This window comes from Lytechinus pictus, chromosome 8, assembly GCF_037042905.1.
Source record: "Lytechinus pictus isolate F3 Inbred chromosome 8, Lp3.0, whole genome shotgun sequence".
NCBI lineage: Eukaryota > Metazoa > Echinodermata > Echinoidea > Temnopleuroida > Toxopneustidae > Lytechinus > Lytechinus pictus.
Window position 1 is genome coordinate 41,627,459 of NC_087252.1, and position 72,089 is coordinate 41,699,547.

The window sequence follows — 72,089 nt, forward strand, 5'->3', positions numbered from 1 at the left end:
TAAAATACAAAAGAAATAGTGAGTGGGTGATGTCGTCTGTTCCCTCATTTGCATACCGAACAGGATGAGCATATAACTGTTTTGTGAAATTAAGCGAAACTTTAAAATATCATAACTTTCTTATTTTACATCCAATTTTGATGAAATTTTCAGTGTTATGCTTGTTTTATTTTTCTCTTTCTATTCAAATCAGCTTTTTGTTGGGGTGGACTTGTCCTTTAACAAAGACCTCACAATCTCATTGATGTTGAATAACTTGACAATATAGCGTAGTCTTTCTTCAAGACCCAGTTATCTTAAAATAACAAATCATAAAAAAGATATATAATAATAATAAAACAAAGGCCCCACAATCTTATTGATGTTGAATTACATGGAAATATAGCGTAGTCTTCCCTCCAGACCCACTTATTTCAAAATTACAAATATTTTTTTAAAAGAGTCAACAAGTAACAAAGACCCCCACTATCTGATTAATGTTAAATAACATGTAAATATAGCGTAGTCTTTAATACAGACCCAGATCTTTCAAATAACAAATGAATAATAATAATAATAATAAATTAATAATAAAAAAAAGCAAAGACCCAAAATCTTATTTATGTTGAATAACATGGAAATATAGCGTAGTCTTTCCTCCAGACCCAGTTATTTCAAAATAGTAAATTATAAGAAACAATAAAAACAAACAAGCAATATTAACAAAGACGTCACAATATAATCGATGTAGAATAACGTTGTTGTTGTTGTTGTTATCTTGGGTTTTAATGCGCGTATCATTCAGATATGAATATTTACGCCTATGATTTTTGTGGTACGCGTTATCACAGGGTTCTTATAGTTTGGAAGATGCTGGGGTCTAAGTTTTAAGATTAATGTTTCGCTTAATTTGTATTTTTAAGAGAACTGGGTGTGGGGTAAAGACAACACTCTAAACCCAGGCATTTTAACTGGGTTTAATTTTGAAGATTGGTCTTAGCTTTGATTTTTTTTTCTCAATATTTGTTCGTTGTTGGGTTTTATTGTTTTTTATTCTTGAAATAACTTTGTCTGGAGGAAAGTCTGCAATCGATCTTTATGTTATTCCACAGTAATTCGATTATTGGGTATTCGTTTTAGAATATTTGTAAAAACTATTTTATTTATTTCAAATAAATACCAAGTCTGGAGAAAGGATGTTTGCTTTACCCATGCATTATTACAATGTTTGTAGGGGTCTTAGTATTATTTTTTTTAAAAATGGGTGTAGGGTAAAGACATATTTTTTTTTACTGGGTGTAACTTTTGAAGATTGGTCTTGGATTTGAAGTTTTTTTATTCATTTTTTGAATAACCGGGTCTGGAGGAAAGAGTACGTTTTAAAACTCGTGTTATTCCACAAGAATAAGAACATGATAGGGTCTTACGTTAGAAGATTTTTTTATTATTTGTTTTTAATGATTAGGTCTGGAATAAAGACAATGCTCTAAACCTCTTTTTAAAACAGGTTCTTAGGTTGAAATATTGTTTGGTCTTAGATTGGGAGCTTTTTTATCATTATTTTATTATTATTATCAGCGTTATTTTAAAGAAAAGAAATAACTGGGTCTGGCTGAAAGACTACGCTATATGTCCATGTTATCCAGCATTAATAAGATTATGGGGTCTTTATACTGTTTTTGTTGTTGTTGTATTGTTATTTATAATTTTGGAAAAACAGGGTTTGGAGAAAAATCTAAGCTCGATTTTCATTTTCATTCCACTGTAATGTCATTATGGTATCTTAGTTTGGACTAATATTATAATTTTTGAAATAACCGGGTCTGGAAAAAACACTTTGGACTTATATTATAATTTTTGAAACAACCGGGTCTGGAAAAAAGACTTTGGACTTATATTATAATTTTTGAATTAACCGGGTCTGGAAAAAAGACTTTGCACTTTTGTTCTGTATGAACACATTACTATCGGGTTTTAGCTTTCAGTTTTAAGTAACCAGGTCTGGAAAAAGACTTTGGACTTATATCATGATTTTTTAAACGACCGGGTCTGGAAAAAAGACTTTGGACTAATATTATAATTTTTGAATTAACCGGGTCTGGAAAAAAGACTTTGCACTTTTTTCTGCATGAACACATTACTATCGAGTTTTAGCTTTCAGTTTTAAGTAACCAGGTCTGGAAAAAGACCTTGGACTTATATTATGATTTTTTAAACAACCTTGTCTGGAAAAAAGACTTTGGACTAATATTATAATTTTTGAATTAACCGGGTCTGGAAAAAAAGCATTTGCACTTTTTTGCTATATGATAGCATTACTATAGGGTTTTAGTTTTTAGTTTAAATAACTGGGTCTGGAGGAAAGACTACGCTTGGTTCTTAATTTTCTCTTAGCGCATATATATTCACAATACGCGCCGTATAAGTTAAAACAACAACATAGACATTTATTCCACCAGTTTTAATTAACTGGGTCTGGAGAAAAGACTAAGCTCGATTCTCATTTTTATTCCACTTGAATATCATTATCGTATCTTAGTTTGGACTTATATTATAATTTTTAAAATAACCGGGTCTGGAAAAAGACTTTGGACTAATATTGTAATCTTTGAATTAAAGGACAAGTCCACCCTAACAATAAGTTGATTTGAATAAAAAGAGAAAAATCCAACAAGCATAGCACTGAAAATTTCATCAAAATCGGATGTGAAATAAGGAAGTTATGACATTTTAAAGTTTCGCTTAATTTCACAAAACAGTAATATGCACATCCTGGCTGGTATGCAAATGAGGGAACTGATGACATCACTCACTCACTATTTTTTTTGTATTTTATTATATGAAATATTCTAATTTTCTCCTCATTGTCAAGTGATACAACGATTGATTCTTCTCTGAACATGTGAAATTAACATTGTTTAATACTATATGGTTCAGTCAAGTTGGTCCTTATTGTAAAATATATAAAAAATGAAATATTGTATAATTCAAACAATAAAAAACAAAAGAAATAGTGAGTGATGGACATCATCGACTGACTCACCTAATTGTGCATATCACTGTTTTGTGAAAAATAAGCGAAACTTTAAAATGTCATAACTTTCTTATTTTTCATCTGATTTTGATGAAATTTTCAGCACTATGCTAGTTTGATTTTTCTCTCTTTATTCAAGTCAAAATTTTCCTGGGGTGGACTTGACCTTTAACCGGGTCTGGAAAAAGCATTTGCACTTTTGTGCTATATGATAGCATTACTATAGGGTTTTAGTTTTTAGTTTAAATAACTGGGTCTGGAGAAAAGACTACGCTTGGTTCTTAATTTTCTCTTAGCGCATATATTCACAATACGCGCCGTATAAGATAAAACAACAACAAAGACATTTATTCCACCAGTTTTAATTAACTGGGTCTGGAGAAAAGACTAAGCTCGATTCTCATTTTTATTCCACTGGAATATCATTATCGTATCTTAGTTTGGACTTATAATTTATTATAATTTGTAAAATAAGCGGGTGTGGAAAAAGACTTTGGACTAATATTATAATCTTTGAATTAACCGGGTCTGGAAAAAAGTATTTGCACTTTTGTGCTATTGTTACGTTACCTGTCCTGGACAAACTCCCACGTAAACCTCCTGAATCCTGTTCTACATTCAGACACTCATGAACTAGAAAACAAGCCACGCCGTGTCAAATCGTTTAAAAACAGTTTATTTACAAATAAATACACATGACGATTCCGACTCACAGGTCCGTTGTTCACATAGAGATATATACTTTCACTAGTCTCTACTCCAGACTTAAACTTGTATTATTATCTCGTCACACTCCCTTCCATAAAAACATGCTTACAATTTTTCAAAGAAATTGCAATAAGTATGTTCGCAACTCGAATTTTGCTTGTTAATATAAACGAACATTATCACAATGAATATAGCGCTTAACCAAACACAGTTAATGCATTAAAACGTATCGAAATCCCTTTTTTTAATTTCACGCTCTTTGTGCAGCAATTTTGCATACTTTGGCAAAAGATAAGCATACTATAAAACATAGTATATATGAAATGAGTAAAACAGACATGTATTGATAGCGCATGCATGTAGTAAAACGTATTCATCAAAAGGTACACGCATGTTCTGAAATACATGTATGTTCGTAATAAACATAGTCATAAGAAATTTCACATGAATAATCAACATAGAAATACATGATATTACTTCCAAGTGTTATGAGAAAAGCAATATAAAAAGCATTGCTTCACTGAGTCCAAAAGTCAATAATATGAAAAATCATTCCAGATGTAAGTTCAAACTTCTGATTTCCAATATCTTCTTCCAATTATAGTTTCAGTTCAACGAAGTTCAACATCATCGCTTCAGTTAGGGTTCATTGAATGTTCATGAAGATTCACAGTAGGTTCAGATTACTTGATTCAAGATATAGTGTAAACATGAGCACAGTTGGCATCCAGAAAAAACACAAGTTCAGTTCACTTTCAAATCAAACATGGTAGAGAGTCCATTCCGGAGTATCCATTAAGTTGAGATGACAAGTAAGCATTTAGGTATAAATTCACATGATGATATAAGTTTCAAGTTCAACAGTTCACAGAAAGTGCAGTTTCCAAATTTCACCTTGATTATACACAATATCAAACGTTCACAGTTCAAATGTCACGATGGATTAAATTCTTTTAAAAATAATGTCACATCCCCTAGTCATGTATCTACCTTCTCCAAAGTACTGCCATAACATTTTATGTATAATCTCTGTGAAATCCAAACAAACGAGATTTCTACATTAAATATCAACATAACCGAATGCAATGTGTTTATGTGTTCTTTATTTGACGGAGCAGCTTGCAATTAAACAAAAAAGTCACTTTACGAGGCAAAGGTCAATGGCCGTACGCAGATTTTTGGACAAAGGTAATTCGATCTATTGAGCAAAGTTTGAATTTGTTCTCTTTTCTATTTTGTTATTAATTTTCATGATTGACATGCTTTGTGGTATATTTCACTATGTACATAAAGATCAATTAATACAGTACAAAATATTAATTATGACAACTTTCAATGCCTCTCTGCGTAGTACTTTTGATAACAAGTCGTTTATATCAATAACGATATATTATTACTTTTATCGAATTTAGTACATATCCAAATCAGATAATAATAACAAATTTATATTTATTAATTCAAATACAGTACATAAATCATGAATTAATGAGATTCCAAGAATTTCGTTAACATAATCAAATACATGTAAATAAACTTAAGCTCAGATTTTATCAATGAGCTGCATTGACCCTATGATAGAATACATTAAATGCAAATAAAAAACCTTTCAATCAGCTGCGTCAATTAAAACATGCCTGCCCTTACACACACACTCACACACCTTCACATACCCCTACTCCCATAAACACAACAAATCAATATCATTTGATCTTACACACACAGACACACGCTCATCCGTGTACGTTCGCAAAGGCAGTTCGACCTTTTGATAAAGTTCAAATTTGTTCTCTTTTCTATCTTGTTATAAATTTTCATGATTGGCATCCTTTGTGATATATTTCACTATGTACAGAAAATCAATAAATACAGTACAAAATATATATTACGACAACTTGCAATGCCTCTCTGCGTATCAAATTTTAGTACATATCCAAAAAAGAAAATAATTAAAAATGTTTATTTCATCATTTTGAAATACAGTACGTAAATCATGAATTAATGAGTTTCCAAGAATTTCGTTAACATAACCAAATACATATTAAAAAACTTCAGATCAGATTATTTCAATGAACTGCATTGACTCTATGATACAATATTCATAAAATGCAAATAAACACCTTGCAATCAGCTGCGTCAATTACACACACACTTACCCGCACACACCCTCACACACACATACTCCCATAAACACAACGAATCAATAACATTTGATCTTACACACACAGACACATCCTCATCCGTGCACGTTCGCACACTCCTTCTCAGCTACAAACGTCATGTTAAACTCATCTTGTTTATCTTTCTCTCATTCTATCTGTTTCTTTCCCTATGCTAGTAAGCAAATGAGCAAGATATTCCTGCACAATCTCGTGAATTGTGAGACTTCAAATCTGAAAGAATTTAACCACTTTTTATTCAAATAATATTGATTATTCTTGTACCATAGGAAAGGGTAAATGTTACTCTTTTATATTGGTCGTTTCTTTTGAATAAAATAATTTGATAAGTGAATTTCAGGCCTGAATAGATGCCTTAAACGGAATTTTCTTCTTCTGTATGTGGCACCTCTTAGATGGGTCAGCACCCAACTTTTTCCATCAAGATACGAGAGGAAATTTCTGGAATTTCTGAGTAGCATAAAATCCAGAGTTCTGATTGGGTGAATAATGTTTTTAAAACAACAGGCGCGGGTAATTCGAAGAGGTAACCACATTGTGCGTGTGACCTTGCAGATGACCAGTGTGGAAACGTTGGAATTTGCGTGGGTGTGTGGTCTCTTTGACAAATCGGAGTGAAGTATTCTTGTTTAATAAGCTGCTAAATGTACTTGGCCTATGAAAAGCTGGCTGGTGACCCATCTAAAATACTTCTTCTTATAAAACTAATATCATATTAAAGCTAAGATCTTCAGCTTTATCATAATCTAAAGATCATTCTGGCTCAAACAGAAATTAAGTGTAAAACAACAACTTGAAATAATTAAAATAATGCATGAAAATAATGCAAACACCCTCTAATCATGAATATCACTAGGATAAAAGAAGCTACTTTTTGAGGACCTGCCAACTGACTGCCTCTATCTAATCCTCCATTGAACAACATAGTTCATAGTTCACAAAAATCATGAGGTCCATTCAATCATTCACCAAATAGTTCATCAGCGAGACGGATTTCACCAGCCTCTTCTAGAGCAGTCTGCAAGGCTTTCAGCTCTGTATTCTTTGTTTGCTTTTTTCTCCACTTACGGAGCATTGAAAGAGTTCCCATGCACGACACGCCTGTCTCTTTCTTGTTCTCCTCAACATAACGGTCGATATCCTCTGGTCCAAAGCCAAGAGCCTTTCCCAAATCATGTATATCTTGACGTGAGGCAACCTTTTCTGCAACGGTTTCTAGAATGTCATCAAAGTCCCTCTCTCGAGCTGGATTGATCCTAGATTGTTGATTTGATAAATTATTACAAAGTGTAAACCTTTTAACACTGCTGATTTCCACTATTACTGCCATTAATCTCCCAGATTATCTCTAATCAGATTATTCTACGCTTTTTTCACTTCTTAACAATCACGTCCACCCCTGAAAAACATTGATTTGAATCAACAGAGCTAAGTGAAATGCAAATTAGAGAGTCGATGATGTCCCCCACTCACTCTTTCATTTGTTTGTTATTGTTTGAATTATACAATATTTCAAATTTTACTGATTTAAAGGACCAACTTGACTGAACCACAAAATGTTGAAACAACATGTTAATGGAGGAGCAACGCTTTGTTTCACATAATAATAAGGTGAACATGAAATAGTGAGTGGGTGACGCCATCATCATTTGGATACTGACAAGGATGTGCATTTCCGGCGCAAAATCAGGCGCAATTTTAAATGTCGTGATTTTGAGCGTTATGCCTATTGGTTTTGCATTTTTTTATTCAAATTAGTCCAGGATAGAAGAGGCATAACCTTGTTTTTTCATATATACAATATTTTTTGATGGTTTCTTGTCAATTCGAGGGCGCTGATTACGAATCTGAATGATGCCACTCGTGTAACCTTCAGCATTTTCCGCAAATTGGCAAAATCCAATATGGCCGCCAAAATATGCAAATTACCCATGAAAATCATAAAATTGTCTGCACATTGGCTGTGAAATGCATGAAATTGTGTGGCAGGAGTGAAATACTCTCTGAAAATATAATTTTTGACAAAATATTTATTTTCCTGATATTCAAAATGGCCGCCATAGGCCCTTGTATACTCTATTGTGTACAGTATGAATAGGGAAAACTAATTTTCACAAGAATGAGCACTAAACTGCAAAAAAATCGCGATGTATGAACGAAGTAATATATGCAAATCACCATTACTAACGAGATATATCATTTATTATGTCATATAAGGGAACATTGCTCTATTTTGATATCTAAAATAGCCGCCACTGGCCCAAACAGTAATGACAAGAAACCATAAAAAAATATTGTATATATAAAAAAACAAGGTTTGGTCAATTTTCTATGGGACCTATCCTGGACTAAATCAACTCTTTCACAGGCTGAACTTGTCCTTTAAGTGCGTCACGCACGTTTCACGTTTCTACCCTCAAAATGAATATTTCGTTCTTTTTATGTCCTGCTGTCTTGGATATTGTTCGTGTTTTTAATTCAACAGGGGATTAATAAGAGCAAACCAATATATGTATCTTTCAGAAGCTATCAATTACTTAATTTGTATTATTTTCCCCTTTTTTCCCCTTTTCAACAACTTATTGAGATTATAAAAGCTCCCATCCATCTTTCTGAAAAGTAATACCAAAGGTACTCTTTTCTGCGTAAATCAATTGGCAATGTTAGCAATTATTAGAAGTATTTTAATGATTAAAACGTACCGTAAGGTTTCATCTGATGTCTGCTGCGCCGGTAAACTTGTTGCACCGTGTTGTACTCCTACTAAAAAAATCAGAAAAAGTAATTTCGATAACTTTGATTCTCTCATGTGCATAATCATATTTTTTCAAATTCTAAGAAGGGATTGAAGAGAAAGAAAACGAAACATAAAAAAAAACATATCCATTCAAACCAAGTGTGAACATTTGCTTGTGAAACAATAGGTTTCGTCTCGTTTAAATCATATATCTTTATTCACTTCTAAAATAAGTTACTTATGTCTTAATGAACGGATTAATTGGGAATAAAATTTACCATTCAAAGTCAACATGAATATGGGTTATTATAACAAGTGACTAGATGACATTATGCATTAGTTCAAAATATCAATTTTGATATCAAACACGATGTGGGATTTATTTCGTATCTTCCATTTTAAATTTCTAATTCATTTCATATATCTAAAGAATAATAGTTGAATAAACAAATGACGTAATTATTTAGATCTAAATTCATGTTGATCTAAATTCATGTTGGTACTCCTGGAGCTCTCAATAATGCACTGGTTAAACTCCAGAATTGTATATCAGATATAAGACAGTGGATGATAGTGAATAAGCTAAAATTAAATGACAAAAAAACTGAATTTTTTGTTGCGGCCTCTACTTATAACTTGCGCAATCTTCCAAATGTTCAACTTGATGTTCATGGTACACTCTTTAGACCATCATAAAAAATAAGAAACCTTGGTGTCATATTTGATTCCCGCATGTCAATGTCGTACCATATCTCTCATATCTGTAGCACAGTCACTTTTTATTTAAGGAACATTTCTAGAATCAGAAGGTTCATTGACCAGTCTGCCTGTCACAATGCTGTTCGTTCATTGGTTCTGTCTCGTATTGATTATTGCAATGGGCTCCTTTCTACAATTCCCATTAATCAATTAATTCGTATTCAACGACTACAAAATTGGGCAGCACGATTAATTTTACAGGTTTCCCGAGATCATCCTTCCCAACCACTCTTTAATTCTCTTCACTGGCTTCCTTTTAAACAGAGAATTACGTTCAAATGACTCTTGATTGTCTACAAAACACTGAATAAACAGGCTCCACAGTATTTAAGTAACTGCTTGAATCTGTATACACCAACGAGAGCACTTAGGTCGGCCAGTGATCACCTTCGCCTCACATATTCATTAACTCGTACATTAGCTGGTGACAGAACTTTGACAGTGTCGGCTTCAAAATCCTGGAACGACCTGCCACTAATAATTAGACAGTCTCCAACATTAGCAATTTTCAAAAAGTCATTAAAAACTCATCTCTTTCGTACTTTGTAGTTTTTTAAAATATTACATTTAATTAATTCATTGTAAGCGCTTTGGGCCTAATGGGAAAAGCGCAGTACAAATAATAAGTAATAATAATAATAATACTACAAAATCTCAAAAAGGCATTAAATAAAGACTTGGGTTTTTTAATATTTTGAATACACTTGTCTTATCAAGAATATACATAACAATGGACAGACGACAACATTAAAGCTAAAGGAAAGATTAAATTAAAACAAGTGGAATGCCTCTGGCCGTCTCACCTGCATCACGCGATTCAATATAGCAGCAGTGCTGATTTTGAAAACTACTATAATTCGCACAAGATGTTCAGTGATACTTGGTTACTCTTATTTCCACGTTTTATGAACTAGACCAATACACTTATAGAGATATGATGGCAATTCAACAAATACCCCCAACATGGCCAAAGTTCTTTGACCTTACATGACCTTTGACCTTGATCATGTGACCTGAAACTCGCACAGGATGTTCAGTGATACTTGATTAGTCTTATGTCCAAGTTTCAAGAGTCAGATCCATCAACTTTCAAAGTTATGATAATAATTCAACAGATACCCCCATTATGGCCAAAGTTCATTGACCTTTGACCTTGGTCATGTGACCTAAAATGTGCACAGGATGTTCAGTGATACTTGATTACTCTTATGTCCAAGTGTTATGAACTAGACCAACACACTTTCAAAGTTATGATAATAATTCAACAGATACCCCCATTATGGCCAAAGTTCATTGACCTTTGACCTTGGTCATGTGACCTAAAATGTGCACAGGATGTTCAGTGATACTTGATTACTCTTATGTCCAAGTTTTATGAACTAGACCAACACACTTTCAAATTTATGGCTGTAATTCAACAGATACCCCCAGTTCGGCCAAAGTTCATTGACCCTAAAAATGACCTTTGACCTTGGTCATGTGACGTGAAACTCATGCAGAATGTTCAATGATACTCGATTAACCGTATGTATAAGTTTCATGAACTAGGTCCATATATTTTCTAAGTTATGATGACATTTCAAAAACTTAACCTTAGGTTAAGATTTTGATGTTGATTCCCCCAACATGGTCTAAGTTCATTAACCCTAAATGACCTTTGACTTTGGTCATGTGACATGAAACTCAGGCAGGATGTTTAGTAATACTTGATTAACCTTATGGCCAAGTTTCATGAACTAGGTCTATATACCTTTTAAGTTATGCTGTCATTTCAAAAACTTAACCTCAGGTTAAGATTTGGTGTTGACGCCGCCGCCGCCGTCGGAAAAGCGGCGCCTATAGTCTCACTCTGCTATGCAGGTGAGACAAAAAATGAAGCGTAAAGGTTTCTGATCTGTAATTGGTTTTCATTAATTCATTGCCCCGTAATACAAACATGACAAAGGTTGGCGATTAATTGTTGCTTTAAAAGAATAGTTCTGATTAGTTCCTCTTCAGTCTACTGAACAAAATGCGCATGCAATGATGATCGTGATAGGTCATTCCATTTAGGAATAATCGCTAAACTTGGAGCCCCGATATAACGTATGTACTTATGTGGAGTTTTTTTTCTAATTGTCATTACAATTCAGATGTATTGTGATCAGTCATTTCATGATCGAATATAACTCCCAAATTACGGGTTGTTTGTGACGGATCGATAGAAGTGCTACTAATATCTATGTGATATGAGTGATTTATTACTTATTTTTTCCACTGTGGTTGTATGACTTTTTGAAGTGGGCGCAGATTATAGAAATGTACGCTAAATTTATATAAAAGTGCCTACTTAATCGCGCATAGGTTAACCCTTCGTGCTTAAAGAAATTAAATACTTCTTTTTGACCGAGTGATACAAGTACTACCAATATGGATGTGACACGACTGATAATCAATTTTTCCTTTATAACAAAAGTTTGGTACAATAATAAAATTTTAGATTTATCATCATTCAGTTTCAGGCTATTAGGTACAAACCAAGTCTTACGGTTTCGTAGACAATGTTTCAAGTTGTGTGATAGCCAAGAACAGTAACGGAATTTTAGGTTGAAAGGACAAAGAGATATGTGTGTCATCAGCAATAACAATGGTAACCTACGCCGCATTTAAGAAATATTTACTGATTGGTTGCATATAAACTCCTCAAAAACGTTTGGAAATCTGAGTTTGGCCATTAATTTCTCTAAACTCCTAATTTCAAGCAATGCATATTTGATATTATTAAAAACATCATTTAATTCTCCTTAGAATTATACCCTACATGATATGATTATGGTTCACATGGAGACATGATATGATTATGGTTCACATGGAGGTGCATTGCGTTGAAATGTTTGGCAAGGTCAAAATTCAAAAGTTGCTAAATTATACAATATTGAAAGTCACTGTTCTTTTATTTCCGTGGTGATGAGTGAGCTTCTCAGCGGTTTCTTTTGTTTTCATGCTCCTAATATCAGCATTAACAGGAAATCAAACACACCTCTGCACAAGCAAACAAACAAACATGCATGGGAATTTCAAACCACAATTCAAAAGAAAAGATGAAAATCCATATTTTACCATTCGAAATAGACATGAAATGAAATACTCCAAAAATTTGCTTCGCTCAATTAATCGTGGGCCCGGCAGCCGCTGTGCAGCGCCAGTTCGACGTGGCTTTATCTCTTTAATCGTTGAACGCCAAACAGGGTAGCAGCAACTCCCATTTCTTGACGTCTTTTGGTCTGACGCGGCCGGGGTTTGAACTCCCGGTTGTGAGACGAACGCTCTACCAATTGAGCCAACACACCGGTATCAAACCATGATATCTCACGGATCTCCATGTTAATGTTGATATTAAAGTGCATGAAAACAAAAGAAACCGCTGAGAAACTCACTCATCACCACGGAAAAAAGAACAGTGACTTTCAATATTGTGTTATTTTGCAACTTTTGAATGCCTCACATTTCAAGGCACTGCACTCTATGTGAATCATAATCATATCATGTAGAGTATAATTTTCGCATACATTCGTAATTCCAACGCTTCGTTATTCCGAAGGTTCGAATATTCCGAGGGTTCGTTATTCCGAACACGAATAAGGTTCGTAATTCCGAAGGTTCGTTAGTCCGAAAACGGAATAAGGTGCGTAATTCCGAAGGTTCGTTAGTCCGAAAATAAAATCAGGTCTGTAATTTCGAAGGTTCGTTAGTCCAAAAACGAAATAGGGTTCGTAATTCCGAAGGTTGATTAGTCCGAAAACGAAATGAGGTTCGTAATTCCGAAGGTTCGTTAGTCCGGAAACGAAATGAGGTTCGTTAATCCACAGGTTCGTTACCCTTCTTAAAGTATATATTTTAGATTAGAAAATCAAAAATTTGTTTGGCTATTGTTATTAGTTTAGTAAGGTACTCGCCGCTATTGGTTATAAAAAGACTTAGAATATCAATTTTTCAGGCTGGAATATCTATTTAGCTCGCGCTTACATGCATATATCCTATTCATGAGTCACTAAACACAGTCCTTAAATAGTTCCTTTTCTGGTCAATATACTTCAGCTCATACTTCGCACTCGTGTTAATTCTTCAGTTAGATGCACAACTGTTTAATGATTGGAATTACTGCTCAGAATATTTTTTTATATTTCTTATTGACATCTCCAAAATTTTGAGCTTGCGATTCACACTCGCAACAGCTCCCAAGCATGCCCGTTTAATAGTATTTGACCCCCCAAAAAACGGGTTTTACATCAGATTTGAAAAATTTTCCGACCCGCTCGCCCGTTGCACTTACTCACGAAAAATAAAGCCTAAATATATATCTTACCATAATCAGAAATCACTTCAAAAATATTTTGCTCTACTTGATTCTACTTTGCTCCGCCCCCTTCATTTTGCTTCCCATTCCGGTTCTCCCGGCTACGCCACCGATTATTTCATTTTTCGGATTAACGAACCTTAGGAATAAGGAACCTTATTTTGTTTTCGGATTATCGTACCTTCGGAACAATGAACCTTATTTTGTTTTCGGATGAACGAACCTTCGTAATAACGAACCTTATTTCGATTTCGGATTAACAAACCTTCGGAACAACGAACCTTATTTCGTTTTCGGATTATCGAACCTTCGGAACAACAAACTTTATTTCGTTTTTTGGTTATCGAACGTTTGGAACAACGAACCTTATTTCGTTTTCGGATTAACGAACATCGAGATATAGGCAATTTACGTTTTTCGGAATTACGAACCTTCGAAATAACGAATCTTCGTAATTACGAAGTGTAACTATAATTTTAAGATAATTGAATGGTTTATTCATTATTATCAATCACAAATTAATATTCACTAAAACCGAGGACGGATTATCGATCAAAGTCAGATTTCAAATTTTTTTTGAGGAGTTTAGATGGGAAGGAGAAGTGTGCCAAACTTCCGAGTAGTTAAGCCGGAAATCAGATGGCCTACATATTGTGATCATTCAGATATACATGAAATAAAGCAATCGAGGGCGGTCTTCCCTTGATACCTAATAAGTTAAGCCTTTAAATTATGAAAGTGTGATCTGCAATTGATCTACCATGTCTAACACTGAACAAATGGCGTAACAGGCGGGGGGAAGATGTCCCCCCCCCCTGGCGGATTTCACCTGGGGAATAAAAAAACGGAGAAAAGATAAAAGGGAGGGAGAAAGAAAGAAAGGGAAATGGGAAGGAGAGGGAAAAGTGAATAGAAAACGAGGAAAAAAATATATTTTTAATGAAAAAGGAAGGAAAGCTGGAAAAGGAACGAAAGATAAACATTTGAGAAAGAACAATTTATTCTGTAATAGGCCTATGTCATGCAATAGCACGGTGGAATATTAATTAAAAGATGACAAAGTGGCAAACAATAGCGGGAAATGAATGTAATAACAAAGAAAAGGGACAAGAAAAAAGTAATAACACGACCGGGCTGCCGAGGATCGAAAGTAAAGAGCGGTAAGAAAGATATACAACATACAACATTGTGCTATAAGTTTGCTAAATTGTATGCAAATAAGCAACCGGGGCTTTGCAACAGACTTCACGCAGTAGGGGCTCTTCATCTATAACCTTCAAATGGCTCTATAACGCCCCCCCCCCCTGTAGGGAGGGGGTATTGGTTCCACACCCAAGATGAAATAAAATAAATTAGAGGAGACAACGTATGATGAACTTAATGGAAACAATGAAAAGGAAAATTTATCACATAATTAGAATTTAATTTCAATAGGCACTTTTTTGCAGCTCGCTTTGCACACTGGCGACTCGTTACAAATTTTCCCACATTGCTATGTTTTGCCCCCTCAAAATATTTTGTTCAGTACGCAATAGGGTTGAATAAATGTATTGTTTAAAGATGTATATTTTGTACATACCCGCGATTTGAATAAAAATAGCGGCAATCTGCGAGGTTTAAATGGCTTTGATACCAAGACGCCAACCGCATTGCACTGCCGTATAATGGTTGCGCTTTTTGGTTGGGCCATGGCCCCAAAAGTTCTACAACCAAGTGCAAAAAAGGAGGAAAGAAAAGCAAAGGAAAAGTTTAGGGTATGATTATATTTACTGAATATAGTGTCAAAAAATATCTCAAAGTCAGATTCTCATGAAAAGGTGATTTTTTTCTTGCTCGCTTCGCTCGCGCAGATCTTACTGTATATTAAGCAGCTTTTTAGCACATGCGCCATACTGCGCCCCTCGTTTCTTTTGTACTATTCACGCCACTGCCGCAAAGAACCATGTTCACAGTGGCGTACAGACCACAAAAAATAAGGAATGCAAAGAGAGAAGAGTGATATATATTATTCTCTGGATACCATGTCTAAATCTATCACAACATGGAATTTTTGTATCAAAATTTTTGATCGCTTGCTTCGCTCACTCGCAACATTTTTAAGATAAATTCTGCCCGATACACAATATCTGGCCCTCTCAAAATCGTCGCCTCATTACACCATTACGCCTGTTCATACCATGATATGACCGGGATTTTTTTGTTGCTCTTGCCCCCAACCCCCATCCCCCCCCCCCCCCTGGCCACCGACCACTGTTACGCCGCTCCACTAAACTCATATCAAGCATAATAGTAGTAAAAACCGAGCCGAAATGTTGCCATTATCCATTCCTCAAAAGATACATGTTGACTAGTAGTGTATACACTATAACCGGGTCTGTACGCATGTTGACATGGTATGGGTTGAACAATTCATACTCAGATAATTACCTTGTGGAGGAACGTTCTCCTTTCTACGGGGAATTGGGAAATCCAACCTGAATGAACAATTGACCTCCAGTTCCTTGGTTTGTCCGGCTCTCATGGATATTTGAACATTATCTGGCTGTTTTGGGACATCAAATTTGACGGGTTCACAAATCTTGGGTCCGTGTATTAGTCTACAGAAAGAAATGATCTGCATAAACAAAAAATCACTACCACTGTTATTATTATAGTTTAAATTATTTTCAATTTGTGTTTATGTAAGCTATTTGGTTAAGAAAGGGGCATGGGTATCATCAACAAGCTAAGTTATTACAATCACGGGTCAATGAAGAGCCGTGGTTTAGTGAGTCTGACTCTCGCTTTGTAAACAGAGGGTCGTGTGTTCGAATCCAACCGCGGTGTAGCGACCTTTGGCAAGGCGTCAAGCCACACTTTGCCACTCTCGACCCAGGTGCTAAATGGGTACCCGGTAGGATGCGAAAGTTATTGTACCAAGGAGCTTCCTTGATTGTACCGTATGTTTGAATTCGCCAGCGCCAATATGAAGCTGCGAATAATGCAAGGAATGCTCCCAGGGAAGTGGAAAATGCGCACATCTCGTGCGGGATTGCAATGAATCCAATGATCGGGATAATAATAAGATGCAAAGCGGTTTGGGTCGTTCTGGGAAAAGCACTATATAAAAATAGCCTATTATTATGAGAACGTATAGAGCCACCCCGAAGTACATGTATTGCTCAGTCAGTTCGTCCCTTACTCCCTTATGCATACGTTTTCTGTCCATCGGCCAGTGGGACAGGCCTTAAGAAACCAAATATTTATATTATATTGGATGGCTCAGAATGGAATACCAGAATATTCCAAGAGTTTGGGAAAATATTCCAAGGGGGGCAGGGCGGGCAGACAGTCCCCCCCTGACGAGTCACAAGCAAAAAATAAAAGAAACGTAAAAAGGAAAGCAAAAAAGAAAAGCGGAAGAACCAAAGAGAGAAAAAAGGAGGGAAGGGAAAAAAGAAGAAACAGTTTAAGAGAAAGGGGAAAACAAAAACTGAACTGCAGACTGTGATAAACTGTCGGGCACAAGGGGCTGTTCCAACTGATTCGGGTTTTTTTTAGTTCCACCATCTTTGTACGTATATGTCATTTAAGCTTTACAGTTTTATCGGTGAATTGTGATTTTTACGCAAAGCGACTTTTAGAGCTCTCTGTACCGATAGTACAGACGGACTAGGCTGACTAGGGACAGAAAAAGGGTAGAGAACAACTTTTACGTAATATAATTATAACAATAAAAAATTCGCTCGCGCTACGTGATCTCATCAAGGTTTTAGCTGGATGCATAAGATAAAACTTAATGTCTAGTTTTCACGTCAAAATATCAAAAAATTTCAGCTCGCACTTCGCGCTCGCGTCAATTGATTAGTTAGAAACCAATTTGTACGCGGTTACCTAATAACCAGTTCTTAGGCCGGAATATCAAGAATTTCAGCTCGCGCTTCGTGCTCGCATATAATTGTTTAGGCACATCCATCCTGGTTATAAATGAAGTGATTATAATGTCCGGTGTGCAGGTCGGAATATTAAAAAAATAAAAAATATATCATCAGAAACCAATTTGTTAACGGTTACAAATTTGCTAAAAATATCAAGTTCTTAGGTCGGAATATCAAAAATTTCAGCTCGAGCTTCGCACTCGCATAAAATTCCATCCTGTTCATAATTGTAATGTAAAGTTGTCAGGTCGAAATATCAAGCATTTTGAGCTTGCGCTTCGCACTCACCAATTAATTATTCAGTTAGAAACCAATTTTTTCACGGTTACTAAAAGTGCTGAGAATATCCAGTTCTAAAGCCGTAATATCAAAGGTTTTCGCTCGCGCTTCGCGCCCGCACGACTGTTTAAATACCTATCCTGTAAAACTGTTTAGAATGTCTAGTGTCCAGTTAAGAATTTCAGAATTTTTAGCCTGCGCTTTGCGCTCGCATTATTTATTAATTAAGATACCCATCCCATTCATAATTAAGTGCACAAAATGTATCGTTTTAGGTCTAGATTATAAAATAAAACAACTCGCGCTTCGCGCTCGCAATAATTATTTTTATACTATTTTAATGTAAAGTGCAGGCACGTGCAAGTGAAAGTGAAGACTTTTTGGGGGTGGGGCTTGTCAAAATTGTTGTAAACAATAATGTCCCCCTATAAAATCCTCGATCTGCCCCTGGATTGGATATAAATGAGTATTGGTCGTCGGACGTCGGTAATCGGTACTGATATCTGTCCACCCCCTCCCCCCACCACTGTAAAAGGCCTGCTTACACATTCCTCTGGTTATTACCGTCTCTCTTTCTATCCTATGTACCCGATCCCTTCGTCCGCCCATGTATCTTTCTCCAATTTCAAATCCCTCAACCTTCTGACATTCCTAGTGATATATCATGTTACTGTCACATATTTATTTTTCATGAGTGAATGGATGCATTTATTTTTTGTTTTAATTGTGTATGTGGAAATAAAACAAAGTGCAAATCAATAAATGAATACAACTGATTTCAATGTCAAATACCTCTTTTATAACGTCTCCAAATGAGCAATCGCCCGATAGTAAAAGTAATAATATTAATAACTAGAATTTTATTTCGTCATGAGGACGAATTAGGTGTCTGTCTGTGATTTCATGATCAGGGAGACAATCAGCATGTTCATTGAGATCAGTATGATGATCATCATGATGAAAACTGAACTTCTCTTATGAAAAGAACGTGTTGAATAATCTTGAAAAAGAGGGAAATTAAAAAGTTGTGTGAAAAAGTGTAGGTCATACACATATTGTACAGGAACATTGTACATTAAAAGGGATTTTAATCTCTTTTATTGTCCAATGTTTTATCTTATATACATTGTAATGGTCATAAAGGACCATTTGTGAAATGTTAAAAAAAAAAAAAAAAAAAAAATCTGATTTTCACCCCTGCCCGCTGGGCTCGAACCCTCGACCTTCAGGAAGCAAGTCTCATTCCTTACCCATTGAGCTACGCACTTCCCATAGACTTCACACATAAGCAAAACAAGAGGATCTCAAATCCAATTTTGCAAGTGAAATACAAGCATGATCCCGGCATCTGATTGGAAAATTGAGACTACATTTGCGATAGCTTACAGTCTCAGCTACAACATACTCCAAGCTCAGAGAAAACCGTCAAATATAAATGGAGATATGGCTCGCGAAATAGAGGAATGTAAAATCCAGTTTTGAGAAAAAGTCATTTCCCATAGAGATTGCACACAAAATGAGCGAAAATGATGTCTCTATAACTTGCCATTTTTCGGGGTGATTCGTTCCTTTAAATGAAAAGACAGTCATCAAATGAGAAAGAGTATGTCCTCAGCTACAACATATTGAAAACTGAGCGAAAATTGGCCAATATTTACGGAGTCAAAGTCAAATAAGCATAATTATGATGACGTCATAAGTAGCAAAATGGGAATTTTGCGTTCCGACGCCATTTTGATGACGTCATGATAAAATTTCGGATCAAATGTGACATGAAATCATATCTCCCATTCATACCCTATTCGAATATGAAAAAAATTGGTGGTCAACGGACTTCCTGAAGAGCTAAAATGAATTTTGTATAGGCATGTTTTTGCACGTATATGGTCTATGGTTAGTGCGCGCGCGCGCGCGTGCTGTACACTTTGATAGAGGCTAATTCCGTTATTACTTGTCGTAGAAGGTTGATCAAGGTATCAAATTGTTAAGAATTATATTATCGGTGCATTGATATAAAAAAAATCTTATGTTGCATAGTGCCGTTACGCGTGAGAACGCGCGCGTAACCGTGCGCGCGCGCAAATTTTTGAAATGCTTAAAATGACCTGATTTATACTCTACTTTGGTAAAAAGTTATTTTGAGCCTTTTAAAATTTTGACACGCGCGTACGCGCACGTCGTGACCTTTACATGACCTTTGATGACACGGACAGTTGACCCTTGACCTGAAGTTAATGTGATGTAAATATGGTTAATTTTTTATAATTGATAATGAAGATATGATTGATAATGTGATTTTACAAAATGGCGTCTAGATGACGTCACGATGACCTTTTGACCTTGAACTTGTTTCATACAGATGACATGATAAGTCCCCATACCTGATGATTTTGTAAAGAAAACTGATGATGTGGATTTTGAGATTTTGCGCTAACAAGAAAAGGGCGGAAAAATAAAAATAGATAATAAAGAAATAAAAAAGAAAATTCGTACGAAATTAATAGTTGATCTGTCGATTGACATATCACCTAATAATAATGATAAATGTGATTTGTAATGCGCCAAATCCACTCTTATCTGCAGAGTGCATAAGGCGCAATATCAGTAGTAGCAATATCCCAACTGTTTTATTGGGCACCCTTGGGTAACCTTTCCCACCATCAGTGCCACTTCCAGACCTACACATCCAAACGTGTATGGGGAAGGGGGTGGGCTGCAAAATGCAGAGCAACGAGGACTGCGAGGTGCCCAAATATCATCGTGTATTGGTAGTTTTATGACCGAATGTATAATTTCTTTACGTTTCACATCATGTAAAAAGGCTGAATAATAGTTGAAAAAAATAAAACATTCGCACGCTTCGCTCGCTCGAATAAAACTGTGAAGTTTATAGTTGGGCAATGATAATCAGCCCCCCTTGAAAAAAGTGTGCCTATACGTCCATGCTTACTACCCCCGCCCACCTTGCTCATCCTTGTCGCTTGCCCCCCCCCCCCCTGACGAAATATGCCAGGTAGGCCCACTGCCCTAACGAGTGGAATATTTCTGGTATTTTATGAAATAAAGCCATCCAATATAATTATCATCTATACAACCCCCCCCCCCCAAAAAAAAGAAAAAAAAAAAAACTCACTTATCACATTATGGCATCATCACTTAAGGACCAATTTGGTCATTGACATGCGACTTACATGTAGTTCATCGCATACATTCGTAATTCCGAAGCTTCGTTATTCCGAAGGTTCGGATATTCCGAAGGTTCGTTATTCCGAAGGTTCGTATTTCCGAAGGTTCGTAATTCCGAAGGCTCATTAGTCCGAAAACGAAGTGAGGTTCGTAATTTCGAAGGTTCGTTAATCCGAAAAAGAAATGAGGTTCGTAATTCCGAAGGTTCGATAGTCCGAAAGCTAAATGATTAACTAACCTTATTTCGTTTTCGTACTAACGAACCTTCGGAACAACGAACCTTATTTGGTTTTCGGATTAACGAACCTTCGGAATAACGCCACAAATGTTCGGATTAACGAACCCTTTTACGTTTCGGATTAACGAACATCGAGGTATAGGCAATTTACGTGTTTCGGAATTACAAACCTCCGGAATAAAGAACCTTTGGAATTACGAACCTTTGGGGGCCCGTTGCAGAAACAGTTGCAATCAAACGCATCTCTAAAAATCATGCGCAACTTCATTTTCAACCAATCAACAGCGCGCATTTTGGACTTGCGAACTGTGACAGGGTGTAAACGCGGTGCAACAGTCAGACCGCAGGTCCCTATGCTAATGAGCAAAAAGGCCAGATTCATCCAAATCATCTCGTGGCTGAATCCTCCTCCTTGCAAAATCTCGTGATTCGTGAGATTTTCTTTCTCTAAGAATTTACCTGTTTTAGCCTCAATTTAAATGAAATATTATTGCACCATCAGATAGAGTAAATGTTACTCTTTTACTCTTCCATATTGGTTATTTATTTTGTATACAATATTTTGTTAAATAAGTAAATTTCTGGCCTGAAAATGTGCCTCAAAACTGAATTTTCTTCCTCTGTTTTCTTTTGCAAATTGTGCAAAACTTTTTATTTTGAGCCTCAATGATATCTATATCACCATAAAGCTGAACTTCTGTACTTTCTTACAATGCCACTGTTGATATGCGGCACCTTTTAATCGGGTCAAGATCACACTTTTCCCACCAAGGTACAAGACGAGATTTCTGAAATTTTGTACTTGCATGAAATCCAGAGTTCTGATTGGCTGGATAAGGTTCACAGAACAACAGGCGCGGGGTATTTGAGGAGATTACCACATGGGAAGTGTGACCTTCCCTGAACACATGCACTGGAACCGTTGGAATTTGCCAATGTGTGGTCTCTTTGACCAATCAGAGTGCAGTATTCTTGTTTTCAAGCTGCTTTATGTACTTGGCAAATGAAAAGTGTGATCTTGACCCGATTAAACCAATTCTAATTTTGAAACCTATATCATTTTAAAGCATACATATTCAGCTTTATCATGATCTAAAAATTATTTGGGCTCAAACAAAAATAAAGTGTGAAAATAGCAGCTTTTGTCAGGTGAAAATAATTATTTTGTAGCATATTTTAGATCAATATTTTAACCTATATTACAAAATCTTTGAATAAATTCAAACACATGACCTGAAAGAATGATGTTCCTTCTTTACAATGATACCAAATTCATGAAATTCGATGCACAATTAGAGCAGCAATGACCGAATGAAAAGAGGTGTTTTGGTCCGCATCAAGCTCATTAAATATGCAAAACATCTCAAGTCATGAATATCACTTGGATGAAAGAAGCCACTTTCTTGGGACCTGCCGTCTGACTGGCAAGATAAACCAAAAGCCGATTCTGCATCAGCGTTTGGTTCTGAACCAAAAGCCGTCACATGTAAACACGGTTATGGTCTCATACTGACCGGTAACTTTTGTACAGGAGCCTATCGGATAGGCCTATTTGTCGGAATTCGGTCATTTAAGGAATACGCTCTGATACTGCACAGGCAATTGATACAGACCAAAATAAGCGTTTTTAATGTGTGGCTAAAACGCTCTTTATAGATGATAATTTATTTTTATTTCATACGTTTTCCACTAGAATATTCCTAGATTCCGGTCAGCAAACTCTAGACAGTTAAAAAGGGGAGGACACACTGCCCCTTTCGCTAGAGTTGAGTTGTTAGCTTCAAGTTGTGAAATGGGTGAAGCTTGATGTACACAGAGTTAAAGAACATCGGACTTTGGATATCATGTTATGTTTTAAATCTTGAACATAAATTAAAGACCAAAATTTTCAATTTTGACTCGAAATATGTTCAATAAAAATAATACAATAATTTGTTTAGTTTTCTTTAGCTTAGATCAGTATTTCAAACATAAACAAGGCATAAGCGATTTTGTGTCTCGACGTCTTATAAAAATAACAAAAAATATCGTGATTTGCGAGGGCACACAACAAAATTGTATAAATACTTCATTGTGAAATAACTGGGATGGAGTAGCATTTCTCATAAGCGTCTTGCATGTAAACTTTAATGTTGACCTCTAAATGAACAAATCGAGTACATATTGAGTGGAGAAAAACTTACAGAATTCAGGCTTAGATATAAATCATTACAGTCCATCGAATCGATGTTGCATCTAATGTGGATTATTGGTAGATCAATTGATTCCATGGGTCAGATCATCTCTCCAGCTAAACCATTTCGCATGCGTTGGTATATACACAGCATATATGCAATAGGCCTATCCGTCTGAAAAACATCCGAATTTGCGTTTTTTTTTCTTTTGCTCCTCCTACACAAACGGTAAGCCATTTAGCACACAATGCAATTGGCATTATGTTTTACTTTCCCCCGAAACGGGGGATTAGATTAAACTTCCTGGGGCCCGCTTCCATTGACGAGTGGATACCAGGCGCGACCTTGGGGTTTCGAAAAGCACCCTTAACAAGGGAAGCAAGTCTTTTCCAGATTATGAAAATGCATCCCTTAACAAGTATTTGGCTTGTGAAACCCTACCCTTAACATGTATTGGAAATAAACCCCTCAAAAAAAGTTTGGAAATCTGAGTTTGGCCATTAATATCTCCCAACCCCCAATTTTACACAATGCATATTTGACATCATTCAAAAGATCATTTAATTCTCTTTAATATGTTTAAAATGATACCATGCTTGTTATGATCATGCCATCATGAAAAGAGCCGGATTCAAAAGTGTAGGATGAGGTCTGAATTGAAAAGCTGCAAAACGAGCAAAACAAGTTTGAAAATCTGAGTTTGGCCATTTATTTCTCCAAACTCCCAATTTACACAATGCATGTTTGATATTATTCAAAAGATCATTTAATTCCCTTTAAAATGATACCATGTTTGTTATGATAATGCCATCAAGAAAAGAGCAGGATAAAAAAATGTTGGATGTGGTATGAATTGAAAATTTGCAAAACGAGCAGAAATAGTCATGAAGGGTTAATACAGAACATGATTCTTTTGTCTGTGTCAATTGTTGTGGTTTATGTAGTGATGGTTCTGTGAGATAACATGGTTTGAGTCGTTGTTTGAAATACCCATGCATCACTAGCGTACCTAAGGGGGGTGCAGTCTCCCCCCCCCCCTCCCCTGACGAGTCACAAGCAAAAAAAAAGGAAGCGAAAAAGGGAAAGAAAAAGGAAAAGAGGAAAAAGGAAAGAGAGAAAAAAGGGGGAAGGGGAAAAAAGAAACAGTTTAAGAGAAAGGGGAAAACAAAAACTGAACTGCAGACTGTGCTAAACTGTCGGGCACAAGGGGCTGTTCCAACTGATTCGTTTTTTTTAGTTCAACCATCTTTGTCGGTAAATGTCAATTAAACTGTACACTTTTATCGGTAAATTGTGATTTTTACGCAATGCGACTTTAAGAGCTCTCTGTACCGATAGTGAGTACGGACTGGGTTGACCAGGGACAGGAAAAAGGTACAGAACAACTTTTAGTTAATGCAATTAAAACAGTAAAAATTTCGCTCGCGCTAAGCGCTCGCATCAACTTTTTAGTTGGACACCTCAAAATAAATGTCTGGTTTTCAGGTTAAAATGTCCAAACTTTTCAGCTCACACTTTGCGCTCGCGTCAATTGATTAGTTAGAAACCAATTTGTTCACGGTTACAAAAAGTGCTTATAATATCCAGTTCTTATGCCGGAATATCAAAAATTTCAGCTTGCACTACGTGCTCACATATAACTGTTTAGGTATCTCCATCCTGTTCATAGTTAGATGAAGTGTTTAGAATGTCCGGTTTTCAGGTCGGAATATAAAAAAAAATCAGCTCTAGCTTCGCAAACGCATAAAATTCCATCCTGTTCATAATTAAAGGACAAGTCTACCCCAACACAATTTTGATATGAATAAAAAGTGAAAAATCCAACAAGCATAACAATGAAAAATTCATCAAAATCGGATGTAAAATATGAAAGTTATGATATTTAAAAGTTGCGCTTAATTTCACAAAAAAGTTATATGCACATCCCGGTCGGTATGCAAATGAGGGAACTGATGACATCACTCACTCACTAATTCTTTTGTATTTTATTATATGAAATATGAATTTCTCCCTGAACATAATGAATTACCATTGCTTAACATTTATGGTTCAGTCAAGTTGGTCCTTATTGTCAAATTCGCAAAAATTGAAATAATGTATAATTCGAACAATGAAAAACAAAAAGAAATAGTGAGTGAGGGGCATCATCGATTCTCTCGTTTGCATGTGACTAAATTGTGCATATAAATATTTTGTGAAATATAAGCGAAACTTTAAAATGTCATAACTTTTTTGTTTTGCATCCGATTTTGATGAAATTTTCAGCATAATGCTTGTCTAATTTTTCTCTATTGATTCGAAACAACATTTTTACGAGGTGGACTTGACCTTTAGATGAAGTGCTCAGAATGTAAAGTTTTCAGGTCGAAATATCAAAAAAATTCAGCTCGCGCTTCGCGCTCACACCAATAAATTGTTTTTAACTACCATCTTGTTCACAGTTAAAAAAAAAGAAAAAAAAAAGGTGCTTAGAATGCCCACTTTTCAGGGGGAATATCTCAAATTTTCAGCTCGCATCTATTAATTATTCAGTTAGAAACCAATTTGTTTATGGTTTCTAAAAGTGCTTAGAATATCAAGTTCTTAAGTCGGAATATCAAAAGATTTAGCTCACGCTTCGCGCCCGCACGACTGTTTAGATACCCATCATGTAAAACTACTTAGAATGTCAAGTGTCCAGTTAGGAATATCAATTTGTTTAGCTCGCGCTTCTGCGCTCGCATGATTTACTAAGGTAGATACCCATCGTATTAATAATTAAGGGCACAAAATGTTTAGTTTTAGGTCTTTATTTAAAAAAAAAGCAGCTTGCGCTTCGCGCTCGCAATGATTATTTTTATATTATTATTTTTAACTGATTTCAATGTCAAATACCTTTTTTATAACGTCTCCAAATCAGCAGAATTGGGAACATAATGTAAACACATTCAAAGAGGAATAAAAGAAGTATGTTTACAATGTATAAGCATTACAATTAGCACTTGATTAGAAATATATCGATCACGATCCAAAACATTTCATTCCTGTAATGATATACAAAAAAAAATTAATTTCGACAATAAAGTGCAATCGCCCGATAGCAAATATCAGTAGAAGCAAGATCCAAACTGTTGAGCACCCTGGGTAACCTTTCCCATCTTCAGTGCCACTGCCAGACCTACACATCCAAACGTGTATGGGGGGTGGGCTGCAAAATGCAGGGCAATGAGGACTGCGAGGTGCCCAACTATCCTCGTGTATTGGTAATTTTATAACCGAATGTATAATTTCTCCACGTTTCACATCATGTAAACAGGCAAAATACTAATTTAAAAAATGTTTGCTCGTTTCGCTCGCTCGAAAATTAAAAACTGTGAAGTTGATATTTGTGCAATTATTATCAGCCCCCCCCCCCTTGAAAAATTGTGCCTATATACGTCCATGCCTACTACCCCCCCCCACGTTGCTCATTCTTGTCACTTGCCCCCCCCCCCCCCCTGACGAAATATGCCAGGTACGCCTCTGCCATGCATGTTTGTTTGTTTCTTATGTGTTTGCTTGTGTAAAGGTGTGTTTAATTGCATGTTAATGTTGATGTTAAGGTGCATGAAAACAAAAGAAACCGCTGAGAAACTCACTCATCACCACGGAAAAAAGAACAGTGACTTTCAATGTTTTGCAACTTTAGAATTTTTATTCTGCACACGAAACGCAAATTGAATGTTACCGTTCCAGATGCGAAACGAAAAAAAAAATAATATTATGTCACACAACTTTAATTGCAGGACAGTGTTTTACGAGGGGCCCAAAGATCTCTTCCAAAATCAATATACGTCGTAAAGTCCGTATGCGTTGCACAGCAAAAAGTCGGGATTTTTGTGACGGACGGACGACATTTGGATCCCCAAGTCTCGCCTCGGTGGGCGAGACAAATACCCTTTTTACACACGCTGAAATTTCCTTAACCCCGTACTATAGGTGGGGCTAAATTGCCATTTAGCCCCACTTTTACCCTTTTTACACACGCTAAAATTTCCTTAACCCCGTACTATAGGTGGGGCTAAATTGCCATTTAGCCCCACCTATAGTACGGGGTTAAGCTTAGCCCACTTTCTTTTTACACAGCATTTTTGCAAAGTGGGCTAACCCCACATTTAGTACGGGATTATTTGGCCCTGCAAAAAAGCAGGGTTATCCCAGCAATTGCGGTGCTAAGAGCGATAGTACGGGGTTAAGATTGCTAGTGTAAAACGAAAGTGGGCTAAGCTTAACCCCGTACTATAGGTGGGGCTAAATGGCAATTTGGCCCCACCTATAGTACGGGGTTAAGGACATTGTAGCGTGTGTTAAGGACGTTCCACAGTTAAAGTGAAATCCATGTCATTTTCACCAAACTTTGCACATAGATACTTTAGAACCTTAATATTTGAAATATGCACAAATTAACATAGGTCCATGTGCTTGATTTTTTGCTATAGAGCTTCAAAGTTCACCCAAATTGATGTTCTTAAGAATTGCGCATTCAAAAGAATTTGGCATTTTTAGACCGCCCAAGATTACTACAATGAGTTTAAACCTCCATTACTCATTCAGAATACATGAAAAAGTCATCAAATTTCGCAAGAGAGTTAATAATTGTATCGTTAGAATGGAAAATCTATTAATAGTGCTATTTGTTTGCAATTTTAAGTTTAACAGCACTGTCAGTTCTTAAAAAAGGCGTAAAAGATAACAAAATCCCAATGTAAAAAATGTAAAATTTCAGTAACAAACTACTAAAGTACAATAAATGCTGCACTTTATTCAAAATCCATGTCATTTTCACCAAATTTTGCAGAGTTGTAGAGGAAGGTATACCTAAGAGGTACAAACATTAAAAAATAGGGGTTCATGTGCTTATTTTTAAACTATCAGCATTTTTATTAGAGCAAATGTGCTTTTTAAAACACCAAAAATGCGCCGAATGCTTAGTATCTATGTGAAGAATAAATCAAAACCACTCTACCATTTATTCAAAATCGGGCTAATATTCGTGATTCTTGGCAGCACTGCAGAGTAAAGTATTTTGAAATTGTAGAGAATATTTTTTTAATGGTCCATGGAATAATTTAATTTTTTAGCTTCATGAAATAACGCATCGGATCAGTGCAGTTAAAGTGCAGAAGATGAGAAAAATCAGCTCATACCCGCAGCTAATTAATCACCTGTTCATCCATTGTGACGTCAGCGCGCAGAGTGTAAACTATGCGCAGATCATAATGCGCACAAATATAACTGTGGAACGTCCTTAAATGGTACGAGTGAAGTACTTGTACTACGAATGATCGACAAAAACCACTAGTCCGGGGTTAGCGAGTTTCGTGTGTGAAAAGCAAGCATTCCTTATCCGGGGTTAGCAATAACAATTTGGCATGTGTAAAAAGGAAAAAAAATAGTACGGGGTTAAGGATAGTACGGGGTTAGCGATAGTCCGGGGTTAAGAAAATCCTGTGTAAAAAGGGTACTATAGTACGGGGTTAAGCTTAGCCCACTTTCTTTTTACACAGCATTTTTGCAAAGTGGGCTAACCCCACCTTTAGTACGGGATTATTTGGCCCTGCAAAAAAGCAGGGTTATCCCAGCAATTGCGGTGCTAAGAGCGATAGTACGGGGTTAAGATCGCTAGTGTAAAACGAAAGTGGGCTAAGCTTAACCCCGTACTATAGGTGGGGCTAAATGGCAATTTAGCAATAAATGGCAATTTAGCCCCACCTATAGTACGGGGCAGTGGCGTACCTAGGATTTTCCACAGGGGTGGGGGGGGGGGGCAAATCGGCCGCCAAAAAAATTGACAAGCAAAAAAAAAAAAAAAAGGTCTTCAATTAAAAAATAAAGGTTTTCGTACCAGAAAAAAAATTGAAAGGTCTTCAAGCTCGTCAGGGGGGGGCAATAAAGGTCTTCAAGCTCGTCAGGGGGGCAAAAAAGGTCTTTTAAGCTCGTCAGGGGGGGCAGGTATATGTCTTTTGTATGGGTTGTGGCTCGTCAGGGGGGGCAGAGTGCCCGCCCCTCCCTGCCCCCCCCCCCCCCCCCGTAGGTACGCTAGTGGTACGGGGTTAAGGACATTTTAGCGTGTGTAAAAAGGGTACGAGTGAATGAGCTACCACTAGTCCGGGGTTAGCGAGTTTCGTGTGTGAAAAGCAAGCATTCCTTATCCGGGGTTAGCAATAACAATTTGGCATGTACGGTGAAAAGGAAAAAAAAATAGTACGGGGTTAAGGATAGTACGGGGTTAGCGATAGTCCGGGGCTAAGAAAATCCTGTGTAAAAAGGGTAAAATAGGCCTTACCGCACTTCGTTCTTCGTTGCCGTCCACACAATATGTCACCTTAAGATCAACTTCTGCCTTCTTAATAAGCACATGTTGTTCATCATAAGCCGGTTTGTATCCTAGTTCCTCTTGATCGCTCTTAACCGTCTGTCACCAAAATATAAAATCATACTGCTACACAAAGATCAAATAATATAATATGCAAAGATTTCCCTCTTCGTTATCGTAAGCCGGTTTGTATCCTAGTTCCTCTTGATCGCTCTTAACCGTCTGTCACCAAAATATAAAATCATACTGCTACACAAAGATCAAATAATATAATATGCAAAGATTTCCCTCTTCGTTATCCAATATTAGACAGTACCTGCTTCCAAAACGCACAACGGATTCAATAACATACGAAATATTTTGTCAAATATCATTCATGACAATATACAACCAAGAAGTTTTTGTCGAAAATTGGTGAATCAAAATAGCAGTTTAGTCCTGAACTCTGGACAAACGATACATTCGAAATCGTTTGTCAGCGCGGAAGCTGGACGACGAAACTGCTGTTCTTGTTCACCAATTCTCGACAATAACTTCTTAGCTGTTCAATAACATGTGACGGGCGTTTCCAATACCCTTACTCTTTGTTTAATACGTTGTGCGTAGTGGAAGCGAAAATCACACTTCATGACCGTTTAAAAAGATGTAGTGCTTCATTCATTGCATTTCATTTATCCTGGGAAGTCACTTCAGTTAGGAAACTGCTCTATTGGCGGGCCATATGCATAACATAATATGTTGAGCGATGAGCAAGAAGTTAGAAGATATCATTTTTTATGTCTTTGGTATGACTCGGTCGAGGGTCGAACCCACGACCTGCGTTTACGAGGCGGACACTCAACCACTGAGCCACCGTGCCCGGATAGATCATCAAAAGAGTATTTTCATTGAAACATGGAAACCATAAAGCCTACCTCCTTGTTCCCTTGCACATCATCATAAAAGTTGGCATGTAAGATAAGAGGTGTCTTTGTCAAGGTCAAGTTCTTCTCTTTAAACGGCACGAAGCACATCCTTTTTCCGCGAAAGAAGAAGTGCTTGAACATGATCTTAATCTTCGCCCACGAAAAATGATCCATCCTGAGTTCGAGCACGTCCTTCCTGATTTTGCAACATGGGATTCCAGTCCGTGACAGTACTTTCCGTTCTTTGATAACTGCATCTGCAAATACATATTGAAAAAGGATAAAATGGTTATGGAATCTTTGATGGAAGGGCATGATATTTGCGAAAGAGAATCAACGAAAAGATATCATTTAAAGGGATAGTGAATTCGTTTTGATAACAATAAGACAAAAATGTTGGTGAGGGTTTGATGAAAATCCTTCAAAGAGCAACATAAATAACAATGTGTAATGTTGAAGTTTTTATGTTGTGATGTAACAAACAAGGAGCTCCTCCACCTAAAGTTGTGTGATAGATACTAAACAAAGACAAAGTCCCCCTATATCAAAATGCTGTAACTTTCGAACGGAATAATTTGGAGATATTATATTTTAGCTGGTTTTTGACATTCATTAGGTAGCTCTTGGGAAAAAAAGATTTATGGGTTGAGTCATGCATGATCAATCAAAGATTGAATTAAAAGTGACTATTTTTGAAAGGCACGAGAGTCTTTTTTCAAGTTGTGTAACTACAAATTTGGGCGAAGGTTGTTGGTTGTTGGATAAAATGATGGATGATAAAGAAAAAAACAGCAATTAGGTCATGTTTGAAACTAAATTCGTTCCCATTATTCCTTTATAACCCCTCAAAGTGAGACTGTGCCATAAGAAATGCCACCCCCCCCCCCTTGATGCATGCTCACTAACCCATAACTAAGCATACCAATTTTACGTTTGCACATAATTCTGCCCATAGGTTGATAAACATTACTGCCAAATGACATTGCCAAAGACAGTTTTGAAAAAAGAGTTCCACCATATTGAATAAGGGGTCACTTATTCTAAACTTATGCACCCCCGATGTACACAATGTCTATGAAAGAGTAAATCAAAATTTTAACAAAAGTGAAGTAAGGGTTTGTTTCATGGACGATATTGGTTACTTCTGCCAACAGTTTTTTTTTTTTTCATGAAACTTCGCACATGGCTTTACAGTGACACTGTTCATGAGGAGCGCGCGCGCGCGCACACACACACACCCACACAAATCATTCGATAAGGCACAGAATGGGGCCAAGGCATTAAAAAAGAGCTATTCACATTCCACATGTTTATTTAAGCGCGAATCTTTGATTAAACGCCTTTGAATCATCGAAGCATGTTAATTGGTCATGAACAATTAAAAAGTTGATAAGACAATTTCAGCTCCTAAAATGAAACAATACTTGCCTATGATATTTGAAAATCGCTATTTCGTTTTCATTAAAATGCGCATTGAACCGTGAAATTATGAATATTTTTCAAGGTACTCATGCCAAAAATAGATGTCATTTTATTCCATAATTTTGTATCGATAGAAATGTGCAATTCATCTATTATAGCAAATTTTGGTCTCTGCTTATTCAACCAAGAAATTTAGCAAAAAAGTTGTATCGTCTATAGAAAGTACCTTTTGCATGCCTTCTAAGCATTTTTCATGATGGTAAGGTGGAATTCACTCTGATAAAATGGCTTGTGATTTTAAAAAACTGACACTTTTACCTTCTGTCGGTGCTAACTGTATCATGACATAAAAGTTATCCTTAACATTCACTCAGGTAGGTCATAAAATTACCTGCACGCCCATGTAAAAATATTCTTAAAATTGGAGGTTCGTTTAAAGGGGAATTACTTGTTGTCATGGTTGTTGTGTATACATTCCCCAAAATGCAAGTTTCTAAAAATACATTTGTTTGTATTATTTTATATGGGCTGGGTTATATAATCATACACATTGGCCCGAATTCACAAAGGTCGACTAAAGTTATACCCGGGGTATAAAACGCGTCATTTGACGTCATTTTAATCCATGGACTAAAGTTAGCACCTAGGGGCTAACTTTTGCGATTCACAAAGGTGGACTAAAGTTATACCGGGGTATAAAACGCGTCATTTGACGTCACGACTTAGTCAGCTCTTTGGGGTGGACTAAATCGGTGGGTTAAAGTTAGTCCACTGTTTTAACCAATCAGAGAGCAGCATTTCGATTGCGGAAAAGTTTGCTGCAAGAAAAAAGTGTTTTGGGCAGAGACGAGATTCGGTGTGATCGGCTTATCTAAAGCTTCATATTCCACGACTTCGACCGAGATTGTAAGTAAATTACATAATTTTTGGAGCTTAAATCATGACGGAGCCTTTAGTTTCATCTGTAACTATTATTGATAGCTTTAACTTTCCAAAAGGTATACTCGAAAACTTGAAATGGTATCTGAATCATCGTTATCGTCGCGTCTCTAAGCTGCTCAGTCCCAGCCATGTACTTTTGTGTGCGTTCATATCTATGAGCATTGCAGTGCGAGACGCAATTAGCGTACACTACACAGGCCAGGTAGGCGTGATTGAAAGGTCGATACTATTTGCTAGTTATGTCAGGCAGTGATTTTCGATTTCGTGTGATTTTCATGGAATTTTTGTTGTCTACGATACCCCTGCCACTCCTCCTGGCCCTGCCAACACAGCTACTGTGCATCTAATTTTGTCTGAGACTGAAGCAAGGCCAAGGCAAGTCCAGGAGAGCAGCAATACAAATAAGTTTTTTTTAACACTACAATACAGAGCCGGTCTAACTTAGACATTCTACTCTGGGCTGGCTTTGTCTTGGCTTGGATAGATGGTCAAGCTATGAAGCTTACCTGGTAGCCATGTTAGAGTTAGTCCTACAACATCGTTGGAGTAAAAAAAATATTTTAATAAGGCCAGGGTCAACTCTAACTTAAGGCTAAGCCCTGATTAAATTATTTTTTGAAAAAATATTTAATAAAGATTGGGTTCCACTCACCGCTGTTTACTCCAACAGCTATAAATGAGCTGATTTTACTTTTACTAAAACTAAGTTTTACTGACCTTCGGCATTGCATTTGCGATCACTTATAGATTTACGGTGTCGTCAAAACATTAAAAAATAATGGAAATCCTAGGCCTAATTAATTATTTGAGTAGATCTAACTGAGGTCTAACTTTGAAAATTCTCTCTTTTGGGGGTTATTATAAACTCTACCCCACCCTCTTTGTTTCAAGTATTTTTTTTTCACAAGGAGTCCCAATGTTATATTCACATGAGACCACAGACAAGTGCATTTGATCTTCAGTCCTCTACATTTGTAGTAGACCGATAAATAGGTTTATTTCTGTCAGGGATATGCTCCCCTGAGATTTCATGTGGCTCCGCAGCATCCCGTCCCACCAAAAAAAAAATCAGAAAATGTTGAACAACTCCTCTGAAACAGCGGATTTTATCAATCTACATTTGTAGCTGCTTTATTATTTTTTTCTTTGATATACCTTGACATTGCAGTATGATTGATGAATAAATATTTTTTTCCTTATTTTTTTTCTTCCATATCAGCAACAGACCATACATACTCGGCAGATTGTGCTCAATCAAGACAAAGCAAACATGGCTCAATATTTTGAACTGCTGTGCCGTCTTGCAAGAGAGTGAGGTATGCCTTATCAATTCATATTTAAAAAAAATTAAATGTCATTAAAATGGCCTTTTTTAATAAAATATTATTTCTGGGATTTGAATTCATCATGTAATTGTAAATGTATCATGTGACATGTATGTTACTTTTTCATTCTTGTCATAGTAATTGACAAAAAAGAAGAGGGGGGGACCTTGCTTGTGTGTTATTAACATATATATTTGTCTACTGGTCACTAGGCTTGTTGATCTCCAATTAATCCTGACATTTTGTTGAATATTTATTTAAAAGAGAGAAAGAAAGCATTGTCAGTCTGATGAATGCCGGGGGGGGGGGGGGTAGAAAAAAAAGGTTTAATGAGACTTTGATGAAGATTCATGAAAATATGTTTTATTCGAAAGTCACTCGCAAGCAATAACCTCTATTTGTGTAAACAAAGTTCCATAAAATTAGTGCCTTGCCTTCATTATTAAAGCCAATTGAAAGTGATTCAGTAAATCAGTTTTCATAGAAGCATCTCTATGACGTGCAGGGACCTATCCACGGAGGATTAGTCTATTGTTACTGGGGGTGCTGAGCATTGTCACAGCACCCCCAGTAACAATAGATAATCCTCCGTGGATAGGTCCATGATGACGTGCGTGGTTTGATCAATGATGATGATCAGCAACAATTGGCAGGTTTTTTTTCTTCACTTTTACAAGTAGGTAAATAGAAAAGCTACTCATGTCAATTAGAATTTTTATCCTATCTTTTTTTAAGGATTTCTGTATAATCTTTCACATTCTGTTCCTCATTTTAAACACTTTTGAATTAAATGAAATTCAAAGAGTAAATTGCCCATTCATGGTGACTCTTAAACACAATCTTTTAACTTCCATGCAGATTCAGCAACACATAGAAAGACCACAGCATGGATTAAGAGACAGGAAGAATCCATTTGAATACTACGAGGATGAACCTCTCAGAGTGGGGTACCAACAGAGAGAACCACACATTGCCTGTCATGTTACAGGTTTTGACAGGACTTTGTTTTATGTCATTGGTGAGTTTTCATGTGCGAATTATAAAGCAGAGGGTAATGGGGGGGGGGTCAAATTATGTTCTATGAAAGTGATTTTCCAGGCCAAAAATGATGAGATTTTGATAAAGAACAATTCGACTAGCAAAAACCATCAATATTGGATGGAGAATTATGAATTGATTCAGTTTTAAAGTTTTACATAACTTGGGGGAAACAGTTCTGTGTATCTCATATGCAATATTCATATCCCCACTTGTTCTCTAGTGATCTGAAATCATAATCATTATTTTTTTTCCTCCAGGAATGTAAAAATGGGGTTGACTGCTGATTATATATTTAAGATAGTTATTGCGAGTTCAGAATAATGTAAGGATCAAGGATTGGAAGTATCTAGTCATGAAAATTAAGTTTTATGTTTTGCTTAGCATGCAGATTTTCCATTGAGTAATTGTCGCCAGAGCAAATATCATGGAACCCTTGTACATTAATGTGTGGAAAATGTGTGGATGTGATCTGCTAACTTTCCTATTGCAGGAGAAATGAAAAATAGGAAAAAAAAATGCATTTTGCTTATTCAGGTAAAGGAGGTATTAATTGCTTGATCAATGAAGATATATTTGCAGAAAGAATACCGAAGAGCAAATTTTCTAATATTCATTTTGTTTTGATCCTTATTGCAGGTATCCGTTGCTCCCCTCTTTGATGAATTCCTGCCTGCATTCTGTTGTCAATAGAAAAGGACGGTGTGCTACGGGTATAAGCATTCCATTGGATTATCTGTGCATGAAAGTGGACACTTGTGATAAAAAATGGTAGCTTGGTTGTAGTGGCGTACCTAGGATTTTCCACAGGGAGGGCAAAACCGTTTGGCCGAAAAATTTTACAAGTAAAAAAAAAAAGGTCTTCAATCACAAATAAAGGATTTCGTACCAGAAATAAAATTGACAAGCAAAAAGAAAAGTTGTTCAAGCTCGTCAGGGGGGCAGGTATACGTCCTTTGCATGGGTTGTGGCTCGTCAGGGGGGGGGGCAGAGTGCCCCCCCCCCCGTAGGTACGCTAGTGCTTGGTTGATAGGATGTATTCATGCATTCCGATTTATCATTAGTGATCAAATGACCATCTTGCTTTTTAAAAACCCAAGTTCACAACATTTTTCTTGTTTGATAAAAGGTTTGGGACGTGAATTCCACGATATAAATGACACATATGATGGGCTAATGTATAAGCAGGGACATGAGAGGTATAAGCAACATTTTTTTCATGCTTAATTAAGTTTGGCATGAGATGGACTTGGTCTTTCTTATGATTCAAGTCTATTTTATACCAATTTTGTTTTAATCAACAATCAATGTTTTAAGTCTCATGATTTCAATTTCAAAACATCTTTGTTAATTAAATATTCATTTTTTCCTTAGCATTTGCATCTTCTTAATTTATCAAATTTAAATTATAAGATATCATTTTTGCTGAATATCCTTTTTTTCACCTATTTTCATAGGCCCTAAGATACATTTCTGTAGTAAGCACTATAAATACATTGCAAGCTATTATCATTTGTTTGATATTACTATTTTATAGAATCATCTTTTAATTTCTTTCAGAAAGATATTTGACAAATTACTTGTGATATCCATGCTTTAGCTGTAGAGTTTAAAATCTTCATTAAACTTTATTTAATCCGTTGTTTATCTATTTTCATTCAGAGTTTCTGAAAACGTAAACATATAATTTGTATCATGTAAAGAATTTCAATCTACCTTAAAAAGTAATGCACTAAATAAACTGCTCTGTCTACTACACATGTACATATAAGTTTTGATTTTAAAGGTCAAGTCCTCCCCAGAAAAAAATTCGATTTGAATTAATAGAAAAAAAATCAACCGAGCATAATGCTGAGAATTTCATCAAAATCCGCGTCGGTTGTAAAATAGGAACGTTATGAAATTTTCAAGTTTGGCTTATTTTTCACAACACAGTTATATGCACAGATCAGTGACATGCAAATGAGACAGTCAATGATGTCCACATGTTCAGGGGGGGGGGACTAATCTTGGTTTCACTTGACAATGAAGAGAAAATTTGAATATTTCATCTCGTAGAATAAAAAGAAATAGTTTGCATGCCGACTGGGATGTACATATAAGTTTGTAGTCAAGCAAAACTTTAAAAATGTCATAACTTAATATCTTTACATCAGATTTTGATGAAATTTTCAGTGGTACGCTCGTTGTGTTTTTCTCTTTTTATTCAAATCAACTTTGTGGGGGTGGACTTGTCCTTTTATATTGTTTTCAAGTAATTGTGTCAGGAGAAAACAAAAATGAAATTCTTTTATCAATTCTGTCCATATGTTGCATGGTTCATCGTTCTTGCAGGAGGCAAAAAATAAATTTATATAAGAAAGTCTTATTTTATTTACTTTCAGATAAAAATTGTGCTAAGGAGAGATTAAGGTTATGTGTAAGACAGGGGTGGTGGTAATGGTATGTTGGTTAAGGATGTGTATGAAGAAAGTCAAGTGATTGCTTGCTTGTGCAGGAGGATATACTTCAAGAAACTTGTTGTAAGGCATAATGCAAAATTATTTATAATAGAACTTAATTGAGAGAAAAGTATTTTGCACGTTAAGATGCACAATAATGTACATGTGATTGAAGCAAATGAGAAATGAAAGGAGTAAAGGTAGCTACATGTGTCACTGAGAGAATTGCCTGTGGTGTTATATTTATAGCATAAATCTTTATTTTAGGAAATTTAGTCCCTTCAGTTTGAAAGTATAGAGGGCGGACCATGGACCACTGACCATGGAAAAAAGTCCCCCCCCCCAAAAAAAAAAAAAAAAAAAAAAAATATTACCAAGAAAAGAAAGAAAGGTGAAACACATTATTTTCTGAATATTATGTCAAATCTATCACAAAATTGGATATTTGATATTAAAATTTTGAATATTTTTCCTTGCTCGCAAGTTTTTATTTTACCTGATATGCCATATTTAGCCCACTGATATTTCCCCAATTTCAAATATATTATTATGATTGGGTGGAATACCCTTTACACTTATCCAGGATTGATAAGTCTTTATTTTTCTGATAAGGAAATTGTGTTTCCTTTAAGGAAAAAAATACTGCAAGCATGGTGAATAGCTTGACCCCCCCCCCCCCTCCAAAGCAAACTGGAGTAGGTTAAGGTTGGGAATAATGCGATTGCAAGAGTGACCAGTGAGTGTGGAGGAGCTACTAATGAATATCTCAGCTCCTTTTAGAGATGTCGGTAGAACTGACGTATATAATAGGGAGAGGGGGGGGGGGGGCTTGGGGCTCTTGCCCCCCCCCCCAAAAAAAAAAAAAAAAAAAAAAAAAAAGATGTGAAAATCTAACACAAACTAGGATTTTAATGTCAATTTTAAAAAAATTTTGCTCGCTTAATTTTTTTTTAAAATCAATTTACCGAGATACACCATATAAAAAGACAAGAATAAATAAATGAATTAAAATATTACTTCGAATGGGAAAGTCAATTCTGAGGGAAAGGAAAAGAGGCACGCTTGTGGACGCGAGATCAGATCAAGGTCATGTCGCTTCGCCCCACGCGACGCTGGCCCCACCATTTACCAAGACCAAGTACATAACCCAAACAAAGATTCAATTCCACTGATATTTCCATTTTCTATCAAAGCTAGCTCCGGGCAAAGTTCCACCGGACTTCGATAAGGTAGGTAGGATTATACAATCAGATTGGTTATGATTTAATTCAAACAAATGTGCACTTGATCTAGATGTAATTGGCGTGTAACGTTAGATTTATTTTTCCGTAGATCTAAGTAACTTCCTCAGGCCTAAAACGCAGTTACGGCACGCTATTATAGGCCTAGATCCACGTCTAACTGCACTGTAATACGATGGCGATCGATCTGGACTTCATATTAGACCAAAAAGGAAAAAAAAAACAACTTTGGTCTCTGTCATTGTTCCGCTGGACTCCGTTGCCTCCACTAACCAATTGAGAAATAAGAAATTGAAAAAAAATGTGTAAAACCCCCTCGAAAAAGCCGGCTGCTGCAGCTGTCTAAAAAAGGTTAAAACTTCTTCACGTTGCAGTGCACCTACCGCACGGTACCGTACACATTGACGGAGTTTGAACTTCTCGATACGGTACGATGCTGCAGGCGCAGTCGAGCTAGCTCGCACGCAGGCAGCGCTAACGTTAGTCCGAACCTAAGTTGGTAAATATTAACAAATAAGTAATGACAATGTTCGTTGTCAACACCTCATTGCTAAGAAATTCAAGTTCATGCTGCTGATACATGATTTTGGGGTTGAGTTCTGCTTCCTAACTCATGTGATGCAATGGCGACATTTCATATGGCCCTAGCAGACGAAACTCTCAAATACGGCACTGAGCATGCTCAGTACTGCTTTATTACACTGAGCATGCTCAGTGCAGTGTTATAATAGTATGCTAGCTTCAGTCCATGATTTAATCCATGGACTAAAGTTATGACCGGGGTATAACTCAGCCGTGGGTTAAATTTAGCACCGGGTGCTAAAGTTAGTCCATGGATTAGTTAGTCCACCGTTTGTGAATAGCGCGGTGGACTAACTTTATACCCCGGTATTAGTTAACCCCCGACTAAATTTAACCCCGGTATAACTTTAGTCGACCTTTGTGAATTCGGGCCATTATGTTATACCCTTTCTACAAGACCAATATGTGTATCCATCTTACATCAAATAAAAAAGGGAATTATGAAATTTAGTCATTTAAAACGATTTATGGTGTTTATACGGTTACAGCCCGATAGACCGCGGGTCCGATAGACCGCGGGTCCGATAGTCCGCGGGTCCGATAGACCGCGGGTCCGATAGACCGCGGGTCCGATAGTCCGCGGGTCCGATAGTCCGCGGTGTGTGTAAAGTTATGATAAGGATATAGTGAGATCCAATGTCACCAAAAGGTCAATGATACGAGTCCATGGGGTTCTATAACGATGACCCAAAGGACAATCGCCCCCTGACAACTACTTCAAGGAAAATATAATCCCCATATTTTTATCGTCGGGGACCGGCCCCCCCCCCCCCGGAAATTTACCCTCTAGACGCCAATTACCCCTAGTACGGAGCCTTTCAAATGCCATTGACTTGACGACATGGCGAGATACTTTATCTTGCCATGTCGACTAAATAAGCCTATTATGTCCGCATGGCGAAGTACGTTATCCTGCCAAGTCCACATATTATAAAAAAGTTATATACGTCAACATGGTGAGATATTTTATCTTGCCAAGTCGACTTGTAACAAGTTATATGTCTACATGGCGATATATCGGGATTCTCGCCGGGACTTGTACACTTCATATCTCGCCATGTCGACTTGACAAGATAGAATATATCGCCATGTCGAAATGATAAGCTTATTAATTATACATGGCAAGATAAAGTATCACGCCATGTCGTCACGTCGATGGCATTTTAAAGGCTCCGTACTAAGGGTAATTATCTGGGGTAATTGTCTGGAGGGTAAATTTCCGGGGGTAACAGTCCCCGGCGGTAAAAATATGGGGATCATATTTTCCTTGAAGTAGTTGTCAGGGAACGATTGCCCTAATTGGGTTATTGTTATAGAACCCAGGCGCGGATCCAGGATTTCGTGAGAAGGGGGGCCCAAATTTGACCTGATTCTTGGCGCCCATGTGTACTTTTCGAAAAATGGCGCCCACTCCCTCTTAGCCAGGCTAACTTAAGTGCCTGAAATGGATTTTGAATTATCTTATAATCACATTAAAAAAAAGGCAATTAAAGACCACTCTTTTAATGTGTTCTTGAAAAAAAATCCATGAATATATAATGAAATATCAATGGGAGCGCGAAGCGCGAGCGATTTTCGGGGTTTCAATTTGGTTTAACTTCTCTCCAGAGTAGGCCCTACTAGAATATTGTGTGAACGGGAGCTGTTGTTTCTTTACTAGTTGTTTTAGAATAGCCTTCAATAATATTAATGATAACTTCTTGGGAATAATGCAATCTCGAAGCAATCGACTCATTCTCCTCATTAGTGGCGTATTTATTCAGCATGGATGCACGGGGGTGGGGGGGGGGTTCTCGTTGAACTTTTGTAGAGGGCACCAAGGTAAAAAAAATAAATGAAATGGGGGGGGGGTAAAGATTATCTGAAATTTTATTTTTAAAAACACATTGAGGTATTTCACAAGGCCTAAATAAATAATGAGAACGCGAAGCGCGATCTGATTTTTTTTTTTTTTCATGTATTTTATCCTGAAAGCCTAATTCCGGGGGCGGACCCAGCTTCCGCAAATAAGGAGGGGGGGGGCGAATTTTTTCACCCATATTTTCCCCGATCGGCCGCTCAATGTTGATTTTTTTTTTTGGTTTCTTTGAAGGGGTTGTTCCAGTGGCGTAATATATGCTGACATTTTTATTACAAAATATGCTGACATTTTTATTACAAAAATACAAGGTTGTGATAGATTTTGACATAATATTTGGAAAATAATATCATATTTCATATTTAGCTAATCCTTTTCCTTTTCTCTCTCTTTTTTTTCTTGGTCGTGATTCTTTTTTATTTCATTTGTTAATTTTTTTTTTGGTACGTTTTTTAGTACGTTTTGAGTAAGATCAAGCTGCGTATCTCAAAAAACATGCGTGCGCGTGTTTCAGAGTTTGACATAATCTGCATTCTGAATACATTTCATTTTTCATCATGAAAATCAATAATGCGAGCGCATAGCGCGAGTTGAAAATAATATTTGAAATTCCGATATGAAATGAGTCAATTTAAGCACTATTTACAGCACTGTGTATATAGGGAAATTGTGACGTCGATGTGGAAAGCACTAAATAAATGATGCGAGCGGGAAGCGTGAGCTGATATTTTATTATTATTTTAACCTAGGATCGAGACATTTTAGGCCTGAGGATATTTTGTCATCATATAAGAATGATGAATATCTTCATTTTCTTTTCCTAAAACGTGTCGATATTTATTTATGAAAAAGGGACAATTTAGTTATTATGAATTCATAAAATTTTGTATGTCGTATTCATTAATCTAATAAGCCTAATGAGTGTGTGAAATTGGTTGACAGTGTATGATGCCTGAAAACTGGAAATTTTAAGTATATTTGTAATCATGAATAGGATTCATTGGTTGATATATTTTGTAGCAAATAACGCGAGCGCAAATCGCGATCCGAAAATTTTAAATGGGGGAATTTAAGTAGTTTGTTATATAATTAATATATAGGTGTACATAACTCACCAAAATGCGAGAGCACAGCGTAAGCATATAGGCCTTCATTTTTTTTTTTAGAATCGAGACACCTGAAAAAGAATATTTAGATAATCTTATATGAAATACAAAAAGACAATAGGTAGGCCTACTTAGCAAATAATGCGAGCGCACAAAATGTTGCAAATGTTGATTCACACCTTAAAACGGACATTTTCCAGAGCACTTAAAAAAATAAATTGGTAAATAAAAAAAAGAATGAAAGATCGATGTCCGAGCTGAATTATGTTTCGTATATTGACTTAAAAACTTGATATTTTGAACTATATATCAGCCTATATTGACCGAGATATGTATCTCATCGAACAGGCAATGCGAGCGTGATGCGCGAGCGAAATTTTAATATAGTGACATTAAATATTTTCAAAAATTATTTTCCAAGTCTTCTCCTGACCTTATTTTATTCACTCGTTTTCCTCCTATTATGTTTCGTCTTCTTTTTTTCCCTATCTTTCCCCTTCTTTTGTTCTTTCTTTCCCCGTTTTTCCCAATTTATTTGCTCCGTCAAAAGGGGGAGGGGCCCTCGGGCCCCCTGGATCCGCCTATGTTACTAGTTGTTAAGAAGAACACGATGTATATCTATTAAGAAATGAATGCGAGCGCGAATTAAGCGCTAGCTGAAAACTTTTATAATAATGATGAAATGAAAAATACATTTTCAGTTGTCAGGTTAGAATATCAAATATTTTCAGCTTGTGCTTCTCGTTCGCATAAAGAAAACTGTGAGGTCGGGATGCGTATATAACTAATCAATTTATTGATGCCAGCGCGAAGCGCGAGCTCAATTTTTTTATATACTGACTTCAGAAGGACTAAGGTATAATTCCTATTCTAATTGCTTGTCTTTTTTCTCTTCTTTTTCTGTTTCTTACCCCTTTTTTGCGCCACCATGGGGGGGGGGCAAAATCTTTGTCCCTTGGATCGGCCTATGTATGTTGACTTGAAAAACACTAACACTTACATGTGGGATTGATGCAGAGGATGCATACCTCATTGATGAAATATTGCGAGCGCGTAGCGTGAGCTGAATTTGATAATAATCCTTTTTTGTGACCCTGAACAGGATATCTATCTCGCTAAACAGACTTAAAACTCGAAAACATTGTTTTTGTCTATTATCGTAAAAACGGGATATTTTAATTCAGCCGCATTAATTTAAGCTTTTTGGGCAGGACATACATTTCACTTTAAACAGGCAATACGAGCAATGATGCGCCCCCGGTCGAAAATGAATTTGCATGAAGCCCCCTAAGTTCCAGGTCACTTTGGCGCCCTCGTTTGAACATAAAATTGGCGCCCCCATGTGAAGTATAACTGTGCCCTCCCCCCCCCCCCCTCTGAAACATGTATTTGTCGCATTATGGTCAAAATTCAATTTAGCGCTCCCCTAGTTCGAACATCAATTTGGTGCCCCGCTAGATCGAACATCAATTCGGCGCTCCCATAGTTCGAACATCAATTTGGCGCCCCCCTCCCAGGTCAAACATCAGTTCGGCGCCCCATAGATCGAACGTCATTTTGGCGCCGCCTATAGTTCGAACATCAAATCGACGGCGTCCGGGTCAACATCTCCCTCTTTTGTTTCCCATCTCCTTTTTTTTTTCTTTCTTTCTCTTATCCTCATTCCCCTTCCTTTCCCTTTCTTTCTTTCTTTCTTTCCACCTCTTCCTCTCCCTTTTTCTTCCTCTCTTCTTTTCCTTCCTCCTCTCTCTCTCTTTCTCTTGTCTCTCTTGCCCCCTTTCTTCTCTTTTTTTCCCCATCTTTTCTTCCCCCCTTTTCTTCTCTTTTTTCCCGTCTTTTCTTTCTCTCTTTTCCTCTCACTTTTCTCTTTTTTATTCTCTTCCTCCCCCCTTAACCTTTCTTTTTCTCTCTTCTTTTCCCCTCTTTCTCTCTCTCTCTATCTTTCTTATCTTTCTTCCCATCTTCCTCTCTATTTGAATATTCTTCTCTTCCTTCCTCTTTTTTTCTTCTTCTTTTTCCTCCTTTTCCTTTCTCCTTTCTTTTCTTCTCTTCCTTTTCCCTCCTCTCTTGTTTTTTCTTTTCCCTTTTCTTCTCCCTTTTTCTTTGTCTTTCCTTTCCCCCTTTTTCTCCTCTTTTTTCTTCTCTCCCTCTCCTTCCGCTCTCTCATTTATTTTCTTCTTTTCCCATCTTCCTCTCTCTCTTTTTATTCTCTTCCCCCCTCTTTTTTTGAGCTGGGGGTGGGGGGTGAGGCAGTTCCCCCTCGCCCCCCCCCCATGGATCCGCACCTGATATATCCCAATGGTCTCGTATCATTTGACCTTTGGACCTCTCGATGACATTTGATATATCTGATCATAATTTTACACACACTGCGGACTATCGGACCCGCGGACTATCGGACCCGCGGTCTATCGGACCCGCGGTCTATCGGACCCGCGGACTATCGGACCCGCGATCTATCGGGACGTCCCCGTTTATACTACGTGATAAATAGGGGTCTGCAAGCATATGACACATGACGTAACAACTGTTACTCTTTAAAGGTCAAGTCCACCCGAGGGAAATGCTGACTTAAATAAATAGAGAAAAATCAAACTAGCATAGTGCTGAAAATTGCATCAAAATCGGATAATAAAATAAGAAAGTTAATATCCACTCAACATTTTAAGGTTTTGCTTATATTTCACAAAACAGTGATATGCACAACTAGGTGAGTCAGTCGATGATGTCCATTACTCACTATTTCTTTTGTTTTTTTATTGTTTGAATTATACAACATTGCATTTTTTTATAGATTTGACAATAAGGACCAACTTGACTGAACCATATATAAGCAATGCTAATTCGACATGTTCCGGAAGGAATTAATCGTTGTATCACTTGACAATGAGGAGAAAATTAGAATATTTCATATTTCATATGATAAAATACGAAAGAAATAGTGAGTGGGTGACATCATAGTCTCCTCATTTGCATACCAGCCAGGATGTGCATATAACTGTTTTGTGAAATTAAGCGAAACTTTAAAATGTCATAATTTTCTTATTATACATCCAGTTTTAATAAAATTGTCAGTGTTATGCCTGTTGTATTTTTCTCTTTTTATTCAAATCAGCTTTTTGTTGGGGTAGGCTTGTCCTTGAAAATTATCTTATTGTTTGGTGAATTTTCACCAAACCTTTACAAATATTCTTTATTTTTTTTATTATATGAAGACTAACTTGTCGTCATGGTGAGCTTTCCAATGAAGTTAACAAATTCAGTTTACGCTTTACTCTTATGATCACAGTCGTTACTGATGCTTTGTTCTTTTCAAACAAAAAATTGAAATTGTTTCATTTGATTAATACGGAAGCTTGAAAATGTCACCTAAAATATTCATATTATCATATAATCTCATTTACCCCCCCCCCCCCGCCCAGATGACATTATTTCAGATCAATTTATGTCTACATCCTCAGATACTTTGATCTTGCAACTCGTCATGTCTATGCAGAATTGAGATAAATGATCAGATGACGCGACCTCGGATCTCGTCGTGTGTACACCCTGTGGAGAAGAAATGATGAGATGACAAGATCTTCGATCCATTATCAATGGGTCTGATCATCTCTTCTAAAAGATCTTAACATGACGAGATCCGAAATCTTGCCGTTTGATTATATCTTTCCAAGGATGTACACATTACCAGATCTAAGATCATAGCATTTTATCATTTCTCACACAGGATGTCGACATGACGAGATCTAAAATTACGTTATCTTATCGTCCCTTTTACATTATGCAGATAAGACGAGATCTCGTCATCTGACAGGTTTTTTTTTGTGAGGATTACAGACATAACGAAGTACACATCTGGATGACACCTTTAAGCCTCCATAATATGTACACAGAATAATGAGATAAGCCTTTCACGTTCAAATTCTTACGTGGTGAGTATTCCCCCTCTCCTGAGTATAGGACTGCCTGTAAACTGGAGTACCATGTTGCAACAGCGCAATGAGGTATTGTGTAAGTCACCGGGGATCTCAGGGCTAAGTCATCAGGAGCTAAACACTGGACACCAAAGCAGAGTGACATCTCTTCGTTGGTGTCACTAAGATTAGGAGTATCGGTCAGGACACACAGAGAGATTTCCTGTGGCTCTTTGCTGTCGATTGCACCAGGAGGTATGTCAAGTTCAATCCCAAAGGACTGTAGCTGCAGTGTGCCACCATCAGCTCCAACTCTTTTGCAGCATTTCTTCATGATCGGTTCGACATTCCCTTTATCAGGTACTGGAAAGTTAATAATATTTTTATTGAACTTTTGCTAACAATTTATTTCAAAATGATAACAAATCAAGAGTGTTAGGCGATGGCGGACATTCTGAAACATCCGATGTAAATGATAAACGAGTAATATACGACATGAATAATTCTCATTTTTACAACTTAACAGATCTTTGTAAATTTGTTACTCTTTTGGTGCAATGTACCTTTCAATTTAATTCATAAAAAAGATACTGTTGTAGAGTTCACTCTATAAACAAAGTGCCATAAACATCCTTTAATTACACAGGTGAAACGCTGTTTTAAATTTCATATCAAGCTGTTTACTATGTTAACCTTACAGCAGTTGTTCAACAACCGTGCTTAATTCATTGAGAATTAAATATACAAAATTGCACTTTGTTGTTAAAGATTTATACACTTCTAAAACTGTTAAAACAATTACTATGATTTTCATATAATAAACATCGTTGTATAATAAATTAAACAGCATTATTTTGTACTGTGTACAATAATCAGAAGTTTGACGATTATCTGTTGTTTACACTCCCGTTATCATGGTTTTTCTGTATGTATTACAAAGAAATCTACCGTCAAAAACCCATAATCGCCCGCAAACCAGTAAACATATTTTAATCCCAAACAAATCCATTTATGTAGCACAATCGGAATTTGTTTTCTGGTGTTTATCGTCCTTCTAAATTAAATTGTACAGAACGGGGCAGGCTTCCTTGGTTGACGTCAAACTTCACTTCTTTTTCTTCCGATTCCATTTCTTCTCCACCTTCGGGGTTCTGCGGGCCTATTTCTTCATGAAATTCGACCTTTTCCCCAACAAGTTCATCTGTGTATCAAACACGGTTAGTTTAGAGGAACACTCCTTTCTTTAAAACTAGTTACATATTGACTACGAATTTCGTTTATATATGATATTCGTTAGGACACATTACATAGTAGAAATCATTACATCTACATGTATTTCAACAGAGAATCATCTCTTTACACACGGGAAGATATTAACGAATCATCTGAATCATGGTACTTAAGAAGAAATATCAAAAAATGCACAGGAGATAGTTTAGACATATATCAACAAGTATGCCTAAATTGCATGAGGAAATTTTCCAATTAAGTCTATTTCTTCAGAAGTAAATTTCCAATAACCCTGGAAAATTTGTGTTTGTAAATGCAAACCTACTGTAAGATTTTATCTATTTTATTTACATATTAAAAATAGCCGCGTAAATGTTATTGTTTTCCATTAATGTAAATTTTGATCAATCATTGCTTATGTAATGATTATCATGAAGAACAGTCAACATCAACTCACCTATTGCACAGGGTTGGGATGGTTGGAACAAGGCCTTGTCCAAATTGGAAGGTATCCCACCACCCTGACTCTCCGGTGTTCCTATAGTAGTCACTTTGATGTCAGGATACAACTCTGACAGTTTTTTCCTGTCAGATTCGGAAAGTGGGCTTTCTGAAACAAAGAACCTGATTTCCCGCAGTGTACCAAGTTCATCCGGGCTTTGCGGGGACTTACGTCCAGATTGACCAAAATCAATCTTGCAACTGACAAGTGTAAGGACAGTCACCTCTTTAAGGTCACTAGTTGTAAGATCAATCAACTCGGTCATGGGTACAGCTGCTGATGCACCTTCAATTTGCAACTCACAGTCTGAAGATGTTCGGGACCATTCGACACTCTTCATTACTACCTCTCCTAGCTCTACACATTCTACTTTGACAAATTTCAAACTAGGACTCATCACACGACATTCATGTAGTAAGTCCGCTAAAAATTGAAATGCATAGTGCTCTCCAAACATATGAGATTGAAGATGGATATCAGTCAGATAAGGTAATTTACATTCTTTAGTGGCTGTGCTTGACTTATCCCATTTGAGAGTTCTATGGCTTGTGACGGTGAGGAATTCAATGTTTGGACAGGAAGAAAAAAGCAAGACAAAGAGGTCAAAACTATCGAGGTCACGTTGGATACTTGTACGTAATTCCAATCTTCTCAGTGCAGACAGCGGGATGCCGGAAAAATGTTTGGAAGTGAATCCAACTACTAATGTTAATTCACAATCCAGCACAAGACTCTTTGCATTTGGAAAACACCTACTGACGGTCCATAATGAGTCATGGGGTGGTGCAAAAATTGGGTAAAAGTGAACGGCAATGACAGATCTCATTGGAATGAAAGGTTGTGATCCATGCGTTTGACGATCCAGATAATCGTCAAAGCCTATGGTAATATGTTCCGCTTTTTGACACAATGGAGCCAGTGCAGAGATAATTTTTATGAGATTTAGTGGTGATCGGTCTTCAAATACTATCCAAGCTCCATCGTCATCGATATTCCAAGATATAAGCCTACGCTGATGATATTCATTTCCATATCCAGAGACCTCGGCTGAAAAGAAATTCATGAAATAGGATTTATCAGGAGTATCTCATTTGAGCTAGGACGAAATTATTTAAGTGATAGGAATTAAGAAATATGCTAATGCGTTAGTTCCTGGTATTGATATCATCACACAGCAGGGACCTGGGAAGCGGGGGTGCTGCGTGTATTATTTTCCATAGGCAGCACCCCCACGAAATCAGGTTCCCCCCTGTATTTTTTTAAAATATGTTGTACTTTACATAACTATCACATCCGACAATCGAAAATCATTTACATAGTCTTTCACATATTCCAATAACATCCCTCCTATAACGCGACTCAATCAAGCTCCGGCATTCCGAAACAGACGTGGTCGCGCGCGATACGTGATAACCATAGTTTACACCATAGAGTTATATAAACCTAAACACTCTATGGTTTACACACTACTCGATAGCAGGGAGGGACTTAATGGGATATGGGTGTGGTTGGACTTGAAACTTCCAGGTTTTATGTCGAATCAAGTGTGCACGCGCCCGACCTCCCGTGTTTTGTATAAACAATTACAAGTCAGGCAATAGAAATCAAAATTCACAGTCTTTTTCGCCCTGCCCCATGGCCCTGGGAAGCGGGGGTGCTGGGGGTGAAGCACCCCCAAAATTTGGGGGTGCTGCATGTATTATTTTCCATAGGCAGCACCTCCTGGAAAGCTAGTGGTAGGTATGATAAATGACAGATATGTAATCAAAATGAACGACGTTTTGTAGAACCCCCCCCCCCCCTCCTTCAGAATGTTCCGACACAGTACTTAAAATAGTGTTTAAATTCTTCATCCTTTTTCAGATCAGAATATCAAATATTTTCGGCTCGCGCTTCGCTCTCGCATTATTGATTTTTATAATTCAAAAAAATGTATGTAGAATGCCCAGATACTAGGTCTAACTCTAAACACGCGCACGCATGTTTATTCAGATACGCAGCTTGTTTTTTGGGTACTCCGGGCTGAAAATATTTATATCAAATACATTTTATCAAAATAAATAAATTTCATGAAAATCTGATAACAAATAGTTAAGTTATTTAATTCTACAGTTTAGCAATATTTTATGAAAATGGTGATATGCATGTCGTCATAAATACTTAATATGTGAGTTGAGATGGGCGGAAATCTGTCCCCAAAGGTAGGGGGACCAGGACCTGTAAAATTTGACAAGCAAAAAATAAATAAAAAGGTTATCACCCTAAATGTAAGGTCATTTTAACCCTAGCAAAATTTGACAAGCCCCCCCTCCCAAAAAAAAAAAGGTTTTCGCCCAAAATGTAAGGACATTTCGATTGTGAAGTGATGTATTTTTCTCCATCATGAAAGACCAAAAATTGTACTAGGGGGACGTTTGCTCTTGTGTCCCCCTATCATTTTTGGTAGGGGGACACGTCCCCCTATCCCCTCTGGGATTTTCGTCCATGTGGGTTGAAGATGTCACATTCCCACTATCCTGTTTCTTGTGTTATTACATGGAATCAAAATTGTTTCATTTTTTTCATACCAGTGTGAATGATATGTCTCCCTTATAATGAAATAAGATGCAGCAAAGAATATTTAATGGACTATATCAGTTGTCAATTAAACTGTTTTTGGTTCTTGAAGGGAAAATATTGAATAAACCTAATTATATGTAATAAAATACAAAAGAACAAGTGGGGATATGACATCATCAATTTGCTCATTGAATATTAATTAAGACATGCTTAAAACTGTTTCACCGTAATAATGCTAATCTTTAAAATGCAATAACTTTGATATTCCTTGTCGGATTTTGATCAAATCTTTATTCTTATGTTCGTCTGATTTTTCTTTATCTGTTCAAACCATATTACATTCAGTGCGGAGTTTCAGATCAGAATATAAAAAAATTTCTGCTCGCGCTTCGCGCTCACATTATTAATGTCAGAATATATCCAACTACCCATCATTTTCTTGATTTACAAAACACGACTAGAATGTCCCGTTTATATGTCTGAAATCTCTATTTTGTTTCCGCTCGCATCAATTGTATAGTTATATACCTATCCTGTTCTTAATTAGAAAAGTGCTTAAGATGTCCTGTTTTTAGGTCTGAAATTTCATTTTTATTTCCGCTCGCGCTTCGTGCTCGCATCAATTGTATAGTGATATACATATTCTCTTCATGATTAGAAAAGTGCTTTGAATGTCTCGTTTTTTTGTCTGAAATCTCAATTTTGTTTCCGCTCGCGCTTCGCGCTCGCATCAATTGTATATTTATATACCTATCCTTTTCATGATTACAAAGAGTGCTTAGAATATCCAGTATTTAGGTCGGAATGTCAAATTTTTCAGCTCGCGCTCGCATTATTTGATTTCGTTGATAAATGTATGTTCTTAATGGGTAACTGCAAATAGTCCTTATAACATGTCCCTTTCGATCAGGCCAGAGCGTATATAAAAAAATATCTGCTCGCGCTGATCATGTTCGCAGTTATTATTTGTTACATACGCATCTTGTTCAGAACCACAAACATTGCTCAAAATGTTAAATTTTCAGGACAAAATACATGAAATTCCCCCCCCCCCGAAAAAAAATAGCTCGCGCTTCGCGCTCGAGTTATCTAATTATATATATATGTTCTTTTATAAGAAGAAAGCTAAGAAGTGACTGTCATATATATGTATATATATATATATATATATATATATATATATATATATATATATATATATTGTAAAGAAATGGATGAAGAGAACAAAGGTAGGCGTAGCTTAACTCAAAGTTCCCCAGAGCTATCTACCCTTTGGAAAAATTGGTGATGCCGAAAAAATGTCCCTGCCGGGAATCGAACCCGGGCCCCCAGCTTTGAACGCCGGTGCCTTAACCACTAGACCACATAGACGGGTTAGTGGCTAGGGCGACCCCGATCCGATTGACCGTCAGATAGGCAGATTTTCGACACCATGCCAATTATAATTTCCTTTGTCGGGTGAAGGTGGGTTTTGAACAATGACAAGCCGCCATGCCTCAGCTGGATCAAAGCTATTGCTTCGATACAGTACACGTATGGGAGAAGAAATACAAATGTGTAAAGTTATACATGTACAACAGCTTTTGGCAACTCTTTTTTATTTAAATATTGTAAAGAAATGGATGAAGAGAACAAAGGTAGGCGTAGCTTAATTCAAAGTTCCCCAGAGTTCCCGGCAGGGACATTTTTTCGGCATCACCAATTTTTCCAAAGGGTAGATAGCTCTGGGGAACTTTGAGTTAAGCTACGCCTACCTTTGTTCTCTTCATCCATTTCTTTACAATATTTAAATAAAAAAGAGTTGCCAAAAGCTGTTGTACATGTATAACTTTACACACACATGTGTGTGTGTGTGTGTGGGTGAGAGGGTGTGTGAGGGTGTGTGTGGGTGCGGGTGTCCCCCCCATCTTTGAGGAGAGATTTCATCACCCCCACTGAAAATATCGTTCCCAGGTCCCTGTCACACAGACGGGTAAACAGGGTACTATAAAATAGACTGAAACATGTTTCATTGGAATATAATAGCTCTGCTCAACAATTAACTTTCACTTCCTTCCGGCAGCAGAATGTTTCATTAAGGGGTTCGTAAGTTATGTATTTTGTATGCATTGTAACATGTTCTTATGTGCTAAGCCAGCTGCAAAGGGTTACATAATTCAACAAACGATCCAAATTTCATTTCTTCTGAAAGTGCCTCTTACTATATGTTGTTTGTACTATATTTTCGATCCGCATGATCAAAATACAAAGTCACTTTCGAATGTTCCACTAATAGTGGAATGCTATTTCATTTTCCATCGGATTCAATTTACAGGGCCTGACTGCAAATCGCAACCCATGGGAGGATTTTCATAATAAAGCTAATGTATATGTCAGGAAAGAAATTCAATTATAGATATGTTTCAGTTAAAGTTTAAACATGTGTTAAACATATTTATTTGATCCAGGTTAGGGTAGGCTTATAGACAAGCATGTACATATGTTTTGAATATTTCAAAAACAAGCGTTGGAAACGTTTGATACCCCCCCCCCCCCTAGAGTACAAGTGTCCCAGGTTTATGTCATATTTTGTACAGGTGTTATAAATAGCCAATAGTGCTTTAGCATTATTGAGTGTAGATGTACAGATACACAGTAAGTGTCTTTTATTAAAACTGTCCGTCTTCCTGAAGACGGACAGTCAACCTGTCCGAAACGTCGAGTCTCTCTACTACTCATCATCTCTACTCGCCGACTCAAGCCAGCATCTCCTCATCAGCTCTACTACTCAAGCTGTTCTCAACTCATCAATCTTTCCTGGTTTACAGTCCTTTTCAGGACTACTTTCAAGAAAGAATACTCTACTCTCAAATCTCCACTTTCTCGCCTATCCATTCCTTCTCTTCTTATATCCACTGTTTCTATAACATTCCACATGGTGTACCGTAAACCACATCAGCGAGATTTGATTAAATCTTTTAATAACCGTATTCATCAGTTTTACGTAGTCCTTATTTGGTGTCAAGCAGCGGTAGGTAATTGAAGAAAGTCACTCCCACGTAACAGTATACATATAAACATATGACCTTGTGTGCTGATCCGTACACAAGATAATAAATGCCATTAGAGAACAACGTCAAAATCCATAATTATTTTCTGTGTAGAATTATTAATTTGCACAATGAAGTACTTTCATAAAAAAAACACACATGGTCGGGCTGTATAATTATGATACTTTATGTGAACTTCTTTTTTGTATTTTGAGTCCAGTCCGATATTAATCCACTTACTAGTATAATGTTCAAGCTTTAGGTAGCGATCGGTGTTTACATGTATGTTATACTCATGCCATCTGTAATGATCAAAAACATGTAGTCTCTGTGTGTCGGAAAGGGCGTCATTCAAATCGCTTGGCTGTTGAAATAGATAATATAAAGTTTAAATAACACACACAAAATCTTACTCTCTAAATAATATCCTACCCAAACTTTATGAAATATATGCCCTACAGGATTCTTAAACAAGGAACAAAATCCTCCCTCCATGTTTCTATCTAAAACAGAAAGGCAATATTGAAGAGAACGCCCTTGGTATGTAAAGCTCACAAACAAGCAGCCCATATACCAAGTTATCTGACTTCGTAAATTAATTTTAACTTGATAAGAACATTAGGTCTTAAATTGGTAGCCACCTAATTGACAAAACTGTTCAACCATTGAACTTAAAATTCTGAGCGCCAAGCTTAAAAGGTCAAGGTATCATTCCCTTTGGTATCATTCAATTAAAGATTAAAGCCAATGCCTCGTGTTCTTAACTTGTGTGTTGAAAATGAGATTTGGAAACAAAATACCAAAAATAATTGTTAATAATGATAACATCCGAACCTTTATCATTTTGTACCTCACCCAATATGCTTTTAAAAATGTGACATGATGTTTTTCTACATTTTTCGCGCTAAACGGGCTGAAACTCAGACTACGGACAAACTTGGTTACGTTGCATTTACAGTGCTCACTGGGTTATTTGGGCCACTAATAAAGGTCGCATAAAATCCACCAGGGACAAATTACTGGTCTCCTATGGGAATGAACAGATCCCAGTAGTGATGTTAAGAATTAAGAGAAATGTAATTAAGTAACAGTAATATATAACGTACAAACTTTAATTCTATCGGTGCCTGGCCTCGTAGGTTTTCTTCTGTTAGCTCTTTGACCTGAAAATCAAATTGCAAATATGCTCTACTATGTGAAAATTATTGGGAATTCCTGGTACAAAATAATAGTAATCAATACATTCAATATTATACACACTAAGAAATCCCGGTTCAAATGGGATGTACGATACGTGCGTACACCCTTTAATAAGCCAGTTCGTAGTTCCACTCTGCGCATGATCAGAAGATTCTGCGCATGATCAGAGGAAGGGCATTTGTACTAAAGTGACATGGTGGTTTAAAATTTAATGAGATAAGCACCAAATTCGATGTCTTGATTATACAAATATTATTTTGAATTGTGTTTTTCATTCACATCCACAAAAAAATGCGTCCACGAATGACTGGTATATTTCACAGTTTGCCAAGTACATTGTACAACATCCTCTAGTATGCATTCAAAGTAGAAATGCAACAAATAACTTCATAGAGTATTCATTGATGTGCTATTCTAGTCTCCTGGTCTATTCATTTTCTTCATCCCGCTATGTAAGGCATGCATACGTAATATCTTGCTTTGAAATCTACCTATCTTAATGAAAGAAATGAAAGGTCATTTGACCAAAATTGTCCCAGAAGTAACTATGAACTGGTCTATATCTTTGAGGTGCAAGTTAGCTCTTACGCGAGATTCCGTGTCTGTTGTACACCCATGTACTTTTACGTGCGCCCCATCAGTCTCGCTGCTAGACGTATGGTATAGATAAAGTTGATTTGTGATCGAAGATTACCCGAAATAACAATGCACTAAAGCCACACTTAATAGAAGTGAAATTATTTTAAAAATATTTTATATTTATGTGATAATAATTGTTTCAAAAACACATTTCATTAAGTATACTTTTGGAGAAACGGTGAATAGAGCTACTTGAATCACAACTATCAGCACAAGACAAAAGTATCGAATCATATCGCTAGAGATCTCATATGGTCTCGGCGCTTCTCGCTGGCATAGCGGGAAGAATCTTGACTGCAGATAAAAGGAGATGAGTTTGAGTCTCAACTAAGGTAACTAAGAAAATCGATACAGAAAGTGAATGGACGGGAAGTCTCGACAATCTTTTTTATTTTAGGTGAGGGTACATTATGCACCCTAAGGGGTAGACGTGTACGCCATCTAAGGTGCAGTTGGACACCCCAAATAGGGCTCACATGAGTATTACAGACCCCCATTCAGTCACGTGTTAAATCATAGCTCTTCAAAAAATCATCAAAAATTAATCCCACCATAGATTTTTAATTTACTGACATTAGTCACAATTAACAGTGTATTAAGACTTGATATGTCAATCGGGTACTTGTCCAGCTCAATCAAAAGTTAAATGGCCTGAAATAAGACTAACCATAGTTTCGGCCAGTTCATTGCCAGAAAAACCCGAACTGCATTGTGGGTAATAATAATTAAAATGAAATCCAAAAATGCAGTCTAGCCTCCCCAAAGGCCTTAATTATGAAAGAGTATGAACATGACATTGTTTCGATCATTTATATTTTGATATACAAACATTTTGTATATTTTTAATGAATTATTTTAATCAAAAAAGTCATGTGATCTTTACGTACGCCTGTCCGACATGCTTTGCGCGCGGTTGAATTTCTCTCATGTGCCCAATAGGGGTTCACACTGTACACCTCTATTCGGGGTGTACGTGTGCACCGATAGGGGCACTCGTACAGGGACAAGCCTGTGCACCCTAGGGGTGTAAAATTGAACCCGAATTTCTTAGTGTGTAACTGGCAGTCACAGACTAAATTGTACATGTTTACACAATGCTAATATATAAATATAGTCAAGATGGAAATAAATAGATACAATTGAAATCAGATATGTGCTGTTGAAAATAGTTAAAATGGATTTTAAGAAATGATAAATAACACAATATTACACAATTATCAAACAAATTGCAGACTTATTAACCACGTTATTTGTTTAATAATAATAATAATAATAATAGTACAGTTCTTAAATACGCATAACACCTACAGGTCTCTATGCGCGAGTAAAGCGAGAAATGTGGTGAGAATTGTAAATTTAAAAATTAGACATCAAATAATTATACATAAGATCAAAGAATATTAAACAAGGATTGGACCTACATGTGACTAAGTTAAAACATTCTGAAAGAGGTGGGTTTTTAATTGTACTTTGAATTTCTCAAGCTGGGTAATATTTCTTAATGTCGCTGGTAAAGAATTCCATTGTGCTGGTGCAGCTTTTTGGAAAGCCCGATCCGCATATGATTTGGTCTTGACAGTAATTTCAGAGAGAATATTTTGTGAGCCAGAATAATCTTGTCAGACTTTGAAGAATGCAGTTCTTTTTTTTTTTTTTTTTTTTGGGGGGGGGGGTTACATGGAATCACCTTATATTTACTCATCTGTCGTAAATTGAAAGCGTTTGTTTTCAGTGGAGGTAACCATTTTATTCTAATTTTAAAGCGAAATCTGTCCCTTCGACTTTAAAGTGATGTCAAACTCAAGGTATTTAGAGCCATGTCATATGATACATACTTGGTTCCTAATACTTTTCTGCCCTTTTCTGGACAGTTTCAATAACGTTTATCTGCTTCAAAGTAAGAGAAGCAGCGAAAAGATATACTAGTACACAATACTATGGGGCTGGTCTTACATACCTAATATACACTGTTAACAAATCACATTCTGGTAGATATGGTAGATTGTAAGCTTTTAATCTTCTTGGCATATATAATTTTATGTTGCTTCTTTTTCATCATTTGAATATTATTGTAATTCTTAGGATTTTCACTGTAGTTACACATTGTAATGGGGTGTTATTTGTATAGATCATTTGTGGTTGAAGAGGTGATGATGTTATGGGCCAGGAATAATGATTTATGGCGTAAAATAAACCAAACAAGGAATAGGCATTATGCCTATAAGAGAGCGGGGAGATATACGGTGTGTCCCAAAGAATATACTGATTACACGCATGAAGTACCGTGAATCTTTTCATATACGTCAATTTGTTCATTTTATTCAATCCCAAGATTCAAATGCATTTAATTTTTCCATAGTAGTAAAATCAACGTGAATATGTATGATTTATCATAAAAAAACATCATTTATTACAGTAAAGACAAAGTACAGAAAATGGGATGGCAATTGTTACTGTGTGAAAGCATTAATAATTCGGTCAGCAACCATGCTTGCATATAAAGCCTAGAAAAGTCATAAGAAAATGAGACTGGTTTAAAAGGAACCTATTCATTATAACTATGGATAGAACAAAACAAAAACAGTGTGGATGTTGCTAGAATCTCAGACATAAAACATAACACATCGTTGATTACATGTGTTAAACTAAAAAAAAAAAAATCATGAATTGTATTACATTTTATTTATGGACAGGGGATTCCATATTGACATAGTATATGGTATCTGAAAGAAAGTACTGTATACCTCATTGAGAAAATTACATTCTGTTCTGGTAGAACGTGTATGGTTTCTTTATATTTAATATTTCAATATCAATTAATCAAATATTGTGCTCATACTGTGATCATATATTTTCCCTATTGATGATACTATGCACTGTAAAAAATGAAGTGCTAATCTAGCACTTACAGTGCTTGTATAGTGACTGCACTACGAGTGCAGTCACTATACAAGCACTGTAAGTGCTAAATTAGCACTTCATTTTTTACAGTGTATATAGCCTGGTTTACAGCTCCTGCATGAAAGGTGCTGGTGATCCAATCACATGCAAGTTCTAACCCAACCCATTTGTATGTCATGTCATCAGGTCTATATTGATATCAAAGAATACACACATAATATACATGTTTTCCAGGTTATTTTATATATTTTTTCTCCTCTTATACACATCATTGAATCCAGTTTGCTTGAGTCCACGACGGCATGTGTTCTATCTACGTACAGCAGCACCCATCCATCTTCTCAGGGCATTCTCCCCCTTTTCCCTTTTTTTTCTTCTCAAGTTTTTCTGGGGGGGGGGTGGGAAGGGTAGATATTTTTAGGACGGGTTGTTTTGTCCTTCACCAAACTGTATATTTTTTATTACTTTGTATTTATTTTGTGAGTATTTCCCTCTCATTTATTCATTCTTTTCTCATTTGATTATCTGTATTTATACTTTGTTATTTTGTTATTTGTTGTGTTATCTATTTCTTGAGGGGCCCACATTGTACAAGCATTGGTTTTTAGTGGGTCCCTCCATTTCCATCTAAATTTAATTTCTATTGAAAAATAGTATATATATTTAAAACCTACAGTGTGTTGCCCAAATCGTCTAAGTGTTTTTTTGTTCACTACATATGTATAATTAATTTTGTTTGCAACGGATACAAATATTTATGTTTTATATATGGTATACAATTTGTTTTTGTTTGATGGAAGTGAAATAAATGAATTTGAATTTGAATTGAATGTATCTATGATTGAAATGATATCGACAATTTAACAAACACAAACCTGGGATAAACCAGACATCTCTTTCTGTGATTGGAGTGATGGCTCTTTAACCTGAAAGTGAAATATTTTACAGATCATTGATGTGAATGAAGCACTTACAATACCTTGGCCCTTGCATAAAAAGTATCTACAGTACTTCCATCCAATAACTTCAATTTGATGCTCGATTTTGATTGGATAATATATACTGTTAGTTGCCATGGGATGGAACCCTACAATCGTTCCTATGTAATTGATTTGGTGTCTATGCATGGTCTACATGTATGTGTCACTGCCATTAATCAGTGTGAACATAATATGCAGATAGTATTGTCTCCTACCTCGCTTATTAGAAATATGATTAAATATTTCAAAATCTTTAGTTGCTATGGCCATGATGAAATTAAATTGGTATTTACAAAAACCATATTATCATGTAATCTTTTAATTCAAGCACGATAAATGATAAATGATTGTTGCCATAATAGACTACAGATACAAATGAATAGTATGAATAACATAATGGGTTAATATATCTCATTCTGGGTTCATAGTCATGCACTCTTTGCCTATCAAAATATACCTTTCCATGGTTTCGCCCATGGAGCTCTGTGTTTTATAGCTCCATGGTTTCGCCCTATCCACATCCATTTTCATCCTGGATTGCAAAGAATGTATGGTTGACATAATATTAACACATACCTTTGATGAACCGGCCATTACCGTCGATGGCTCGTCGAATATCTTTATCTCTTCCAACTGAAAATAGATATAAGAAATTAAGACATATCTTTTCCACATCACACTCAAACATTACAGCAAGGACGGACAAAATAAAATATGCAGTGGCCAGTGGCGTAGCTAGGATTTTTTTTCCTGGGGGGCACTGGGGGTCCTTGCTTTTTTCAAGGGGGGGCAACTTTTTTTCTGTGTGTGTATGTGTCACAAGGGCGGATCCGACTTTCGCCAATAGGGGGTGGGGCCCGAAATTATCTTCACCTACATTTCCCCCAATTAGTCACTTCTTAGCTTTATTCTTATACAACAACAAAAATATGAAATAATCTTATAAACCCTATAAACAAAGTGCGAGCGCGAGGCGCGAGCGAATTTTTTTTAACTTTCATGTATTTTGTCCTGAAAATTTAATATTCTGGGCAATGTAATTTGTGATCCTGAACAAGATGCGTATGGAACTAGATAATTACTGCGAACGCCAAGCGCGAGCAGAAATTTTTAATAACTGTTCTAGCATGATCGAATAGGTATCTGTTAAGGACTGTTTACAGTTACCCACAAAAACGGTACATATTTCAATAATGGGAGCGGTACTTGATTAACCTAATGTCCAAGTTTCATGAACTAGATCCATAAATTTTCAAAGTTATGATAGTAATTCAACAAATACCCCCAACTTGACCAAAGTTCATTGACCCTAAATGACCTTTGACCTTAATCATGTGACCTGAAACTCAGGAAGGATGTTCACTATAAATACTTGATTAACCTTATGCCCAAGTTTCATGAACTAGGTCCATATACTTTCTAAGTTATGATGTCATTTCAAAAACTTAACCTTCGGTTAAGATTTTGAAAATAATTCTCCCAACATGGTCTAAGTTCATTGACCCTAAATGACCTTTGACCTTAGTCATGTGACCTGAAACTCAGGCAGGATGTTCAGTAATACTTGATTAACCTTATGTTCAAGTTTCATGAACTAGGTCTATATACTTTCTAAGTTATGATGTCATTTCAAAAACTTAACCTTAGGTTAAGATTTGATGTTGACGCCGCCGCCGCCGTCGCCGTCGGAAAAGCGGCGCCTATAGTCTCGCTCTGCTATGCAGGCGAGACAAAAAATCGTCAAAACATTGTCCTATTTGACGAACTTTGAATTTGTCAAATAAATTTGTCATGCAAGCAGATTTCCTTGACAAATTGAATTTGTCAAGTATTTATGGGAAAATATTTGTCATTATACAAATTTTAATTCGTAATGAAAAGTGGTCTTATTTGACGAATTTTCACTTTGATTCGTCATGCTAAGAAATCGGTTTGTCATGCATGGAAATTAATTCGTAATGTATGACAGATATTTTGTCATGCATAAAACTTAATTTGTCATGTAGCACTGCATGGAAACCCACTGCATGACAACAAATTTGTCATGGCATGCACAACTTTAAGATTGTCACACAAATATTGACAATGACAGTTACACTAGAGCTGTATAGACCTAACTGTTGAACATGTAAGTTAGAACTCCAGATCTAGATTTTAGATAACTTAATAATGTGTGTGATCTGAAATGCAAGACTAGATTCTAACTTATCTAGATCTAACTTAGAATTACAGACTCTATCAAATAAAAAAGGATAGACCCTAGATCTAGAGGTCGAGGCCTACACTCCACGCAGACTAGGACCTAGCATAACTGTTAGGTCTAGTTACGAATACGAGTGGGTAATGAAGTGGAACTTTAAATACGTTAGATTCTAAGTTAGATCTCAGTTAGATCTAGGTCTAACGTTAGATCTAGTAGATCTACATTACTAAATTAGAGTTCTATATATTATGTAGGGGGGGGGGTTACATGGAATCACCTTATATTTACTCATCTGTCGTAAATTGAAAGCGTTTGTTTTCAGTGGAGGTAACCATTTTATTCAAATTTTAAAGCGAAATCTGTCCCTTCGACTTTAAAGTGATGTCAAACTCAAGGTATTTAGAGCCATGTCATATGATACATACTTGGTTCCTAATACTTTTCTGCCCTTTTCTGGACAGTTTCAATAACGTTTATCTGCTTCAAAGTAAGAGAAGCAGCGAAAAGATATACTAGTACACAATACTATGGGGCTGGTCTTACATACCTAATATACACTGTTAACAAATCACATTCTGGTAGATATGGTAGATTGTAAGCTTTTAATCTTCTTGGCATATATAATTTTATGTTGCTTCTTTTTCATCATTTGAATATTATTGTAATTCTTAGGATTTTCACTGTAGTTACACATTGTAATGGGGTGTTATTTGTATAGATCATTTGTGGTTGAAGAGGTGATGATGTTATGGGCCAGGAATAATGATTTATGGCGTAAAATAAACCAAACAAGGAATAGGCATTATGCCTATAAGAGAGCGGGGAGATATACGGTGTGTCCCAAAGAATATACTGATTACAAGCGCATGAAGTACCGTGAATCTTTTCATATACGTCAATTTGTTCATTTTATTCAATCCCAAGATTCAAATGCATTTAATTTTTCCATAGTAGTAAAATCAACGTGAATATGTATGATTTATCATAAAAAAACATCATTTATTACAGTAAAGACAAAGTACAGAAAATGGGATGGCAATTGTTACTGTGTGAAAGCATTAATAATTCGGTCAGCAACCATGCTTGCATATAAAGCCTAGAAAAGTCATAAGAAAATGAGACTGGTTTAAAAGGAACCTATTCATTATAACTATGGATAGAACAAAAAAAAAACAGTGTGGATGTTGCTAGAATCTCAGACATAAAACATAACACATCGTTGATTACATGTGTTAAACTAAAATAAAAAAAATCATGAATTGTATTACATTTTATTTATGGACAGGGGATTCCATATTGACATAGTATATGGTATCTGAAAGAAAGTACTGTATACCTCATTGAGAAAATTTCATTCTGTTTCTGGTAGAACGTGTATGGTTTCTTTATATTTAATATTTCAATATCAATTAATCAAATATTGTGCTCATACTGTGATCATATATTTTCCCTATTGATGATACTATGCACTGTAAAAAATGAAGTGCTAATCTAGCACTTACAGTGCTTGTATAATGACTGCACTACGAGTGCTGATTTTCTAGTTCAAATTTAAACTAGAAAATCAGCACTAGTAGTGCAGTCACTATACAAGCACTGTAAGTGCTAAATTAGCACTTCATTTTTTACAGTGTATATAGCCTGGTTTACAGCTCCTGCATGAAAGGTGCTGGTGATCCAATCACATGCAAGTTCTAACCCAACCCATTTGTATGTCATGTCATCAGGTCTATATTGATATCAAAGAATACACACATAATATACATGTATCTATGATTGAAATGATATCGACAATTTAACAAACACAAACCTGGGATAAACCAGACATCTCTTTCTGTGATTGGAGTGATGGCTCTTTAACCTGAAAGTGAAATATTTTACAGATCATTGATGTGAATGAAGCACTTACAATACCTTGGCCCTTGCATAAAAAGTATCTACAGTACTTCCATCCAATAACTTCAATTTGATGCTCGATTTTGATTGGATAATATATACTGTTAGTTGCCATGGGATGGAACCCTACAATCGTTCCTATGTAATTGATTTGGTGTCTATGCATGGTCTACATGTATGTGTCACTGCCATTAATCAGTGTGAACATAATATGCAGATAGTATTGTCTCCTACCTCGCCTATTAGAAATATGATTAAATATTTCAAAATCTTTAGTTGCTATGGCCATGATGAAATTAAATTGGTATTTACAAAAACCATATTATCATGTAATCTTTTAATTCAAGCACGATAAATGATAAATGATTGTTGCCATAATAGACTACAGATACAAATGAATAGTATGAATAACATAATGGGTTAATATATCTCATTCTGGGTTCATAGTCATGCACTCTTTGCCTATCAAAATATACCTTTCCATGGTTTCGCCCATGGAGCTCTGTGTTTTATAGCTCCATGGTTTCGCCCTATCCACATCCATTTTCATCCTGGATTGCAAAGAATGTATGGTTGACATAATATTAACACATACCTTTGATGAACCGGCCATTACCGTCGATGGCTCGTCGAATATCTTTATCTCTTCCAACTGAAAATAGATATAAGAAATTAAGACATATCTTTTCCACATCACACTCAAACATTACAGCAAGGACGGACAAAATAAAATATGCAGTGGCCAGTGGCGTAGCTAGGATTTTTTTTCCTGGGGGGCACTGGGGGTCCTTGCTTTTTTCAAGGGGGGCAACTTTTTTTCTGTGTGTGTATGTGTCACAAGGGCGGATCCGACTTTCGCCAATAGGGGGTGGGGCCCGAAATTATCTTCACCTACATTTCCCCCAATTAGTCACTTCTTAGCTTTATTCTTATACAACAACAAAAATATGAAATAATCTTATAAACCCTATAAACAAAGTGCGAGCGCGAGGCGCGAGTGAATTTTTTTTAACTTTCATGTATTTTGTCCTGAAAATTTAATATTCTGGGCAATGTAATTTGTGATCCTGAACAAGATGCGTATGGAACTAGATAATTACTGCGAACGCCAAGCGCGAGCAGAAATTTTTAATAACTGTTCTAGCATGATCGAATAGGTATCTGTTAAGGACTGTTTACAGTTACCCACAAAAACGGTACATATTTCAATAATGGGAGCGGTACTTGATTAACCTAATGTCCAAGTTTCATGAACTAGATCCATAAATTTTCAAAGTTATGATAGTAATTCAACAAATACCCCCAACTTGACCAAAGTTCATTGACCCTAAATGACCTTTGACCTTAATCATATGACCTGAAACTCAGGAAGGATGTTCACTATAAATACTTGATTAACCTTATGCCCAAGTTTCATGAACTAGGTCCATATACTTTCTAAGTTATGATGTCATTTCAAAAACTTAACCTTCGGTTAAGATTTTGAAAATAATTCTCCCAACATGGTCTAAGTTCATTGACCCTAAATGACCTTTGACCTTAGTCATGTGACCTGAAACTCAGGCAGAATGTTCAGTAATACTTGATTAACCTTATGTTCAAGTTTCATGAACTAGGTCTATATACTTTCTAAGTTATGATGTCATTTCAAAAACTTAACCTTAGGTTAAGATTTGATGTTGACGCCGCCGCCGCCGTCGCCGTCGGAAAAGCGGCGCCTATAGTCTCGCTCTGCTATGCAGGCGAGACAAAAAATCGTCAAAACATTGTCCTATTTGACGAACTTTGAATTTGTCAAATAAATTTGTCATGCAAGCAGATTTCCTTGACAAATTGAATTTGTCAAGTATTTATGGGAATATATTTGTCATTATACAAATTTTAATTCGTAATGAAAAGTGGTCTTATTTGACGAATTTTCACTTTGATTCGTCATGCTAAGAAATCGGTTTGTCATGCATGGAAATTAATTCGTAATGTATGACAGATATTTTGTCATGCATAAAACTTAATTTGTCATGTAGCACTGCATGGAAACCCACTGCATGACAACAAATTTGTCATGGCATGCACAACTTTAAGATTGTCACACAAATATTGACAATGACAGTTACACTAGAGCTGTATAGACCTAACTGTTGAACATGTAAGTTAGAACTCCAGATCTAGATTTTAGATAACTTAATAATGTGTGTGATCTGAAATGCAAGACTAGATTCTAACTTATCTAGATCTAACTTAGAATTACAGACTCTATCAAATAAAAAAGGATAGACCCTGGATCTAGAGGTCGAGGCCTACACTCCACGCAGACTAGGACCTAGCATAACTGTTAGGTCTAGTTACGAATACGAGTGGGTAATGAAGTGGAACTTTAAATACGTTAGATTCTAAGTTAGATCTCAGTTAGATATAGGTCTAACGTTAGATCTAGTAGATCTACATTACTAAATTAGAGTTCTATATATTATGTAGACTAGTCTAACGTTAGACCCAGATTTAGATCTACTGTAGAAATCTAACGTTAGAAAAGAGTCTAGCGTTAGATCTTGAGATAGAAAAAGATGAAGCTAGACTAGGCCTAACTGTTTGTCAGACGGCATCAGACCACGCTAGAACGGGGTCAGACTCAGAACATCAAACTTCGTTGCATTGATCTAACGTTAGATCCAGATCTAGAGATCTATTTACAATTCGAAAAAAACCCATGTGTGTATTGCTATGGCATAACAGTTAACGCTAGAGGCTACCGGTAGGCCTTGTTACAACCGATAATGGGCATAATCGTGATATAGTCCCCAAATCCAAAAGTGGGGATTATTAGAATCACACCTACCAGAACGCATGAAAATCACCTCCTTTCTCCATAACACATCGCACAGCTCTTTAGCTTGCGAAATGATAACACACACAAATGAAACACACAATGTATACCGGTATATACACTTGGGTTCTCTCCCTATTATATACTCGTGATACAGTCCCCACTCAACGGGAATCAAGCTTGATTTTCACGGCGGTGGGGACAGTTTCAACAGTATAGTATACTCGTGATGCGGTCCCCATGCTATGGGATACACAGTTCACTTCGCACGCAGTGGGGACAGTTCCAACAGTATAACTATACTCGTGATATAATCCCCACGCTATGGGATACACAGTTCGTTTGGCACGCAGTGGGGATAGCTCCAACAGTATATCATACTCGTGATACCGTCCCCTCACAACATAAATTCGTGCTCGTTCAACAAGGCGATGGGGACAGTTTCCCGATGCAATGTAACAAGGATAAAACACCTTTGGGTATGGTTGCGGAAGCTGTGGGGGGGGGAGAGGGAGGGGGCAGTTTCCCAATGCAATGTGACAAGGAAAAGGCACATTTGGGTATTACAGGGGCCGCGAAAGGGGGGGGGGGACTTCAGCCCCCTACCTTTTTCCAAAACATAAACGTAAAAAATGTGACCATAGGATTATTATTTTTTTGCATGGTCAGCCCCCCCCCCCCCCATTTTCCGCGGCCCCTTTATTATTACCATCATCATCATCATCATCGTTATTATTCTGTATTTATTGTGTTAATTGTTATTGTTATTATTATCAAAATAATGATATCATTATTATAGATATTCTTTATCATTGAAAATATGCCCCTTCCATCCATTCTGTTTCTTGTATTTCATTTAATTCCTTCAAATAAAATCGCTGTAGACTCATAACGTTTGGTATTATTATCATAATTATTATCATCATTATTATTGTCCTTTTTTCTTAATGTCATTTATTTTTACTTATTATTGTTATAATAATTTCGTTTTAGTTTTTTCTTACTATCATGCATATTTACTTATTATTATTATAATAATTTCGCTTTACTATTATTCTTCTTTTATTATTTCCTATAACAATGATTATTCTTATTTTTTATTATTATAACCATTGTTATTATTATTAACCTTTCTTATTATCATAATCATAATTATCACTATTATAATTATCATCAACATCATTATTGTTATTCATTATCATCAAATTACCCTCATCATTATCATTATTGATGTTATCATTACCTTACTTTTCATTTCCGTCACATATTTGTATTGATTCCTTTATTGTTTTGTGGTTGACTCTTTTCGTGTCATTCTTAATTCATTCATTCTTGCCCCCACCCCCACTTCCGAGTTTGGTGTTGGAGCCCTTGCGCTTTCTCCCTCATTGTTGTACTTTCTTCCTTTCCCCTTCTTTCTTTCTCCTCTATTTCTTTCCTTCTTCATTCTTTTTTGTACTTTCATTTTCTTTATTTTCTTATTTAAAGCAGGCCGGGCGGCGGAGCGAAGTTGAAGGGGGGGGGGGCACAGTAAAAAGTGGGCACCTTTTCTTTCGGGATGGGCACCTTCTTAAACATGGCCGTATGCAGAAATTTTTCGCTGGGGGCAGCATGCGTAAACTGTTGGGGAAAAAACTAAAACGCGAGGGAGCAAAGCGACCAAGCTTATCATATTGAGGGGGCTTTGTATTATGGTAAATGAAATTGATGGATGTTTGTGCATACTTTTAGTGAATTTTGTGAAAATCTGCAGTAAAAATGTAAGCTTTCACCCCCCCCCTTGCTGCGTACGGCCATGATCTTAAAACAAAGAAAACAAATATTATCTAACCCACTCACGCGTCTCATGAAAAGGCACGTAGGAATATGTTTACAATTGTTTTAATTCATTGGGTTCTATGCACTTGCAGATGGAAGCAAAACGACGCTTAATAAAGAACCCAGGCGCCCATTGGCCACGAAAAGTCAGAGTGTTTTTTTTTTTCAGGACAAATTTATCTGATTTGAAGAACAGGCACCTATGAGAAGGACAAGGGGGCGCTCGTAACACATAAAACAGGTCCCTCTCAGGTGAAAGAGACTAGAACACGCTCGTTAGGGGGATATTTTTTGGGGGTAAAATTTGGCACTGATACGATATATGGCATTTGATGTCACATAAAAAGGGTCTTTCTCAGGTGAAAAGGGTGTTAACAGGCGGTGAGGGGGCATTTTTTGGAAGAAAATAAATTGGCACTTATACAAAAACGGGTACTAGGTAACACTGAAAACGGGTCATCTTCTGATGAAAGGGGCACAGTACACGTTCGTAAGATTGCATTTTTCTTGCGTATGAAGTGGGTACTTTTTCAGTGCTTCAAAAAGTGGGGGGCAATGTGCCCCCGGCCCCCAGGATAGCCACCCCTGCTTTAAAATTTGAATCAACGTCTCTTCTGTACACTTTCCTCATTTTCTTTTCATTTCATCTTTTCTACATTTCTCTCTTTTGTTTACATCTTTTTATCGACACCCCTTCTTAATTTATTTCCTTTATCCCTCTCATTTCCTTTTCTTACAAATTTCTATTTCTTTTCCCGCCCCCTTTCCCCCTCTTTATTTCTCTCTGATTTCTTTTTTTTTTTCTTTTTTTTCTTTTCTTCTTTCCTTTAATTTGGTTTAGTAGCTGTTTCTGATCAATGTTAGGAAGGGGAATTATAGGTGATGGTATCTGCTCCCCTTTCCCCGGTTGTTAGGATGAGTATAAAGGCCATTAGGGAGCTTGTCAAAAGTCCATGCACCGTTCTATACCGTCTTTACTGCATCCGGGTTTTCGCTTCGGCTTTCCTGCCCAACGTTCCCTTCTCTTCAAAGGAACGGCCGCCATCAAAGGCCCATTGATGCCACCGTTCTTTTGTTCGTCTTTCCTGCAAGTCTTAATTTCTGTCGAAATACCGAAGAATCTATTCTAAATAGCTCCCTCTACGACCAAAACAAATGCGTGCCTTCAATTTGACTGTCGGATTGGAGAGTTCGGGTCACTGTTCGCATTTATCATGTCTTTGGTTCGCATCTATCATGTCTGTAATGGAAGTTCGGGTGCATTCATAAAGCCACGGTAGCTTAATAAAAAATCACGCACGTTTCATAAATCGTTACGGATCTTTCGAATTTGCTGCACTAACCATTGAAACCTCTTTTTTGTGCAATTGGAAGAGAGTCAATTCATGATGTTTTAGGTTGGAAAATAAGATTCCGCACATTTTCGTTTCGTAGGCCCAAGCCATTCGTAGAATTCACGTCAATTTGTAATGTTCATTATAACTCGCATCTGTAACAAATGTCGGGAGCCCCCCCCCCCCAAAAAAAAAAAAAGACAGAAGAAAATAGAATGATAAAATAAATATGACCGGAACAAGCTTGACACTATTACGCATAGATATATCAAAGATTTATTAGAAATTGTTTTTAATAGTTTGTTCAATTTTTGGACGGGCAACCATTTCTTTATCTCCTTGTTTTAAAGAAGCGGGACCAAATGGGAAGGTGAAAAGAGGAAGAAGAAAGCTAACAAGTCATAGGGAAAGAAAAGGAAGGGGAGACAGAGAGAAATAGGAAAATAATATTGGGATGGAAGAAGAGGAAGGGTGTACCAAAATTAGGGAGGAAAACAGTTGAAAGAGAAAAAAAAGGAAATTTGAGAGGGGAAGAAATTTACGATCGAGAATCAACGGGAGAGGGGGACAAAAATAATATGGAAATGGATAGAGACAGAAAATAAGGGGAAAGAAGTAAAGAGAGCTGGTGGACGATGGGGGAGAAATAAAGGGGGAAGGGAAAGAGTGAAAGGGGAACAGAGGGGAATTAGACATGGAGTGGCCATGCTGAAACGGTTCTTTATTCTTTGTTCATTCAGGTAACAAGAAGAAAATGAAGAAAAATGAAGCCTAAAAGCTCGGAGTTAAATTGGCCGCAACTTTAATCTGATTGCGAACCCCTTCTAGCAATATTTCATGAAAAGATATACAGAGCAAAATAAGTGAATAAAAAAGAAAAATGAGTGAAAAGAAATTGAGAGAAGAAAAAAATAACTACTAAGATTTAAGAAAAACATGAGAAAGAGAAAGGGAAAATCGTGTACCGAAGAAATATAGTTATCGAATTGCTAATGTAGGAACCTAAAGCACTTATACCACATCAGTAATTATCAGGATAGGAAAGATAAGAAAAGCAACATGATTATAGGGGTTGAAGCGGGCTCCTATTTGCGGCGACGGAAAAAATGGATTAAAGATTCAAAGATAAAAGGAAGAAGAATTAATGCAAGGAAACATGACAAGGGGAAGGGATACAGAAATGAGGGGGTAAAAAGATTAATAAGAAATACAAGTGACAAAAATTGAGAGGGAGAATTGCAAATAGGAAACCCTACACACCTGCAGATCGCTTCCCTAGCTCTGTCATTGCCCATTAGATCTTGGACCTATGATATATTTACCCGTTCCGCCCGATTGGAATGACTGGGGGAACGTCGATTTCATTTCACACGAAACAGAAGACCATGCCGTTGCCACCAGTAGGCGGTGCTTTACAGATAGCGTTTCGCCAATTGAAAAAGTGTTCTCCACATGAGCGATTCCATGTCCCTCGACGTCAATGTGCGATTGTGTTAAAAACGACTGTCATCGATTAATATTCATCTTTTCTTGTTGTTTGAACAAATGCGTGTTCATCCCGATTTCTGCCTCTGCATCGAAATCAATATTTATGAGAGAGCAGAGTTGTGTTTTCGCAAAGGCCGTGATCAGGTGGGGGAGGGGGGGGGCGAAATTATTTTTTCAAAAATTCATGACTTGCGTCTTCGCATGCGCGTGGAATGGACATTTACAAAATTGATTGTGGTCGTCTATTTAAAAAATTGCATGCCATGAATGAATCAGCATCCTCAAATTTTCTGGGGATTCAGGGGGAGCCGCCCCATGCCCTTCCATATTAGGAGAGGCACAGTTAAAATTTGTAATGTAAAAATGCAGCGTAAACAAAAGTGTGCCCCCCCCCCCTTGACAGCGAAACGTCTTTTCCCCTGTCATGGATCCGCCCCTGACCTCTAGACATTATGCTGTATAGACCCAATTCTTGGTTGGATTTACATTTACATAGGGCCCGCCCCCCCCCCCCCCCTATTGGCGGAGCAAAAAAGGGAAACAAAGAGGGAAAGAAAGAAAAAGAATTGAAGTCTGTCCCGATAGATGCTTTCCAATACAAAATACGCAGACATTTTGTTCGGTCGCCAAATAGCTGGAAACAACAACAAAAAGAATGTGTGAAAAGGGCTAAAAAAATTCCAACAAAACACATTTGATTTCATACCTATCACATCATAATCATTTTAGGGCTATGCTCATATAATATAATAATCAGGAATGGAATGGTTACATGAACTTTTCTGACCGGGATTTACCAATATGATTATAAACTTAAAAGCTTTAAATCATAAAGAATTAATATAAGCGGACAC

At 36.6% G+C, this 72,089-nt stretch overlaps 1 protein-coding gene and 1 long non-coding RNA gene across 2 annotated transcripts; one reads left to right on the forward strand and one right to left on the reverse strand.

Annotated features, from left to right (window-relative positions):
* Positions 1-6,269: 6,269 nt before the first annotated feature.
* On the reverse strand, positions 6,270-16,251 carry LOC135155318 (uncharacterized). The gene is made up of 3 exons (XM_064104273.1): positions 16,158-16,251; positions 8,601-8,661; positions 6,270-7,154 (listed from the first exon to the last, which is right to left on the reverse strand). The coding sequence occupies exons 1-3, from the start codon at positions 16,249-16,251 to the stop codon at positions 6,860-6,862; spliced, it is 450 nt and encodes a 149-aa protein (XP_063960343.1). The 3' UTR covers positions 6,270-6,859.
* Positions 16,252-32,745: 16,494 nt separating this feature from the next.
* On the forward strand, positions 32,746-37,858 carry LOC135155205 (uncharacterized). Its single transcript, XR_010294526.1, has 4 exons — positions 32,746-33,091; positions 34,347-34,443; positions 35,311-35,470; positions 36,130-37,858. It is a non-coding gene; the product is annotated as an uncharacterized LOC135155205 (long non-coding RNA).
* Positions 37,859-72,089: the final 34,231 nt, after the last annotated feature.

Excerpts from the sequence above, each read along its gene's own strand:
- LOC135155318 (XM_064104273.1), bottom strand. The coding sequence starts at position 16,251 with ATGAGAGCCGGACAAACCAAGGAACTGGAGGTCAATTGTTCATTCAGG. Across the intron at positions 8,662-16,157 it reads GGAGAACGTTCCTCCACAAG|TAGGAGTACAACACGGTGCA; the intron begins GTAATTATCTGA and ends TGATTTTTTTAG. Across the intron at positions 7,155-8,600 it reads ACATCAGATGAAACCTTACG|GATCAATCCAGCTCGAGAGA; the intron begins GTACGTTTTAAT and ends TCAACAATCTAG.